Below are 72089 nucleotides of genomic sequence, written 5' to 3'. Positions count from 1 at the left end.
GACAATGGCTATTTTTACATTTCTGCAGTGTTTGTGTTTAGCTGTAATTTTCCTCTTACTCATTTACTGTACCCACACATATTATATACTGTTTTTCTCGCCATTAAATGGACTTTCTAAAGGTACCATTATTTTCATTATATCTTATAATTTACTATAAAAAAATATAAAATATGAGGAAAAAATTGAAAAAAACACACTTTTTCTAACTTTTACCCCCAAAATCTGTTACACATCTACAACCACCAAAATACACCCATTCTAAATAGTTTCTAAATTTTGTCCTGAGTTTAGAAATACCCAATGTTTACATGTTCTTTGCTTTTTTTGCAAGTTATAGGGCAATAAATACAAGTAGCACTTTGCTATTTCCAAACCACTTTTTTTCAAAATTAGCGCTAGTTACATTGGAACACTGATATCTTTCAGGAATCCCTGAATATCCCTTGACATGTATATATTTATATTTAGAAGACATCCCAAAGCATTGATCTAGACCCATTTTGGTATATTTCATGCCACCATTTCACCGCCAAATGCGATCAAATAAAAAAAATTGTTGACTTTTTCACAATTTTTTTCACTAACATTAGGTTTCTCGCTGAATTTATTTACAAACATCTTGTGCAATTATGGCATAAATGGTTGTAAATACTTCTCTGGGATCCCCTTTGTTCAGAATTAGCAGACCTATATGGATTTGGCGTTGCTTTTTGGTAATTAGAAGGCCGCTAAATGCCGCTGCACACCACACGTGTATTATGCCCAGCCGTGAAGGGGTTAATTAGGGAGCTTGTAGGGAGCTTTTAGGTTTAATTTTAGCTTTAGTGTAGTGTAGTAGACAACCCAAATTATTGATATAGGCCCATTTTGGTATATTTCATGCCACCATTTCACCGCCAAATACGATCAAATAAAAAAAAAAACTTAAATTTTTCACAATTTTAGGTTTCTCACTGAAATTATTTACAAACTTGTGCAATAATGGCACAAATGGTTGTAAATGCTTCTCTGGGATCCCCTTTGTTCAGAAATAGCAGACATATATGGCTTTGGTGTTGCTTTTTGGTAATAATAAGGCCGTTAAATACTGCTGCGCACCACACTTGTAATATGCCCAGCAGTTAAGGGGTTAATTAGGTAGCTTGTGGGGTTAATTTTTAGCTTTAGTGTAAAGATCAGCCTCCCACCTGACACATCCCACCCCCTGATCCCCCCCTGACCCCCCTCAAACAGCTCTCTTCCCTCCCCACCTCACAATTGTCACCGCCATCTTATGTACTGGCAGAAAGTCTGCCAGTACTGAAATAAAAATATTTTTTTTAATTTTTTTTATTTTTTGGCATAAAGTCTGCAGTGATAGATCCCCCCTTACCCCACAACCTCCCTGATCCCCCCCTTACATCTTTCTAACCCTCCCCCTCTGTCTATATGCCGCCATCTTGGGTACTGGCAGCTGTCTGCCAGTACCCAATTTGCCCCCCAAAATAGTTTTTTTTTTACTTTTTTAATAAAAAATATATGTTTTCTGTAGTGTAGCTGGCCCCCCTAAATAATATTCAACCCTCCCCCTCCCAGATCCCTTATTACAGAACAAAGATGCCACTGCATCTAGATCGATCTTTTTTTTTTTTTTTTTTTTTTTGTGGGCTGTTGTAAATTTTGCGTGCGCGCGTGCCCCCGCCCCCCCCCCGCCGCAACCGCCACACCGGGAACAAACAGGAAACATACAAGATCGGTTAGTATTGTAAAGTGTGATGGCATACAAGTTGAAAACAGCACCGACTAAGGCAGTAATTGTAAAACATACAGAGCCGATGCAGATGGGGCCACAGAGTGGCCCTTTCTGCATCGGTATGTAAAATGGGGGATTGTAGTGATGCCTCAATATTGAGGCATCACTACAATACCTTGTAAGCAGCTGGAAGCGATCTAGATCGCTTCCAGCACTACAAACAACAGAGGACGTACCAGGTACGTCAGCTGTCATTAAGGGAAGTTTTTTCTATGACGTACCTGGCACGTCCTCTGTCATTAAGGGGTTAATTGTAGGTAATTGTAGGTATTTTATTTAATTAATTTATTGATAGTGTAATGTTAGGTTTAATTGTAACTTAGGTTAGGATTTATTTTACAGGTAATTTTGTAATTATTTTAACTAGGTAACTATTAAATAGTTATTAACTATTTAATAGCTATTGTACCTGGTTAAAATAATTACAAAGTTGCCTGTAAAATAAATATAATCCTAAAATAGCTACAATATAATTATAATTTATATTGTAGCTATATTAGGATTTATTTTACAGGTAAGTATTTAGCTTTAAATAGGAATAATTTATTTAATAATAGTTAATTTATTTCGTTAGATTTAAATTATATTTAAGTTAGGGTGGTGTTAGTGTTAGGGTTAGACCTAGCTTTAGGGGTTAATACATTTATTATAGTAGCGGTGAGTTCCGGTCGGCAGATTAGGGGTTAATAAGTGAAGTTAGGTGTCGGCGATGTTAGGGAGGACAGATTAGGGGTTAATAATATTTCTTATAGGGTTATTGAGGCGGGAGTGAGGCGGATTAGGGGTTAATAACTTTATTATAGTAGCGGTGAGATTCGGTCGGCAGATTAGGGGTTAATTATTGTAGGTAGGTGGAGGCGACGTTGGGGGCGGCAGATTAGGGGTTAATAAGTGTAAGGTTAGGGGTGTTTAGACTCTGGGTTCATGTTAGGGTGTTAGGTGCAGACTTAGAAAGTGCTTCCCCATAGGAAACAATGGGGCCGCGTTAGGCGCTGTACTGCTGAACTGCTTTTTTTGCAGGTGTTAGGTTTTTCTTCAGCTCAAATGGCCCCATTGTTTCCTATGGGGAATCGTGCACGAGCACGTTTTTGAAGCTGGCCACGTCCGTAAGCACCGCTGGTATCGAGAGTTGCAGTTGCGGTAAATATGCTATACGCTCCTTTTTTGGAGCCTAACGCAGCCCTTCTGTGAACTCTAAATACCAGCGGTATTTAAAAGGTGCGGCCAGAAAAAAGCACGCGTAGCTAACGCACCCCTTTGGCCACAAAACTCCAAATCTAGGCCAAAGACTTTTATATGCTTCAAGGTGCTGCCTCTTTGTGGACTTGTTAACTTCAATTTATGGTACTGGTATTAGTAGAGCCAGTTTAAATTATTTTCCAAGACAGTTAGCCGTAGGCGCCACCTCTTACTCCTCCTTCTTTTCTAGTTCAGTTTGGTTGCAAATTTGTGAGATTTTTGCAACTTTAGAGGTCGGCCAATCTGTCATTTAAACAGTTTGATACACACACTCCTGTTGTTGTCTTTACAACAGTATTGTACACCCTATATTATCAGTTATAGTCTATATCGTGAGCATGAGATCATTTGTGTAACCTATTATTAGATATGGAAGATTATATTTACTGCAAGGCCATATTGATTATCTGTCCATAGCTCTTTTAGACATTATTACGTTGCTAATGTCCTATAATTTTAAATTGTGTGTGACCCTACTTTTATTATTGTATTTCAATAAAAGTTATGTTTTAACCCTCACTGGTAACTCCTGCTGACTAGTCTGGGCAGAGAGTGCTATACATGCATCCTTTTTTGTGGAATATCTTCTCTTTTTTCCACTTTTCTTTCAAGATGTGTTCATCTAACTGCCAGTAGGGCAATGCTGTTCCTTAAAGGGACACTGAACCCAATTTTTTTCTTTCGTGATTCCAATAGAGCATAACATTTTAAACAACTTTCTAATTTACTCCTATTATCAATTTTTCTTCATTCTCATGGTATCTTTTTTTGAAATGCAAGAATCTAAGTTTAGATGCCAGACCATTTTTGGTGAACAACCTGGGTTGTTCTTGCTGTTTGGTGGATAAATTCATCCACCAATAAAAAAGTGCTATCCAGAGTTCTGAACCAAAATAAAAAGCTTAGATGCCTTCTTTTTCAAATAAAGATAGCAAGAGAACAAAGAAAAATTGATAATAGGAGAAAATTAGAAAGTTGCATAAAATTGCATGCTCTATCTGAATCACGAAAGAAAAAAATTGCATTCAGTGTCCCTTTAAGCAAAGGATAACAAGAGAATGAAGCAAATTTGATAATATAAGTAAATTGGAAAGTTATTTAAAATAGTATGTTCTATCCAAATCACGAAAGAAACATTTGATGTTCCCTGTCCCTTTAAGGAGACTCCTAACCAACATACTTTAAAAATAATTTGAGCAATCATGCAACAGGGAGGGAAAGAGCCTTCTATTGGCCAATGTCAAAGAAAGTCAACCAAAGCTGGAGCATGCAGATTTGGAAGCCACATGAAATACCTAGTTAATTGGTCATTTCTTTTGATGTAAAAAGATTTAACGAAAAGGGCCCCCATAAATCTTGCAAATGGGAACCACAGAGATGATTGTGTTGAAGCAAAACTAGTAAACATTTCTGGAAAGAAAATATTAAAATGCAAATGTGCCTGCAATAAGTTTTAAATAAGTGATATTCAGTGGGGCCTTGTGAAAAGCCCAAATATATAATATGGAAATGCCTAGGTGATGAAGCAGTCATGTTGACTTGCCGAAGAAGAAAATATGATATTTGAGAGAATGGTCATCTATACAAAATACAATATATAATTAGTTACCAGATGTAGTCACACAAGCTGCCCAAAGCATCTCCTAATCTGATCCTAAAAATAGAAGGTTAAATTGGTGTCAGCTTGTCTGAGCCTTCAGTCTCTCTCTTTTCCCTCTGTTTGCGTTTCCCTTTGTATGGAAGTTCTGGGTCTTATGATTACAGCTTCGGATTAAATTCTGTTTGCTCAATTTCACATGAGACCCATTAAGCTTTGTATGCTTCATTAGTGGTGCAGGGATCATACTCAGCTGTCAATAGGGATTTACTGATTTAAAATCAGCCAATTGGAATTAAGTGATACCCATATATATTGGGGTTCTGTGCTTACAGAGTTTCAGTGTGCCGCGGTAACCGCCTGAAGATGAGGGTTGGAAGAAGAGAGCTGAAGAAAAGAAAATGCAGATCGGATGCGGCGGAAAAGGCCAACAAGTCTGCCTCCGCCGCTGTGAAGATAAGCCCCCGGCACCAGGAGCTAGGTTGAAGAGGGCCCGATGGATTAAAATTGCGGAGTGAAGGTGGAAGAAGAGGCCACCAAAATCCCCCACCATGAAGTTGGGCCCCGGCACCAGGAGCCTCGATGAAGAGGCCCCAACATTGTATCAAGAGGACCCGGATTTCCCAAACGTGAATACCACCTTTGGGGTTAGTTAGGGCTTTTTTGGGGTGTTTTTTTTTTAAGAATATACTTTTTCATTTTAACTCTTCTTTTCTAAGATAGTTTTTTTTTTAGTTAGATTTTGTTACTTTGGGGTGGGGGTTACTTGTATTGTAGATCGGGGTTTCTTAATTGATTTTTAAATTTAAAAGAGCTGATCACTTTAGGCTAATGCCCTACAAAATGCCTTTTTAAGGGCTATTGTAATTTATTTTAGTGTTAGGGTTTAGTTTTTTTTTTTTTTTTTGGATGGGTATTTTATTTTACTGGGATTGTAGTTTAGTGTTAGGTATAATGGTGTTTTTTTATTTTGGATACTGTAGTTTATTATTTTTTTGTAACTTAGGGGGTTTAGTTTAGAGGGGGGTTTAGTTTAGAGGGGGATCAGTTTAGAGAGGAGGTTAGGTGTTATTGAAGTTCTGGGTTGCGTTGAGAGATAACGGTTTAGGCCTTAATCTCCTAACCATCCCCCATACCTGTATAGAGGTTCATTAGGTGATTAGTGTTAGTTATTATTTATTAGGCCTTAATCTCTTATCCACTCACCATACCTGTATGGGGATTGATTAGGTGATAATTGATGGTTACTATTTATTAGGCCTAAGCACTCCTCATATTTGATAGCTGGCGAGACTACATCACCTGAGCTAGTTAGTGTAGCTGTAGTAAAACTTAGGTCCCTACTGCAATATTTGAAGTGTGTATACATGGAAACTATTATTAGTTTCAGTGAGCGCAGTGTCAGCTGCGTGTAGGCCCACTTCAAATACAACCCTGGCGCAACAAAATGCCAATGAGCAGTGATTGGTCGGGCATGCCACTTTTCTTAGAATTTCTCATCAGACTGCGAGGCTGACCAGGCCAGTGAAGCAATTTCCTGATGGTCTGACGATGCTTTGAATTTTGGGGCTCATAGAAAAATTGCTAATCTTCCTGATATTCATGGCTTTGTTCAGGCCTTGGTACGTATTAAGCCTGTGATCAAGACAATTTCTTCTCCATGGAATCTTAACTTGGTGTTAAGGGTTTTGCAGTCTCCCCCTTTTGAACCTGCATAAGGTGGATATTAAATTGATTTCTTTGAAGGTTTAATTCCTTTTGGTTATCTCTTATTTTAGAAGAGTTTCAGAGTTATCTGCTTTTTCTTGCGATCCTCCTTATCTTATTTTTCTTCAGGATAAGGCAGTTTTACAGACTACTTTTGACTTTTGCCTAAAGTTGTTTCTTCAGATAAATTAGCAGAGACATTGTTTTCTATTCTTTATGTCTTCCCAAGAATGCTTCCAAGTATTCTTTACATATTTTGGATGTTGTTAGAACATTGAAATATTATATCAATGCATGGGCAGACTGACAAGTCGGGTGAATCGGCCCTTGTCCTAGGGCCTGGCATCTTAGGGGGCCTCATGCATCATGCTGCAGCAACATTTTTTTAATTTTTATTTTAAACTAAAATGTATTAATATAATATGTTTAAGTATTATAGTTAGCTAACAAAGCTAATTCATAAATATTTTGCTTTGCAAGGGTTGCATTTTATAAAACAAAATAACTGTTTGTTGGTTTGTATCTAAACATTTTTTTTTTTTTTTTTTTTTCTTGTTTCCTGTGTGGGTAATTAGGGGTGGGATTTTTTTCAGCTGTTTGGGCCTAGCTAGATTATAAATTTTGCACATTTACTCTGGGAGCTTGCTCTTTCAGGCTTGCTGTATAGATTCTCTGTTAAAGTATTATAGTTAGCTAACCAAGGTAGTTAGGCAAACAAGGTTTTGGGGTAACCAAGGGGAAATATATTTATTTTATACTTTTAAGTTAAACCTTTTATTAAGAATGTGTGAGAATCTCATTCAGTGTACAGCTTGCCACATGTTTGCATCACTGGAGCAGCCACTTCTGGAATTATATGTTTGTGGCAAGTGTGAGCATATTGTCTCTTTAGAAACTCGTATTGGGGATCTGGAGGAACGAATTGCAACACTACATGAAATTCAGACACTTGAAAGGGAAATGGATAGGACTGAGCTGGTTGTTAATGGTTCCAGCAGTGGGAATGGGGAGGATTCAGATGAGGAGACTCCAGGATGTAGCTGGGTCACAGTCAGAGGGCGAAGTAAAGGTAAGCGGAAGAGACAGGCCAGTTCTGAGCTGGTACACCCCAATAGATTTGCAAGATTAAGTGAAGATGTTGGGGATATCAGTTCAGGGGTGGCAGTGTCAGAGAGGGCTGTGTTGCCTAGTATAGTGAACAGTCCTTTAGCTGTGGAAGAGGAGCATACTATGGTGGGCAGTCCTTCAGTCATGGAAGAGGGGCATACAAGTCAGGGCCAGAGGCAGATGTTGGTGGTAGGAGACTCTATTATAAGGAAGGTTGCTAGGGTAATTTGTCATCCAGACCCTTTACATAGAACAGTTTGCTGTCTTCCAGGGGCTCGTGTTAGGCATATTGGGGAGCGTATTGATAGATTGTTAGAGGGATGTGGGTCTGATCCTGCAGTCATGGTGCATATTGGTACTAATGAAGGAATCGGTGGGAGATGGAGAGTCCTAAAAAATGACTTCAGGGAGTTAGGTAGCAAGCTTAAAGCAAGGACCTCCAAAGTAATATTTTCTGAGATATTACCAGTGCTGTGTTAACTCAGTAAGGCAGAAGGAGTTAAGGTCTGTTAATTCATGGCTAAAAACATGGTGTAAAAATGAGGGGTTTGACTTTTTAGAACACTGGGCTGATTTTTCACTAGGGTACAATTTGTACAGTAAGGATGGATTGCACCTGAATGACATGGGTGCAGGTGTGTTGGGGGAAAGGATGGTAGCACGTTTAGAGAACCTTTTAAACTAGGCAAAGGGGGGGGGGAGGGTCCGTTAGAACAAAATAGAACAGAGAGATCAGTATGGGAATATGACAATCCCTTAATATCTCAAGGAAGTGATGACTTAAGAAATGTCACATTAGAAAATATAGAGGAAAGCACATCAAGTAGCAGCAGAAAGCACATGAAAATTAAATGTATGACAACAAATGCAAGAAGCATGACAGGTAAAATGGGGGAGCTGACGCTCTTAGTTGCAGAAGAGGACTATGATGTTATCAGTATTACTGAAACTTGGTGGGATGATTCACATGACTGGGCAGTTAACTTAGAGGGGTATACATTATTTAGGAGGGACAGGAATAATAAAAGGGGTAGAGGAATCTGCATGTATATTAAACCTAACCTTAAACCTACAATAAGGGAAGATATTTATGATACAAGTGACAATGTAGAGACCCTGTGGGTTGAAATAAAGAGTGGGGGGAAAAATCCTAAAAAAATATTACTAGGAACATGCTACAAGCCTCCCAACATTAGTGACCCGGAGGAAACTCAACTAGTTATCCAAATAAGACACAAGAAAAGAGTTGCACACTAATAAGTTAATTCACTAGAGAACAGGTGCTTCCTAGAAAAATACATATGAAACAACATAGAAGGAAGTGGGGATTTCACAATAAGAAATTCCCAAAAGTTTAGGTAAATCCAGCACAACTGTAAAATTGAATAAATACACAACAAAAGCCTGTATGTCAAAAACGATATAAATATTTATTAACTAAATGCACAATACACACATTCACATTCATACAGTGGATCCCACACAAAACAGTGTTATAAAGTACTGGCCAAAAAGTTGTTATCTGGTGCACCAGGGGAAATAGACCAAAAACAGTCCGTTTAAGACTTGCAGATATTTGTAATCCAACAGGTGCAGCGTTAATGCAAAAAATGGATGCAGTTATACAGTCCCCGGTGTATAGAGACCAGTTACTTCAGACTTGAACCCCCATTGTTACTGAGTCAAATAGTGCTTTAAAGGCATAGCATAGGAGGAGCAATAGAAACACGCGTCTTTATTCACAGGTGCTGTTTTCTTTTAAAACAGTAGTATTCAGTGTACAGATGCGTATAACATATTCTACCTGTATTTGTCGCCCCTCCTAGCTGCCTCGTTCTTAGAGCGTCCAAACATCAGGGGTAAGTCAGGATGAGCAGGGGATCTGCTGTAAGGGCTGCCAAGCACAACGAGTCCAAACGCTCGTTTCGCTCCTTCAGTCAGTGCAGCATGGAGCTTCTTCCAGGTGCTAACGACACCTTGATTACCAGCCTTTTTATTGGATGCCGGTTTCCAGAATCTTTTTCATTTGATGACATTCATGTCAATCACAATTAGCCACTGCGTCGCTGTTACAATGTCTTTGCAATTGTTACTTTTAAATACAGCTATATGCAGGGCTTCTCAAGTAACCAAGGTGAAGTATTCCATAGCAGAAATTGATTGGATACACTTCAATGTTTCAGATACTCACTCACACACACATCCGCAACAGTTCATATATACAAAATATACTAAAAAACAATTTTATTTTTAATACACCATTGTGCAATATTTAAAAAGACAATACTTGATATATAATGTTATGTGTGTCAAATTACTCTAACAGCAAATATGTGCAATTTAGCTCATCATAATAGTATGTGTTTACAATTTTGATTTATTTTGATCTTATTACTTTTGAGATCCCATATTCTATACATATATAGAAATAAATGGAGATGTGCAGACAAAGTAAGGTATAAGGAATTAGCCTAAAAAGGAAGCAAATTCCAATTTTTCATTTAAGCCATTGGGAGATAGAGTGTTCAGTTTGTACATCCATCTTGTTTCTTTTTGGAAAAGAATTCTATCAATGTCCCCCCCACGCATACTCAGTTTAACTGATTCTATTCCAATAAAAGTTCATCAATTTTTGATTTGTGAAATTGAGCAAAATGTCTCGCCACTGGGCTATCAATATTGAAGTCCTTTATATCGTCTCTATGTTCTGTAATGCGGGAGCGTAATTCTCTAAAAGTTTTACCCACATAAAAACATTTACATGAGCAATAGAGAAGATATATGACTCCTTTTGTGGAACAATTAATGAATGAATTGATGTTATATGTGACTCCTGTATTTGTGCTAAAGGTCTTAGTTTTTTGCATGAATTGACAGCAGACACAGTGATTACAGGGGGAACTACCGACTATCTTTTGGGCATTACGTTCTAACCAGTTACATGTAGGCACTTTGTTAAATTCGCTCTTGACAAGGAGATCTTTCAAATTGTTAGGTCTCCTTGCTGTCATTAGGGGATAATCCCCCACATGTTGGTGTAATGTAGAATCATTAGTCAGCAAATGCCAGTTGTTGTTTAAAATATTTTTAACTTTACTCCAATGGGCATTATATTTAGTAATAAATCTGATTTTAGTGTCTTCCACATTTTCACTTTTGGTTTTCTTTTGATACAGCAGGTCTTTTCTTTGATGCTGAGATGCTCTATAGAGTGCTCTTTTTACGCATCTTTTTGAATAGCCTCTCTCCAAAAAGCGAGTCGCCATATCTTTTGCCTGTTGTTTAAAAGTTTGGTCTCTAGAGCAAATTCTGCGTAACCGCAGAAATTGCCCATAGGGGATACCCCTCTTAAGATTTTCAGGATGGTGACTCATTCCCAAGAGAAGGCTATTAGTTGCAGTCGGCTTTCGGAACACTTCTGTTTCGATTTTACCTTCGTTCTTACTAATTTTTAAGTCCAAAAAATTAATAGTACTAGAATCATAACTACACGTTAAGAGGATATTTAGATTATTCTTATTCAGGAGGGAAACAAATTTAAGTAGATCCTCCTCACTGCCGTCCCATAGCAGGAGGATATCATCCACATATCTGATCCAGAGGGCTACATGCGCCTCAACTATGTCAGAATGCTCACCAAAAACAATTTGATCTTCCCATCCACCAAGATGTAAACAAGCATAAGTTGGGGCGCATGTAGCCCCCATTGCTGTCCCTTGTTTCTGTTTATAATATTTGCCATCAAATATGAAAATATTATTTTCCAGAACAAATTTCAAAAGTTCACTTACAAATTTAGAATGTTTACTATAACCCACTCCTCTTGTGTTGAGAAATTTTTCACAAGTTGCAATTCCAATAGAGTGGGGAATTGAAGAATATAAGGATTCAACATCCAACGAGACCAAGATGGTCTTGTCAGTGACATTGATCCCATCGAGTTTTTTAATCACATCTGTTGAATCTTGGACAAAGTACGCACCTTTGTCCAAGATTCAACAGATGTGATTAAAAAACTACAAATTACAAATGGCTGCAAAAACCTATCAATATAGTTACTTATTCCTTCAGTGGGGCCCCCCATCCCAGAAATGATGGGGCGTCCTGGTGGATTTTTAATGGATTTATGTAACTTTGGTATCCAGTAGAAGACTGGTGTTTTTGGTTTATGATTATATAAAAACCAAACTCTTGGCTTGTAATCAAATTATTTCTATGTGCTTCATTTAATAGAAAAAGAAGTTCATTGTGAGATCTATGAAATTCCTCAAAAGAAGATTTGGCATATTGAGTTTCATCAAGTAATTGCCGCATTGCTTCTTTAATGTAGTATTCTTGAGTAAGAATGACAACATTACCCCCCTTTTCGGCCGGTTTTATGACCAATTCCTGATGATTAATCAGTTCTTTAAGGGCTCTTCGTTCAGATTTAGTAAGATTATCATTGACAATCTTTGTAGTTTGGACTTGTGTCAGCTTTTGAGAGACATTTTGAACAAAAACCGAAATATTTGTAATGGAGGAAAAAGAGGGCATGTAAGTGGATTTTTTCTTTAAATCTGTTTTTGGAAGGATATCTGTAATTTCATTACTCTGTTCATAGAGAAGAGTCTCTAGACAATCCAAAGTATCCCTCTCTTTTCTACAGGCCAGATCTACTTGTATTTTTGGCGTCATTATCTTTTTTAAAGCGAGTTTTCGCGCAAAAAGATGTAAATCCTTGGTGACTTCGAATAAATCTAGACTGTTAGAAGGGCAAAAACTGAGTCCCTTTTCCAGTATTTTTATATGTTCGCAATTTAGGGGGAATGAGGAAAGGTTGACAATACCCATTTTATGAGAGGGGGGCTGAGGGCCCAAAAGTGAATCACTTTCCACTTCTAGTTGTATCTCATGCGATTTCTGGTCATCATATATTGACCCTGATGTCGTCTGTTCCCCCTCCCTCTTCCTTCTCTCCTCTCTTGGGATTGCCCTCCCGTGCCTCCTCCTCCCACCTCGTCTAGTCCTACCCCTAAAGGGTGCATACGTTGGTTATTTGAGTCACTGTTTTTATTTTCACCATCAGAATCCATATCAGAATTATCTGTACCCGAATCATAATAATTTCTTGTATTGATTCTATTCCTATATATATAGATTTTATTTCTCCTGTAGTCTTCTTGATCCCTTATTAATTTCCTCCTCTTGCGTGTTTTTAGTTCCCCTTGCAATTTTTCTATAAGTTTTTGTGTCTCTTTATTTAATTTCTCAAATGATGTGTCATTTTCAAATTTGTGCAAACATTCGTACACATCATCCACATCTTTTTTACATTTTTCCAATTTTTTGCCATCCTCCTCTATTATTAATGCAATCAGATCAAGTGAGCATTTTGTTAATATTTCATTCCATTTAGCTATAAATTCATTATCCGCATCTACACCTCGCAAATTAATGCCAGGGTCTAGGCGGATTCTCAGACCTCTAGGAATTATCTCCATCTTTAAATAGTTAGTAAGACTTTGATGTTCCCATTTAATTTTTATTTGTTTTGTCAATTTTTTCTTATACAGTTTGAATGCAGAAACAACATCATGTATGGCCTCATCTTCCCCCTCTATCTGCACATCTCCAGTCATTGTAAAGGCTTCATTAATATCAGTAGACCAACGTTCATCCGATAATTTAAATGCCATATCAAGAGAAATATATATATATATATATAGGGTCTCAAAATTTCGATTTGGCAACAGAGCTTTTAATCATTAGGATAATTTTAATAAAATTGAAAAAATGTTTTGTAATTAATATTTTAATATTTTTAGAAGGTGCAAACTCAGAAACTCCAAGGTAGAAATTACTCTTATTCGGAGCTAAAAAAATTAGTAGACAAAGAAGACACAAGAAAAGAGTTGCACACTAATAAGTTAATTCACTAGAGAACAGGTGCTTCCTAGAAAAATACATATGAAACAACATAGAAAAGGAAGTGGGGATTTCACAATAAGAAATTCCCAAAAGTCTAGGTAAATCCAGCACAACTGTAAAATTGAATAAATACACAACAAAAGCCTGTATGTCAAAAACGATATAAATATTTATTAACTAAATGCACAATACACACATTCACATTCATACAGTGGATCCCACACAAAACAGTGTTATAAAGTACTGGCCAAAAAGTTGTTATCTGGTGCTCCATGCTGCACTGACTGAAGGAGCGAAACGAGCGTTTGGACTCGTCGTGCTTGGCAGCCCTTACAGCAGATCCCCTGCTCATCCTGACTTACCCCTGATGTTTGGACGCTCTAAGAACGAGGCAGCTAGGAGGGGCGACCGCATGAACAAATACAGGTAGAATATGTTATACGCATCTGTACACTGAATACTACTGTCTTAAAAGAAAACAGCACCTTTGAATAAAGACGCGTGTTTCTATTGCTCCTCCTATGCTATGCCTTTAAAGCACTATTTGACTCAGTAACAATTGGGGTTCAAGTCTGAAGTAACTGGTCTCTATACACCGGGGACTGTATAACTGCATCCATTTTTTGCATTAACCCTGCACATGTTGGATTACAAATATCTGAAAGTCTTAAACGGACTGTTTTTGGTCTATTTCCCCTGGTGCACCAGATAACAACTTTTTGGCCAGTACTTTATAACACTGTTTTGTGTGGGATCCACTGTATGAATGTGAATGTGTGTATTGTGCATTTAGTTAATAAATATTTATATCGTTTTTGACATACAGGCTTTTGTTGTGTATTTATTCAATTTTACAGTTGTGCTGGATTTACCTAGACTTTTGGGAATTTCTTATTGTGAAATCCCCACTTCCTTTTCTATGTTGTTTCATATGTATTTTTCTAGGAAGCACCTGTTCTCTAGTGAATTAACTTATTAGTGTGCAACTCTTTTCTTGTGTCTTCTTTGTCTACTAATTTTTTTAGCTCCAAATAAGAGTAATTTCTACCTTGGAGTTTCTGAGTTTGCACCTTCTAAAAATATTAAAATATTAATTACAAAACATTTTTTCAATTTTATTAAAATTATCCTAATGATTAAAAGCTCTGTTGCCAAATCGAAATTTTGAGACCCTATATATATATATATTTCTCTTGATATGGCATTTAAATTATCGGATGAACGTTGGTCTACTGATATTAATGAAGCCTTTACAATGACTGGAGATGTGCAGATAGAGGGGGAAGATGAGGCCATACATGATGTTGTTTCTGCATTCAAACTGTATAAGAAAAAATTGACAAAACAAATAAAAATTAAATGGGAACATCAAAGTCTTACTAACTATTTAAAGATGGAGATAATTCCTAGAGGTCTGAGAATCCGCCTAGACCCTGGCATTAATTTGCGAGGTGTAGATGCGGATAATGAATTTATAGCTAAATGGAATGAAATATTAACAAAATGCTCACTTGATCTGATTGCATTAATAATAGAGGAGGATGGCAAAAAATTGGAAAAATGTAAAAAAGATGTGGATGATGTGTACGAATGTTTGCACAAATTTGAAAATGACACATCATTTGAGAAATTAAATAAAGAGACACAAAAACTTATAGAAAAATTGCAAGGGGAACTAAAAACATGCAAGAGGAGGAAATTAATAAGGGATCAAGAAGACTACAGGAGAAATAAAATCTATATATATAGGAATAGAATCAATACAAGAAATTATTATGATTCGGGTACAGATAATTCTGATATGGATTCTGATGGTGAAAATAAAAACAGTGACTCAAATAACCAACGTATGCACCCTTTAGGGGTAGGACTAGACGAGGTGGGAGGAGGAGGCACGGGAGGGCAATCCCAAGAGAGGAGAGAAGGAAGAGGGAGGGGGAACAGACGACATCATGGTCAATATATGATGACCAGAAATCGCATGAGATACAACTAGAAGAGGAAAGTGATTCACTTTTGGGCCCTCAGCCCCCCTCTCATAAAATGGGTATTGTCAACCTTTCCTCATTCCCCCTAAATTGCGAACATATAAAAGTACTGGAAAAGGGACTCAGTTTTTGCCCTTCTAACAGTCTAGATTTATTCGAAGTCACCAAGGATTTACATCTTTTTGCGCGAAAACTCGCTTTAAAAAAGATAATGACGCCAAAAATACAAGTAGATCTGGCCTGTAGAAAAGAGAGGGATACTTTGGATTGTCTAGAGACTCTTCTCTATGAACAGAGTAATGAAATTACAGATATCCTTCCAAAAACAGATTTAAAGAAAAAATCCACTTACATGCCCTCTTTTTCCTCCATTACAAATATTTCGGTTTTTGTTCAAAATGTCTCTCAAAAGCTGACACAAGTCCAAACTACAAAGATTGTCAATGATAATCTTACTAAATCTGAACGAAGAGCCCTTAAAGAACTGATTAATCATCAGGAATTGGTCATAAAACCGGCCGACAAGGGGGGTAATGTTGTCATTCTTACTCAAGAATACTACATTAAAGAAGCAATGCGGCAATTACTTGATGAAACTCAATATGCCAAATCTTCTTTTGAGGAATTTCATAGATCTCACAATGAACTTCTTTTTCTATTAAATGAAGCACATAGAAATAATTTGATTACAAGCCAAGAGTTTGGTTTTTATATAATCATAAACCAAAAACACCAGTCTTCTACTGGATACCAAAGTTACATAAATCCATTAAAAATCCACCAGGACGCCCCATCATTTCTGGGATGGGGGGCCCCACTGAAGGAATAAGTAACTATATTGATAGGTTTTTGCAGCCATTTGTAAATGACTTACGCACCTTTGTCCAAGATTCAACAGATGTGATTAAAAAACTTGATGGGATCAATGTCACTGACAAGACCATCTTGGTCTCGTTGGATGTTGAATCCATATATTCTTCAATTCCCCACTCTATTGGAATTGCAACTTGTGAAAAATTTCTCAACACAAGAGGAGTGGGTTATAGTAAACATTCTAAATTTGTAAGTGAACTTTTGAAATTTGTTCTGGAAAATAATATTTTCATATTTGATGGCAAATATTATAAACAGAAACAAGGGACAGCAATGGGGGCTACATGCGCCCCAACTTATGCTTGTTTACATCTTGGTGGATGGGAAGATCAAATTGTTTTTGGTGAGCATTCTGACATAGTTGAGGCGCATGTAGCCCTCTGGATCAGATATGTGGATGATATCCTCCTGCTATGGGACGGCAGTGAGGAGGATCTACTTAAATTTGTTTCCCTCCTGAATAAGAATAATCTAAATATCCTCTTAACGTGTAGTTATGATTCTAGTACTATTAATTGTTTGGACTTAAAAATTAGTAAGAACGAAGGTAAAATTAAAACAGAAGTGTTCCGAAAGCCGACTGCAACTAATAGCCTTCTCTTGGGAACGAGTCACCATCCTGAAAATCTTAAGAGGGGTATCCCCTATGGGCAATTTCTGCGGTTACGCAGAATTTGCTCTAGAGACCAAACTTTTAAACAACAGGCAAAAGATATGGCGACTCGCTTTTTGGAGAGAGGCTATTCAAAAAGATGCGTAAAAAGAGCACTCTATAGAGCATCTCAGCATCAAAGAAAAGACCTGCTGTATCAAAAGAAAACCAAAAGTGAAAATGTGGAAGACACTAAAATCAGATTTATTACTAAATATAATGCCCATTGGAGTAAAGTTAAAAATATTTTAAACAACAACTGGCATTTGCTGACTAATGATTCTACATTACACCAACATGTGGGGGATTATCCCCTAATGACAGCAAGGAGACCTAACAATTTGAAAGATCTCCTTGTCAAGAGCGAATTTAACAAAGTGCCTACATGTAACTGGTTAGAACGTAATGCCCAAAAGATAGTCGGTAGTTCCCCCTGTAATCACTGTGTCTGCTGTCAATTCATGCAAAAAACTAAAACCTTTAGCACAAATACAGGAGTCACATATAAAATCAATTAATTAATTAATTGTTCCACAAAAGGAGTCATATATCTTCTCTATTGCTCGTGTAAATGTTTTTATGTGGGTAAAACTTTTAGAGAATTACGCTCCCGCATTACAGAACATAGAGACGATATAAAGGACTTCAATATTGATAGCCCAGTGGCGAGACATTTTGCTCAATTTCACAAATCAAAAATTGATGAACTTCGTTTTATTGGAATAGAATCAGTTAAACTGAGTATGCGTGGGGGGGACATTGATAGAATTCTTTTACAAAAAGAAACAAGATGGATGTACAAACTGAACACTCTGGGGGGTAGTTATCAAGCCGTCTACTTTTCTGGCTTCGCCGGCCCAATACGCCCGCCTAAGCTCGCCTACCTTCGCTGCCGCGGACCTGAAAAAATACGCCTAAGTTATCAAATAAAGCTGTCAAAAAGCCGCGGGGCGATGAGCAGCGGACTGTGACAGTTATCACTCATCCGATCTCGCTGCCCTTCGGCTTTTTCCCAGCTTTATTGCTAGCCTGTCACTAAGCACTCACACTAAACTGCACTGTTCTACCCCCTATACCGGCGCCCCCGGAGCCCCCCGCAACTAAATAAAGTTACTAACCCCTAAACCGCCGCTCCTAGACCCCGCCGCAACTCTTATAAATGTATTAACCCCTAAACCGCCGCTCCTAGACCCTGCCGCAAGTCTTATAAATGTATTAACCCCTAAACCGCCGCTCCCGGACACCGCTGCCACCTACAGTATACCTAGTAACCCCTATCCTGCCCCCCCTACACTGTTGCCCTCTATTATAAAATTATTAACCCCTATCCTGCTGATCCCGCACCTCTCCGCAACTAAATAAATAGTTTAACCCCTAAACCGCCGCTCCATGAACCCGCCGCAACCTATATTAAACCTATTAACCCCTATCCTGCCCCCCCTACACCGTCGCCACCTATAATAAATTTATTAACCCCTATCCTGCCCCCCACTACGCCGCTGCCACTGTAATAAAATTATTAACCCCTAAACCTAAGTCTAACCCTAACCCTAACGCCCCCCTAACTTAAATATTAATTAAATAAATCTAAATAAATTAACTCTTATTAACTAAATGAATCCTATTTAAAACTAAATACTTACCTATAAAATAAACCCTAATATAGCTACAATATAAATAATAATTATATTCTAGCTATCTTAGGATTTATTTTTATTTTACAGGTACCTTTCAATTTATTTTAACTAGGTACAATAGCTATTAAATAGTTATTAACTATTTAATAGCTTACCTAGCTAAAATAAACTGAAATTTACCCCTAAAATAAATCCTAACCTAAGTTACAATTACACCTAACACTACACTATACTTTAATAAATTATTCCTATTTAAAAATAAATACTTACCTGTAAAATAAACCCTAAGATAGCTACAATGTAATTAATATTTATATTATAGCTATCTTAGGATTTATATTTATTTTACAGGTAACTTTGTATTTATTTTAGCTAGTTAGAATAGTTATTAAATAGTTATTAACTATTTAATAACTACCTAGCTAAAAGAAATACAAAATTACCTGTAAAATAAATCCTAACTTAAGTTACAATTAAACCTAATACTACACTATCATTAAATTAACTAAATAAACTACCTACAAATAACTACAATTAAATAAAATTACATAAACTAACTAAAGTACAAAAAATAAAAAAAGCTAAGTTACAAAAAATAAAAAAATAAGTTACAAACATGTTAAAAATATTACAACAATTTTAAGCTACTTACACCTAATCTAAGCCCCCTAATAAAGTAATAAACCCCCCCCAAAATAAAAAAATGCCCTACCCTATTCTAAATTAAATAAATTTCAAAGCTCTTTTACCTTACCAGCCCTTAAAAGGGCCATTTGTGGGGGCATCCCCAAAAAGTTCAGCTCTTTTGCCTGTAAAAGAAAAATACAACCCCCCCCAACATTAAAACCCACCACCCACATACCCCTAATCTAACCCAAACCCCCCATACAAAAACCTAACACTAATCCCCTGAAGATCATCCTACCTTGAGTCGTCTTCACTCAGCCGAGCCACCGATGGAACTGAAGAGGACATCCGGAGCGGAAGAAGTTAATCCTCCAAGCGGCGCTGAAGAAATCTTCCATCCGATGAAGTCATCATCCAGGCGGCGCTGAAGAAGTCTTCGATCCGGCCGATGTCATCTTCAAAGAGGCGCTGAAGAGGTCTTCTATCCGGGCGAAGTCATCTTCCAAGCCGGGTCTTGAATCTTCCTTCCGCCGACGCGGAACCACCTTCTTCACCGACGGACTACGACGAATGACGGCTCCTTTAAGGGACGTCATCCAAGATGGCGTCCCCTCAATTCCGATTGGCTGATAGTATTCTATCAGCCAATCGGAATTAAGGTAGGAAAATCTGATTGGCTGATGGAATCAGCCAATCAGATTCAAGTTCAATCCGATTGGCTGATCCAATCAGCCAATCAGATTGAGCTCGCATTCTATTGGCTGATCAGAACAGCCAATAGAATGCAAGCTCAATCTGATTGGCTGATTCCATCAGCCAATCAGATTTTTCCTACCTTAATTCCGATTGGCTGATAGAATCCTATCAGCCAATCGGAATTGAGGGGACGCCATCTTGGATGACGTCCCTTAAAGGAGCCGTCATTCGTCGTAGTCCGTCGGTAAAGAAGGTGGTTCCGCGTCGGCGGAAGGAAGATTCAAGACCCGGCTTGGAAGATGACTTCGCCCGGATAGAAGACCTCTTCAGCGCCTCTTTGAAGATGACATCGGCCGGATCGAAGACTTCTTCAGCGCCGCCTGGATGATGACTTCATCGGATGGAAGATTTCTTCAGCGCCGCTTGGAGGATTAACTTCTTCCGCTCCGGATGTCCTCTTCAGTTCCATCGGTGGCTCGGCTGAGTGAAGACGACTCAAGGTAGGATGATCTTCAGGGGATTAGTGTTAGGTTTTTGTAAGGGGGGTTTGAGTTAGATTAGGGGTATGTGGGTGGTGGGTTTTAATGTTGGGGGGGGGTTGTATTTTTCTTTTACAGGCAAAAGAGCTGAACTTTTTGGGGCATGCCCCCACAAATGGCCCTTTTAAGGGCTGGTAAGGTAAAAGAGCTTTGAAATTTATTTATTTTAGAATAGGGTAGGGATTTTTTTTATTTTGGGGGGGTTTGTTATTTTATTAGGGGGCTTAGATTAGGTGTAAGTAGCTTAAAATTGTTGTAATATTTTTAACATGTTTGTAACTTATTTTTTTATTTTTTGTAACTTAGCTTTTTTTATTTTTTGTACTTTAGTTAGTTTATTTAATTTTATTTAATTGTAGTTATTTGTAGGTAGTTTATTTAATTAATTTAATGATAGTGTAGTATTAGGTTTAATTGTAACTTAGGTTAGGATTTATTTTACAGGAAATTTTGTATTTCTTTTAGCTAGGTAGTTATTAAATAGTTAATAACTATTTAATAACTATTCTAACTAGCTAAAATAAATACAAAGTTACCTGTAAAATAAATATAAATCCTAAGATAGCTATAATATAATTATTAATTATATTGTAGCTATCTTAGGGTTTATTTTACAGGTAAGTATTTATTTTTAAATAGGAATAATTTATTAAAGTATAGTGTAGTGTTAGGTGTAATTGTAACTTAGGTTAGGATTTATTTCACAGGTACATTTCTCTTTATTTTAGCTAGGTAAGCTATTAAATAGTTAATAACTATTTAATAGTTATTGTACATGGTTAAAATAAATTGAAAGTTACCTGTAAAATAAATATAAATCCTAAGATAGCTAGAATATAATTATTATTTATATTGTAGCTATATTAGGGTTTATTTTAAAGGTAAGTATTTAGTTTTAAATAGGATTCATTTAGTTAATAAGAGTTAATTTATTTAGATTTATTTAATTAATATTTAAGTTAGGGGGCGTTAGGGTTAGACTTAGGTTTAGGGGTTAATAATTTTATTACAGTGGCGGCGGCGTAGTGGGGGGCAGGATAGGGGTTAATACATTTATTATAGGTGGCGACGGTGTAGGGGGGGCAGATTAGGGGTTAATAAATTTATTATAGGTGGCGACGGTGTAGGGGGGGCAGGATAGGGGTTAATACATTTAATATAGGTTGCGGCAGGTTCAGGCAGCGGCGGTTTAGGGGTTAATACATTCATTATAGTTGCGGTGGGCTCCGGGAGCAGCGGTTTAGGGGTTAATATGTATAGAGTAGCTTGCGGTGGGCTCCGGGAGCGGCGGTTTAGGGGGTAATAACTTTATTTAGTTGCAGCGGTGTAGGGGGGGACAGATTAGTGGTGTTTAGACTCGGGGTACATGTTAGGGTGTTAGGTGTAGACAGCTCCCATAGAAATCAATGGGATGTCTGTCAGCAGCGAACTTGTACTTTCGCTATGGTCAGACTCCCATTGATTCCTATGGGATCCGCCGCCTCCAGGGGTGGCGGATTGAAAACCAGGTACGCTGGGCCGTAAAAGTGCCGAGCGTACCTGCTAGTTTTTTGATAACTAGCAAAAGTAGTGAGAATGTGCCGCACTTGTGTGCGGAACATCTGGAGTGACGTAAGAATCGATCTGTGTCGGACGGAGTCCGGCGGATCGATGCTTACGTCACAAAATTCTACTTTTGCCGGTCTCGAGCCTTTGATAACTAAGGCGTATCAGCCTCGCCACAAATACGCTGCGGAATTCCAGCGTATTTGAGGTTGACGGCTTGATAACTAGGCCCCTCTATCTCCCAATGGCTTAAATGAAAAATTGGAATTTGCTTCCTTTTTAGGCTAATTCCTTATACCTTACTTTGTCTGCACATCTCCATTTATTTCTATATATGTATAGAATATGGGATCTCAAAAGTAATAAGATCAAAATAAATCAAAATTGTAAACACATACTATTATGATGAGCTAAATTGCACATATTTGCTGTTAGAGTAATTTGACACACATAACATTATATATATCAAGTATTGTCTTTTTAAATATTGCACAATGGTGTATTAAAAATAAAATTGTTTTTTAGTATATTTTGTATATATGAACTGTTGCGGATGTGTGTGTGAGTGAGTATCTGAAACATTGAAGTGTATCCAATCAATTTCTGCTATGGAATACTTCACCTTGGTTACTTGAGAAGCCCTGCATATAGCTGTATTTAAAAGTAACAATTGCAAAGACATTGTAACAGCGACGCAGTGGCTAATTGTGATTGACATGAATGTCATCAAATGAAAAAGATTCTGGAAACCGGCATCTAATAAAAAGGCTGGTAATCAAGGTGTCGTTAGCACCTGGAAGAAGCTCCATGCTGCACTGACTGAAGGAGCGAAACGAGCGTTTGGACTCGTCGTGCTTGGCAGCCCTTACAGCAGATCCCCTGCTCATCCTGACTTACCCCTGATGTTTGGACGCTCTAAGAACGAGGCAGCTAGGAGGGGCGACCGCGTGAACAAATACAGGTAGAATATGTTATACGCATCTGTACACTGAATACTACTGTCTTAAAAGAAAACAGCACCTGTGAATAAAGACGCGTGTTTCTATTGCTCCTCCTATGCTATGCCTTTAAAGCACTATTTGACTCAGTAACAATTGGGGTTCAAGTCTGAAGTAACTGGTCTCTATACACCGGGGACTGTATAACTGCATCCATTTTTTGCATTAACGCTGCACCTGTTGGATTACAAATATCTGCAAGTCTTAAACGGACTGTTTTTGGTCTATTTCCCCTGGTGCACCAGATAACAACTTTTTGGCCAGTACTTTATAACACTGTTTTGTGTGGGATCCACTGTATGAATGTGAATGTGTGTATTGTGCATTTAGTTAATAAATATTTATATCGTTTTTGACATACAGGCTTTTGTTGTGTATTTATTCAATTTTACAGTTGTGCTGGATTTACCTAGACTTTTGGGAATTTCTTATTGTGAAATCCCCACTTCCTTTTCTATGTTGTTTCATACTTATCCAAATAGGTAAGGCTGCTAATAACAGTGCTGTAATTATGGGAGATTGTAACTACCCTGATATAAACTGGGCCAATGAAACTAGTAATTCAGCTAAGGGGGATAGATTTTTAAATGTTCTCAGGGATAACTTCTTGTCACAATTAATAGAGGAGCCAACTAGGAGTAAAGCTATATTGGATTTAGTGCTATCAAACAATACAGATATAATATCAAACATAGAAGTTAAAGAACATTTGGGTAACAGTGATCATAACATGGTCACATTTGAAATCTATTTTCAAATGCAGTGTTTTAAAGGCTTAACTAAGACTTTTAATTTCAAGAAAGCAAAATTCAACGATTTAAGGAAATCATTAAATAATATAAATTGGGACAATGTATTTTCTAATAAAAATACAGAGAATAAATGGATAATATTTAAAAATGTGTTAAATAAATATACATGTCAACACATACCATATGGTTATAAAAATAAAAATAAAAAAACAAAACCGTTATGGCTAAATAAAAATGTGTTAAGAGAAATTAGGAAAAAACGTAGGGCATTTAAATTATTAAAAGAAAATAGTACAGACTCAGCATACAATATTTATAAGGAATGTAACAAAGCATGCAAAAAAGCAATCAAATTAGCCAAAATTGAAAATGAAAAATTAATTGCCAAGGATTCTAAGTCTAACCCTAAAAGGTTCTTTAAGTACATAAATAGCAAAAAATCTAAGAAGGATAATATAGGTACATTAAAATGCGTGGAGGGTAGCATGATAAATAATGACAGGGAGAAGGCTGAGGTACTAAACCAATTTTTTTCTTCAGTATACACAAGAGGAACCATTGAATGATACTTTGGAACAGAATAGAACATGCCAGTCCATACCACTAACTGGGTTTTGTTTAGAGGATATCAGGAAAAAACTGGAAAATATTAAGGTAAATAAAACTCCAGGCCCAGATGGAATACACCCAAGGGTTTTAAGGGAACTTAGCACTGTTATAGAGAAACCTTTACTCTTAATTTTTACAGACTCATTATCCTTAGGCATGGTACCCCAGGATTGGCGTAAAGCTGATGTGGTGCCACTCTTCAAAAAGGGAAGCAGGGATTGGACTCAGATTGGACAAAGGTAATCAGTGGCGTCCCCCAGGGATCAGTACTGGGCCCTGTTCTTTTTAATATTTTTATAAATGACTTGGAGCAAGGATTAAATAGCGACATCTCTATTTTTGCAGATGATACTAAGTTAAGTAAGGTCATAAGGTCAGAGCAGGACGAACTCTCTTTACAAAGGGATTTGCTAAAATTAGAACTATGGGCAAGTGAATGGAAAATGAGATTTAATACGGAAAAATGCAAGGTTCGACATTTTGGAAGTAAAAATAAGCAGGCTACGTATTTTTTAAATGGGACAAGACTTAGCCAAACACAGGAGGAAAGGGATTTGGGAGTAGTAATAGATAACAAGCTAAAGATGGGTGCACAATGCAGGGCAGCGGCTTCAAAGGCTAATAAGATACTAGCATGTATTAAAAGAGGCATTGATTCAAGGGAGGAAAGCATAATTCTGTCATTATATAAAGCCCTGGTAAGACCTCATCTTGAGTTTGGAGTGCAGTTCTGGGGACCAATTGCTAAAAAAGATATTGCAGAACTAGAAAAAGTTCAGAGAAGGGCCACAAAGCTAATAAGGGGATTGGAGAAATTAACCTATGAGGAGAGGCTAGCCAAACTGGGTCTGTTTTCTTTAGAAAAAAGGCGCTTGAGAGGTGACATGATTACTTTATATAAATATATTCAAGGCCCATATACAGAGATGGCAGAAGCTCTGTTTATTCCAAGAAAATTGTTTCTGACAAGGGGTCATAATTTAAGGTTGGAGGAAAGGAGATTTAATCTCCTGCAATGGAAAACATTTTTTCACTGTAAGAGCAATAAAATTGTGGAACTCATTACCAAAGGAGGTAGTGAATGACAATACCATAGATACATTTAAAAATAGTCTGGATACATTTCTGTATATAAACAAAATTCATGGATATGATTGCTAGTATTAAATGGGTCACATTTTAATGGGGTTATTTAAGCTTAACTGGAGCTTTTTGTAAGTATTTTAGATTTGTATAGGTTGAACTCGATGGACTTCAGTCTTTTTTCAACCTTATCTACTATGTTACTATGTTACTATGTTTATTTGGGCTTTGGATTCTGGACTGGAAGTGGTGTTGGGGGGGGCACTCTCAATGGGTCATCAACTAATAACCATTGCGGAAGTGTGGAAGGAAGGAGCGCTCATCCGGAAAGTGACAGCTAAAGTCCTGGCCTGGCATATAGACAGATGGGAGCCCCTGTGCCTGAAATATGTGGGCCGGGTGCGGATGAGTCCGGTCCACATATTAATGATCACCCTGTGTCACAAGACAGTTTAGGCTTCTGCTCCACCCACCCCCATGCCAGTGTTAATTTTGACAGCAAATTTCAAGTCTTTTGACTAAAATGTAAATTTCGTTTTAGTCGTATTTTAGTCATCTGAATTGTTTTAGTTTTAGTCTAGTTTTAGTCGATTGAATCTTCAGTAGATTTTAGTCTACTAAATCCCAAGTACATTTTAGTCAACTAAAATCTAAGGGGTTTAGTTAAAGTGTAATGCATTATTTAAGCATTTCTGTATCATTTGCAAACTGATTACATACTCCAGGAGTAAACATAACACCTGTTAATATTTATGGTATTAAGGTTTAAACATGCAATACAGACACAGATTTAGCCGTTGTGATAGATAACATCTTTATTAAACTTAAAATTAAATAAAACCAAGTTTCATAAACAAACAGAAGTGCAACTTTAAAATATAAAAAAAAAAAAAAACCTGTAAACTGTATTGGCTGTATTGAACATATTACCCAATATAAAATCTTTAACAGTTCTCTGTTAATAATTAAAACAAGTATCAAGTAACTCAACACAACAAAAAGTTTCTGCTGCTAGCACAGGCACAGCATAATTTAAACCTATACTCGTGGGTTATGCTTATTTCAATAGGAGGAATCAATTGATTGTTCACAGATTCGAAAAAAGTTTTGACAACAATATTAGCACTGCTCTAGAACTTCCAAACTAATTATATACTCCTGGAGTAAAGGTTTATTAACCTGTTTTTATTTATGGTATTAAGGTTTGAACATGCAATACAGATTAACAGATTGAACTGTTGTGGTATATAACACGTCTTTATTTATCTTAAAATTTAATAAAATTAAGTTTTGTAAATTTTACAAAAGAGCAGTAATTGGATATGGATTGATTATAACACCTTGCATAAAATGTTTTTGTCAGCAAATTTTGATTTAGTTTTAGTCATTGTCTTTTGACTAAAATGTAATTTTGATTTAGTTTTAGTCATAGTCTTTTGACTAAAATGCCATTTTAGTTTTAGTCGTATTTTAGTCATCAGAATTTCTTTAGTTTTATAGTCATTTTAGTCTAGTTTTAGTCGAGGAAATTAACACTGCCCCATGCACACAATTTTGACTGCGAGTGCGCAGTTAGAAGTGGCACTGCAGCAGCATAGCTGCGTGGGCACGTGTGGTAGAGCCGTGGAGGTTGCGACTCACACAGGCGAGGCGGGTCTGCATCCCCAAATTAGTTATAGTTAGTGCCGGTAAGTAAAGTACTGCTGCTAGTGCTTTCTTGATTCAGATTGCTTCACTTCCAACTTAAAACGTCCATAGTGGCTGGCTGGTTAATATCGATCTGATCTCACAAATTTAAACAAGGCTGAAGTTGGCTTCTTATTCAGCCAGATTCTTATTGGGCAACTGATTTCAACCAGTTAAAAAAGCTGTATAAACAAAATATTTACAATTATTTTAATTTTAAATAAAATAATAGACTTTCCCAAAACCTAAACAGACTTACATTTTATACAAATACATGTTATATTGCAATAAACAGATAGTAAACATGGTGCAATGTTGGTTATGTTTTAATTAAGTAACTTGTATAGTGAAAGGGTTAAAATCCTTTGGGCCACTGATTTATGTAAGGCTATATACAGGGTGTGAGTCCCTTCACAGAATCCATATGTTTTCAGACTGGTCCAATGGTTTCTATGACAAACAAACGGGTGCCAACCTTGCCACTTCAAATATTTTACCTTTTCTGAATAAGTAACTGGATTTTAAAAAGGTTAAAATCTTTTGGGCCACTCATTTCTGTGTGGATATATACAGGGCATGGGCCCCTTCATGCAATCCACATGTTTTCAGACTGGCCAAATGACTTTTTATGGCAAATAAACTGGTGCCAACCTTGGAGTCCCTTCATATCATAGACATGTTCTTAGCCTGGCCCAACAGTTTCTATGGCAAACAAACTGGTGCCAACCTTTCCACTTCATTTATTTTTCCTTTTCTGAATAAGTAGTATTTTAAAAAGGTTAAAATCCTTTGGGCCACTCATTTCTGTGTGGATATATACAGGGCATGGGTCCCTTCATACACCACATTTTTTCAGACAGGCCCAACTGTTTCTATAACAAACAAACTGGTGCCAACCTTGCCACTTCATAAATTTTAAATATTCTGAATAAGTAACTGGTATTTTTAAAGGGTTAAAATCCTTTGGGCCACTCATTTTGTTTGGATATATAAAGGGTATTAACCTCTTCATACAATCCACATGTTTTCAGACTGGCCCAATACTTTTTTATGGCAATCGGGTGCCAACCCTGGCACTTCATATATTTTACCTTTTCTGAATAAGTAACTGGAATTTTAAAAGGGTTAAAATCCTTAGGGCCACTCATTTCTGTGTGAATATATACAGGGCCTGAGCCCCTTCATACAATCCACATGTTTTCAGACTTGCCAAAGGTTTATATTACAAACAAACTGGTGCCAACCCTGCCACTTCATATATTTTACCTTTTCTGAATTCTAAATAGGTGTTTTAAAAGGGTTAAAATCCTTTGGCCCACTTATTTCTGTGTGGATATATACAGGACGTGAGCCCTTTTATACAATCCATTTGTATCAGACCAGCTCAATGGGTTTTATGACAAACTGGTGTCAACCTTGCCACTGCATATATTTTGCCTTTTATGAATAAGCCCCTTTATACAATCCACGTTTGCAAACTGGCCCAACAGTTTCTATGGCAAAGAAATCCTTTAAAAATACCAGTTACTTTTTGGCACAAGTTTGTCAAAAAAAGCATTGGGTCAGTCTGAGAACATGTCTATCCTATGAAGTGGCTTATGCCCTGTGCATGTCCATATAGAAATAGGTGTCACTAAGGACTTTAATCCTTTTAAAATAATAGTTACTTTTTATAAAAAGTTAAAATAAATGAGGTGGCAAAGTTTGTACAAGTTAGTTTGCCAAAGAAATTTTTGGGCGAGTTGTGAAAAAAAGAGTGGATTGTATGAAGTGGCTTACACCCTGTATATTTCACTATAGAAATCAGTGGCCCAAAAAGATTAACCCTTTCAAAATACAAGTCACTTATTTAGAGAAGTTAAAATATATGCAGTGGCGAGGTTTGCACCAGTTTGTTTAACATAAAAAGCATTGGGCCAGTCTGAAAACATGTTTTTTGTATGTTCATGCCCAGTATATATCCACACAAAAATGAGAGGTCCAAATGGTTTTAACCCTTTTTAAATACCAGTTACGCACAAAAAAGAAGGTAAAATATATGAAATGGCAAGCTTGGCACCAGTTGGTTTACCATAAAAAGCGTTGGGCCATGCTGAGAACATGTCTATCCTATTAAAGGGTTCAGGCCCTTTATATAGCTACACAAAAATGAGTGGCCCAAAAGATTTTAACCCTTTCAAATACCAGTTACTTTTTCAAAAAAGGTAAATACATATGAAGTGTCAAGGATGGCACCAGTTGTTTGCTATAGAAACTATTGGGCCAGTCTGAAAACATGTGGATTATATAAAGGGGCACACGCCCTGTATAGATCCATAAAGAAACGAGTGGCCCAAATGCTTTTAACCCTTTCAAAATACCAGTTAATTACTCAGAAAAGGTAAAATGTATGAATGCCAAGTTTGGCACCAATTTGTTTGCCATAAAGAGGCATTGGGCCAGTCTGAAAACATGTAGATTGTATGAACGGGTTCACGCCCTGTATATATCCACACAAAAATGAGTGGCACAAATGATTTTAACCCTTTCAAAATACCAGATACTTATTAAGAAACGTTACAATATATGAAGTGGCAAGGTTGGAACCAGTGTGTTTGGCATTGAAACCATTGGGCCAGTCTAGAAACATGTTGATTGTATGAAGGGGTTCATGCCCTGTATATATCCACATATAAATGAGTGGCCCAAAGGATTTTAACCCTTTCAAAATGCCAGTTACTTTTTCAGAAAAGGTAAACTATAGGAAGTGGCAAGGTTGGCATCAATTTGTTTGCCCTAGAAATCATTGGGCCAGTCTTAAAATATGTTGATTGTATGAAGGGGCTCATGCCCTGTATATATCCACACAGAAATTAGTAGCCCAAAGGATTTTAACCCTTTCAAAATACCAGTTACTTATTCAGAAAAGGTAAAACATATGAAGTGGCAAGTTTGGCACCAGTTTATTTGCCGTAAAAAGGAATTGGGCCTGTTTGAAAACATGTGGATTGTATGAAGAGGTTCAGGACCTGTATATATCCACACATAAATGAGTGGCACAAAGGATTTTAACCCTTTCAAAATACCGGTTACCTATTCAGAAAAGTATATGAAGTGGCAAGGTTGGCACCAGTTTATTTGCCATAAATAGCGTTGGGGCAGGCTGACATGTCTATCCTATGAAGGGGCTCAGGACCTGTATATATCCACACAGAAATAAGTGGCACAAGTTATTTTAACTTTTTCAAAATACCAGTTACTTATTCAGAAAAGGTAAAATATATGAAGTGGCATGGTTGGCACCATTTTGTTTGTCATAGAAACCGTTAGGCCAGTCTAAAAACATGTGGATTGTATAAAGGGACTCATTCCCTGTATAAATCCACACAGAAATGAGTGGCCAATTTGATTTTAACCCTTTCAAAATACCATTTACTATTTTTTCCGAAAATGTAAAATATGTGAAGTGGCAAGGTTGGCACCAGTTTATTTGCCTTAAATAGCATTGTGCTAGACTGTCAACATGTCTATCCTATGGGGGAGTTCATTACCTATATATATTCACACAGAAATTACTGGCCAAAATGATTTTAACCCTGTCAAAAAAACAGTTACTTATTCAGAAAAGGTAAAATATATGAAATGGCAAAGTTGGCACCCGTTTGTTTTCTATAAAAACCATTATGCCAGTCTAAAAACATGTGGATTGTATGGAGGGGCTCATTCCCTGTATATAGCAACACATAAATGAGTGGCCTAAAGGATTTTATTCCTTTTAAAATACTACTTATTCAGAAAAGGTAAAATATATGAAGTGGCAAGGTTAGTACCCGTTTGTTTGCTATAGAAACCGTTTGGCCAGTTTTAAAACATGTGGATTGTAGGAAGAGGTTAAAGCCCTGTATATATCTACACAGAAATTAGTGGCCCAAAGGATTTTAACCCTTTCAAAATACCAGTTACTTATTCAGAAATTGTAAAATATATGAAGTGGCAAGACTGGCACCAGTTTAATTACCATAAATAGTGTTGGGCCAGGCTAAGAACATGTCTATTCAATGAAGGGACTCAGGGCCTGTATATATCCACATTGAAATGAGTGGCCCAAATGATATTAACCCTTTCAAAATACCAGATACTTATTAAGAAAAGGTAAAATATATGAAGTGGCAAGGTTGGCACCAGTTTGTTTACTATAGAAACCGATTGGCCAGTCTGAAAACATGTGGATTGTATAAAGGGGCTCACGCCCTGTATATAGCAACACAGAAATTAGCGGCCCAATGGATTTTAACCTTTTTAAAATACTACTTATTCAGAAAAAAAGGTAAATATATACAGGGAGTGCAGAATTATTAGGCAAATGAGTATTTTGACCACATCATCCTCTTTATGCATGTTGTCTTACTCCAAGCTGTATAGGCTCGAAAGCCTACTACCAATTAAGCATATTAGGTGATGTGCATCTCTGTAATGAGAAGGGGTGTGGTCTAATGACATCAACACCCTATATCAGGTGTGCATAATTATTAGGCAACTTCCTTTCCTTTGGCAAAATGGGTCAAAAGAAGGACTTGACAGGCTCAGAAAAGTCAAAAATAGTGAGATATCTTGCAGAGGGATGCAGCACTCTTAAAATTGCAAAGCTTCTGAAGCGTGATCATCGAACAATCAAGCGTTTCATTCAAAATAGTCAACAGGGTCGCAAGAAGCATGTGGAAAAACCAAGGCGCAAAATAACTGCCCATGAACTGAGAAAAGTCAAGCGTGCAGCTGCCAAGATGCCACTTGCCACCAGTTTGGCCATATTTCAGAGCTGCAACATCACTGGAGTGCCCAAAAGCACAAGGTGTGCAATACTCAGAGACATGGCCAAGGTAAGAAAGACTGAAAGACGACCACCACTGAACAAGACACACAAGCTGAAACATCAAGACTGGGCCAAAAAATATCTCAAGACTGATTTTTCTAAGGTTTTATGGACTGATGAAATGAGAGTGAGTCTTGATGGGCCAGATGGATGGGCCGTGGCTGGATTGGTAAAGGGCAGAGAGCTCCAGTCCGACTCAGATGCCAGCAAGGTGGAGGTGGAGTACTGGTTTGGGCTGGTATCATTAAAGATGAGCTTGTGGGGCCTTTTCGGGTTAAGGATGGAGTCAAGCTCAACTCCCAGTCCTACTGCCAGTTTCTGGAAGACATCTTCTTCAAGCAGTGGTACAGGAAGAAGTCTGCATCCTTCAAGAAAAACATGATTTTCATGCAGGACAATGCTCCATCACACGCGTCCAAGTACTCCACAGCGTGGCTGGCAAGAAAGGGTATAAAAGAAGAAAATCTAATGACATGGCCTCCTTGTTCACCTGATCTGAACCCCATTGAGAACCTCTGGTCCATCATCAAATGTGAGATTTACAAGGAGGGAAAACAGTACACCTCTCTGAACAGTGTCTGGGAGGCTGTGGTTGCTGCTGCACGCAATGTTGATGGTGAACAGATCAAAACACTGACAGAATCCATGGATGGCAGGCTTTTGAGTGTCCTTGCAAAGAAAGGTGGCTATATTGGTCACTGATTTGTTTTTGTTTTGTTTTTGAATGTCAGAAATGTATATTTGTGAATGTTGAGATGTTATATTGGTTTCACTGGTAAAAATAAATAATTGAAATGGGTATATATTTGTTTTTTGTTAAGTTGCCTAATAATTATGCACAGTAATAGTCACCTGCACACACAGATATCCCCCTAAAATAGCTATAACTAAAAACAAACTAAAAACTACTTCCAAAACTATTCAGCTTTGATATTAATGAGTTTTTTGGGTTCATTGAGAACATGGTTGTTGTTCAATAATAAAATTAATCCTCAAAAATACAACTTGCCTAATAATTCTGCACTCCCTGTAGAAATCACACCGGTAACCAGTTAAAATGGTTAAAAATTGACTCAACCTTTCTGTTGTGTGTCTCTGTTTGCCACACTGGGCATGTTGAAGAGAAAGAGCAGCAAAGAATTGTCTGAGGATTTGAGAAAAAAAATTGTGGAAAAGCATGGACAATCTCAAGGTTACAAGTCCATCTCCAGAAATCTTAATGTTTCTGTGTCCACTGTGCGCAACATTGTCAAGATGTTTGAAGCCCATGGCACTGTAGCTAATCTCCCTGCATGTGGACGAAAGAGAAAAATTAATCAAAGATTGCAACAAAGGATTGTTTGAATGTTGGATAAAGATCCTCGATCAACTTCCAGACAAATTCAAGATGACCTTCAAGCACAGGGTACAGATGTGTCAGCTTGCACTATATGTCGCCATCTGAATGAAAAGGGACGCTATGGTAGATGATCCAGGAGGACCCCACTACTGACACAGAAAAATAAAAAAGCCAGAATGAAGTTTGCCAAAAATTACCTGAGGAAGCCAAAATCCTTTTGGGAGAATGTTCTGTGGACAGACGAAACAACATTACAGTTTTTTGGTAAAGCCCATCATTCTACTGTTTTCAGAAAAATAAATGAGGCTTTTAAAGAAAAAAATACAGTCCCTACAGTCAAACATGGTGGAGGTTCAGTGATGTTTTGGGGTAACTTTGCTTTGCCTGTTGCTATTGCACACAAAGTTGAATCCCACACGTTAGGTATGCTCCCCATATTCTATTTTTTTAAATCAGGCCAAGCATCCTCTGTGTGAGAGTATCCTATGTCAGGATATCACTAGTTGAGAATGGCATTTCTAAACTTCCCAATTAAGACAATGAAAGTGCCTTTAGTCATCCTTTATAAACTAATAATGTGCTGTGTATTTATGCTGTAGATGTCATAAACCTCTGCAATAGGGAGTGTAAACAACCTGCACATGTGGGCAAGATGGCTTGCACGTATGATTGTGTTGAGACATAATTGTCCATGAGCAGGTGAACAAGCAAACTCGGGGTCCTTGTGTGCATAGCCAAATAGAAAAGCCAATTAGTCAATCAAAAGAGCACTGCTACACAATGGTGATAAAAAGGGCAAGAATGGCCTGATAGGACAAGTTGGTTAATGGGACAAATTAGCTGTAATGTTTGTTTAAAGGGATACTGAACCCAAACATTTTCTTCCATTATTCAGAAACATTTTCTTCCATTATTCAGATAGAGCATGCAATTTTAAGCAACTTTCTAATTTACTTCTATTATCAATTTTTCTTCGTTCTCTTGATATCTTTATTTGAAAAATAAGGCATTTAAGCTAAGGAGCCAGCACATTTTTTGGTTTAGTACCATGGACAGCACTTGTTTATTGGTGCTGTCCAATCAGCAAGGACAACCACGGTTGTTCACCAAAAATGGGCCGGCATCTAAGCTTACATTCTTGCTTTTCAAATAAACATACCAAGAGAATGAAGAAAATTTGATAATAGGAGTAAATTAGAAAGTTGCTTAAAATTGCATGCTCTACCTGAATCACGAAAGAAAAAAATTGGGTTCAGTGTCCCTTTAACTTTTAGTACACTAGACCTATGTAAGCACCTTAGTAATGATTCTTGACCATATGCAGCTAAAACATATTGAAAACATAGAAGCCAAATGAGTTAACCAGAGGCGGGAGCTGTGGTTTAAAAATATTGGCATTTTCTAGATAGCGTAGGCCGCGTGCATATTACCTAGCAACTTCTAATATGAGTGCAGAATAGTGTTTTTCGTGGCTCATTGAAATGATAGAACGTGTAATATTTCACAAGCTATCGTAGCTAAGTTTGCAAAAATCTAACCGCCAATGAACTCTACACTAATATGGGTGGGTGCCAAAACCACGACTGCGAGTGTGTGAACACTTGGGTAAGCCTCGTGCAGTTGATAGTGTGACACTTGTAATCTAGCCCTTAATTGTAAATGATTGATGAATTAAAAATTTGAAAAATAAGTAATGAAATTATTGTGAAAAAAATATTATGGGAAATAATGTGTCCTTGATAATTAATGTGAATGGGACATGATACAAATGTGACCAAGGTCCTGTTTACCATAAAAAAAGACTCCAAAATCTAAAAAAACTAAAAGAACCTCTCTTGTGAAAAAAATTAAGCTTATGTGATTTTATTGGTTTAGTGATTAATTTAGTTTCCTAAAATGATAATATTTTTCTTTTAATAGTAATATGTACTGATTATGATTGTGTATAAAATACAAGGTCTAATTTAAAGAAAGTCAAAATAATTGTTATTCTCATTGGTACCAAAGGATTGCATGGCATTGAGTAAATAAACCCACTTGCTTTGAGCAAAGCATCCTCCAGATCTCCTCCTCGGATGCCCAAAGTCACCTGTTCTATTCCACAACATTGAAGTTTAAGTGTAGCTTGATGTTGCCCATGACTTAAGATAGCTTATAAGGGTTCTTATTAATAAAATTATCATAGTTTTGTTGTCTAGTGGAGACTCTTTTCTTCCTATTCTATCACCTAGGAGAGGGGCAGAAGTCTCTTTGGATTTTTTAAGAAGCAGGAGTCTACACGCTAATATTTGCGCATTTTTTTTGCATAATGTAATTCTAAAGCAATATAGACATCTCAGTTCAAATCATATTATGGTTGCATTTTTTTAACATATTGGGCCCCATGTACTAAAAGGCGAGTGGACAAGCTTCTCAACTAGAAAAGTTTTCCGCTGCCCTATGTATCATTACAAATTCAAGTGAGTGTGAAAAGCTCGCCCTTCTCTCACGTGACCAATCACGTGAGAGAAGGGTCTGTCAATCACCAGGAGCTCAGTGATTTCTCCTCGCCACCTCAGAGGTGGCGTACAGTTACATTGCGGGAAGCAGGCTCGCATATGTGAGCCTGCTCTTGCGGCTTAGTACATGGACTCCATTAACATTTATAATTTTCAAATAATTGGCTTAAATTCATAGGTGTTTTCGTAGTTGCCAAGAGACCTCTTTGTAAAGACTAGATCATGTTTAAAATTCATAGAGCATCGAGTCACTTCACAATTCAAGCACTTTGTTAGTAGGCGCTCCTGCTGTTAACATCTATAGCTGTGTGAAGTGCCCAATAGATCTCATATATCAAATGCAAACCCCTAGCAACAGTGGCATTTCCAGGGCTTACTGATGGGGGCACACTTGCCTGAGGCCCACCTGTGTTTTGTGGGTGGGACAGCAATGGGGGCAAGGTTGAGTGGTGTTTGAGTTCAGTAGTCCATAAACACGGTTGGGCATGCCAGGGATGGGTTGGAGTGTTAATTTGATGTTGGGCAGAGCTCTGGAGAACTGGTCTCATCGTATGTTTCTTTTATTTCTCTTAGTTTTCCTTTTTTGTGCATTTTAGAGTGGACTGTTTTATAGAGGGATTTTTCCTTTCACTTTGTTCTGTAACCTTTTGAAGGAATTTCAGTAATGCTGCCCTCCTCCACATTGGTACTTATTCTAAGCACTGGGGCGTGAACAGTTCTGAAATAGATGAGGCGTCATTTATTTTTTTGGCTTAATTCACAAAGTGCAGTTGTTGCAAAGAGTAGGAACAAATCTTTTTTGAGTGCTATGTTACAGCAACTTTTTTACCCATTAGGGCAGATTTATCAAGCTCTGTACGGAGCTTAATGCCTCTGTTTCCGCGCGAGCCTTCAGGCTCGCCGGAAACAGAAGTTATGAAGCAGCGGTCTAAAGACCGCTGCTCCATAACTTGTCCGCCTGCTCTGAAGACGCAGACAGAAATCAACCCGATCGAATACGATCGGGTTAATTGACACCCCCTGATTGGCCGCAAATCTGCAGGGTGCGGCATTGCACCAGCAGTTCACAAGAACTGCTGGTGCAATGATAAATGCTGACAGCGTATGCTGTCGTCATTTATTGATGTGCAGCTAACTGATATGCTACATCATATTATGTCCGCTCGCACTATGATAATTCTACCCCATTGTATTTAATCTAGGTCAATAAATGTGGATACTAAAATAACTGAGCATGTGGAAGTTTTGTTATGTTCACATAAGTAATAAAGCTCAAAATAATTACTTAAATATCCACAAAGGACATTTTAAAGCATATCTGTTTTTCCAATCTCTGAGTATTGTGGATTATTAGACACAAGGGAATTTAACACATTTACATATATATTCCAAGGATATGTAAGCCTTACAGAACACAACATTTTTTTCTGCTATTGTACAAACATATTATTTCTTCTTTATCATAGTATGGATATTATTTTAAAGGTAAGTGTAATAATATTTCTCTTTCTGACTATAAAAATGGGCTGTACTGTAAAAATATTTTTTTTTTTTTTTTTTTAAAAAAGGAACTGAATAACAGCAATTTGTCTGTTTTAAAATGATTAATGTGTACACACTTATCAATCAAATCTATTCAAAATCAGTTATATATAATACTAATTAAACTTTCTTTAATAGTACTACACGTTGTATGATTCACTACTTTAATATATTTTATGTTTAATCCTCATAAAACATTAAGCAGGCTCCAATAATATAATTGTATTCAGCCAACTACTATGGAATTTGAAGAAAATCAGACAATAATCGCTGAGTTTTGGCTCCAAGGTTTCCAATGTGGCTCTCATTACAAGATCTTCCTTTTCCTATTGTTCCTGATAACCTATGCTGCAACATTAGCTGGGAATGCTTTGATTATCACATTGGTAATTGTGAGTCCTGAGCTTTGGTCACCTATGTATTTCTTCCTTAGTCACCTCTCTGTAGATGAAATCTTGTTCACTACCAATATAACACCCAACATGCTAAACTCACTGCTGAGAGAAGATGGTTCTATTTCTATTGAGGGATGTTTTGTCCAGATATTTCTTTTTGGTTCTTTTACTGTGACAGAATGTTTCCTTCTAACAATAATGTCCTATGATCGTTACCTTGCAATCTGCGTCCCATTAAATTACCACTCTCTCATGAACCAGAAAACCTGCAATCAACTCTCCTCTGGAGCATGGATGGGAGGTCTTACTTTATCAGTAATTTCCGGCTTCTTTATTGATTTTTTGCAATTTTGTGGGTCAAATCTCATTGATCATTTCTTCTGTGATTTTACACTGGTTTTGCAAAAATCTTGCACTGATACTTACATGGTAGAAACAATAACTAAACTATTTTCTATATTTGTGACACTGCCAGCATTTTTATTTATCTGTTTCACTTATATCTATATTATATTCACAATTCTTAAAATCCCATCTACCACAGGGAAACAGAAAGCCTTTTCTACCTGCAGCTCACATTTAACTGTTGTATCCCTGTATTATGGGACCCTTATTGCTGTCTATGTAGCATCAGCAAAGGGACATCCATACAACCTCAATAAAATACTTTCATTGCTCTACACTGTAGCTACTCCTTTGCTCAACCCAGTTATATACAGTCTAAGGAATAAAACAATGAAAAATGCCTTTAACAATGCTATTTTAAAAAAATGGTGAAGAACATGAGTTACACATTTTGTTGAAAATTATTAGATATGATTTTTATAGGGGATCTATGGAGTTAATGTGTAGTAAAGATACAAGCAACAGTAATTAAATGTCCATGTCTGTCATTCACAGCTGTTTTCTCAACTCAAGTCCTTTAGTACCCCTAACATGCCAGATTTTCATGACATCTTAATGGAACATAAAATACTTTGAGATGGTAATATAAAATGATAAATAGTATATATAAAATAACTCTACAATAATATTTTGATAGTTATTTTGTCCCCTTTTCCTTTAATTCCATTCTGAAATGGTGAGCTTTTCAGTTCCTGTTAGAAATGGAATTGCAGAAACACTGTTATATTCCACACAGCCATTGGCTGCACACTCTAGTGACATATTTATAACTGTCCCTAATTGGCAACAGCAGTGAAAGTAAACTAAGTTATAACATGGCAGCTCCCATTGTTTTATAGGAACTAAAACTTTACACTTATTTTGTCAATATTTAAACAGCTAATAAAACTTTAAAAAATACATCTACATGTTGTAATCAAACTAATCTTTAAATGCTTCATTCGATCTAGCATTTATTTAGTGCTTAATGTCCCTTTAACTAGAGCATAGTTACTAGCGTGCTTTCGCCTATCAGCTGATTATTTCACCTGCACTCTAGTTAGGGTATCATGAAAATCTGTCCTCTTAGGACTGGAGTTAAAACACTGATTTACAGAACAAATCATGAGAATAAAGGGATATGATACTCAAAAAAATTATATAATCCTTTTGAAAGAGCAGCATTTAAACATGTTAAAATATTTTTTTGCATAAAAAAGCTTAAGTAAAGAAAGGGCAAGCTTGTATAAAACCGAGTCCTGGGACTTTACTGCTGATAGGGGCAACTTCCACAGAAATAGTTGGTCTTATTTAGCACAGGAACATCTATTTTTCCTAAAAAAAACAAATATATTTTAAAATATTCTGTTTTAGATGGTACAGAGAACATTTTTTGAGTATCAGAAAGGAAAGTCAGCTGCAGCAGAAGACACAGCCCTCATACATTCATTAAAGGGACATTAAATCCAAAATATTCCTTTCATTATTCAGCTAGAGAATACAATTTAAAAAAAGTTTCCAATTTACTTCTATTATCAACTTTGCTTAGTTCTCATGATATTCTTTGTTGAAGAGATACCTAGGTAGGTAGCATGCACGTGCCTGAAGCACTACAAGACAGGAAATAGTGCTGCCATCTAGTGCTCCTGATAATGTATAACATTGTTGCAAAACTGCTGCCATATAGTGCTGCAGACATGTGCACGCTTCTGAGCTTGCATCCTTGATTTTCAACAAAGGATAACAAGAAAACAAAAAAATGATAACAGAAGTAAATTGGAAAGATGTTATAAATTGTGTGCTCTATCTGAATCATGGAAGAAGAAAAAAATGTGTTTTATGCCCCTTTAATTTTCCTACCTTTAAAGGCAGAATAATACAACTCTTGCCAAAGTAAAAAAGTATATATATATTTCAGTCTGGTTTTCAGGTTGGAACTGTAACCAATTTAACAAGGTAGGTTTAAATGAGATGTACTTTAACTGATGTTACTGTGAATTAAAATGTTTAGTTTACCTTTTCACTGAAAGAACACTGTTATTCACTTTACAGCTCCGAATAATGTTTCTATTTCTAGGAATTTATGCTTTTAAAGAAACTCTGCATTAACCTTTGTATTGTTTGTAACAATAAAACTATAATTAGTCAACTTATTGAAGGCTATTGCAAGCATTGTTTACTCTTAAAGTGAAGGTCAATTTTCATGTGAAAGTGCCCGGTTTTTAAAAAATTTATTAAAAACAGGGGCACTGTCATTCATGAAAATTGACATTTCAGTCATTTTTTTTAAAATATACTTACCTTTTCTTCTTGAAGCCGCTCCAGTGCTTCACCAGCCCGTCGCAAGCCTCTTCATACGTCAGCAATGACGATTCCGGCATCCTCCAATCACGACTTCTCCCCGGGGGAATCATTGCCTGAGGCAACGCCATGATTGGAGAAAGCCGGTTTCATCATTGCTGGGTAAGTAAACCGGGAAGAAGCAGATGGGGCATTGTTTCAGAACGGCGATTCAGTGTTTCAGAAGAACAAGGTAAGTATTTTTAAAATACGGTGCTATGTCAATTTTCATGAATAAAAATGCTCCTGTTTTTAATAGTTTTTTTGAAAACCGGGCACTTTCACATGAAAATTGACCGTCACTTTAAGCATGTCAGAAGACTGGTAAAATAGGTTTTACTTACTGGTAAAATAGGTATCTCTACGTCACAATGAGAAGACATTGTGGGCCAGATTACATGTGGCATGCAACATTTTTTTTCCCTCTTGAGCACTAACTGCGCTCAAAGTAAAACATAAGCGCAGCCATATTAGCACATGCATTATACGTTGAAAGTAAAAAGGTAGCATATAAGCGAACAAATCAGGCGCACAAACATCTGGACTTCAGATACTGCAATCAAGCTAACTCCTTTTCTCCATAGACTTCTATGGGGTGCACTGAACAAATCCTTATTAGATATTGCTTGCATGCTAACCTGACACTGCACTAGATCAACTGCGCTAAAGCCGAAGGTGTGATAGAAATACTTGAAATTCCTATGTTCTTCACTAAGAAGAACATTTTATTTTTATTTTTAAACAGATATCTCTATATAAATCTGATATTTTTTTGTAAAATATATATCTATTCCTATATATCTATATGAAAATATACATATATACAGTGGGGCATATTTATCAAGCTCCGAATGGAGCTTGATGCCCCGTGTTTCTGGCGAGCCTGCAGGCTCGCCAGAAACAGCAGTTATGAAGCAGCGGTCACAAAGACCGCTGCTCCATAACCTGTCCGCCTGCTCTGAGCAGGCGGACAGACATCGCCGGAAATCAACCCGATCGAGTACGATCGGGTTGATTGACACCCCCTGCTGGCGGCCCATTGGCCGCAAATCTGCAGGGGGCGACGTTGCACCAGCAGCTCTTGTGAGCTGCTGGTGCAATGCTGAATACGGCGAGCGTATTGCTCGCCGTATTCAGCGAGGTCTGTCAGACCTGATCCGCACTGTCGGATCAGGTCCGACAGACCTTGATAAATAGGGGCCAGTATATATTTATATATTGTATATACAGATATAAATAGAAATATATTTTTAAAAAGAAAAAGAAAATTTACTTCTAACTGAAAAACATAGAAATCTAAATTATTTCTATTCAAAGCCCATTAAAACATGTTAAAAATTAATACAAATGATATTGCATTCTTTAAGGTATTTAAATGAGAAGGGCTCCAAAGTGGATATATATGTGTATCTATGTATGTATGTGTGTACAGATATATTTACACATATAAACAGATAAATGCACATGTATACACATATATAGACATGTATACATACACGCATTCACATATTTCGACATTTATATATATTGGAGCCATTTCCAGTCAAACTCATTGCCATATACATATCCATTTTCTACCCCTTTAAATCCTTTTTATAGGTATTAAAATAATATTATAAAAAGGAAGTGTGCATATGAGTGTAATAGTTTGTTTTAATATGTTTTGCACTTGTTTTGTGAAAAACAAATAACACTTACACTTTACTTCAGGTCTCAAGTCATGGTATATATTCTAGCACAGTTTTGGCTTACCCTTGAGCGTAACCTATAACTTTCTATTTGTAATATGAGCGCAATTTTGCACAGTCACAATAGCTTTTATAAGTGCAGGTTGTGCTAAGCCTTCTCTGGTAAATGTGATTTACCACGGAATTGTAATATCAAGTTGCGCCCTAATGTTAGCGCATTTCAGCGATATTGTATATCGTGTCCGCTCTATCACTAGCGTGCCACTTTTAACCTGGCCCTGTATTTCTCTTCTATTTCTTGTATACCATCACACTCTTTTTTAAATTTCTGAATTGGCAGAAAATAAAGGTTTTGATAAAAGAGCATATCAGTACGCTAAACAGATTACCACAAACAACTCATTAAGCTAAAGAAAGTTAAGAGGTTAAAAAAATTCATAAAATGAGAGTTCCACTATATGAAGGGAAACACACTCACCCAGTTTAATTTCATTTTTTTACTGGGAAAACACTTTCCCCCAATGTAGATACACACTTATCTCCCACTAAAATCAGGCACTCAGTGGGCGGAGACTTCTAGGCCATTGGGGTACAGACCAAAAAATGGGCTGCTGCATTGGCGGGTGGGCAGAATGTTATTTAGGACACTCTCAACACCCTCTTCATATCTTTCCCTACCCCAATTCCCTTTGAAAGTGTTACAAGAAAGTCGTGCAGAGGCCTTACTCACTTTCTAATTGACTTTTATACAGTCTAACAATAGCAGATTCTTGTTATCACTAACATGTGCATGGAATATTATATATTTTTTTTTTCTTTATTTTTTGTTGTGGTATTGTCCTATTCCTATGTTTTTGCTAACGAGAAGCCTGGGCAAAAGCACAATTTATGCAAGATGACTAAGTTCTGCATATGCTTCTTGAGTGGCTACCTTATTTATGGATGGCACACAAGATACTTATGCATATCATTGTACTTAACCCAGACAGGCAGTTATCATGGAATAACCTTCTAGATGGACTAGAGTCCCTGACGCATTAAGGGTGTTCACTTGAAGCAGTGCTGATCTCTATCTCTTACAATAGATGCTGTGAAATAATGGTGCAATAAATAAATGTCCTGTGCCAAGCAATGTTTGTACTTATTTCTTCATCACATAAATAAAGTTTAAAAAAATCATAACAAGTTTTAAAAAAAGTTTATGCAGTATAGGTGTATATTTGTAAAATATGCATGTATGCAGTGTTGTAAATCAGCTCTCATGAAGGTGATCTGCAAGACAGCTGGGTTTGTAGGCTTACATGCTAAGGGGGTTCAGGGGATGACAAAAGGAGCAGAGAAACTAAGGTAAGAAAATGTTAGTGTAGGGTGTATGTATCCCTGAACAGTAGAGTCTTTAATGAGCGCTTGAAACTTTGAAAAGTAGGGGGAAATCTTGTGAAGTAAAGCAGAGAGTTCCATAAGATTGGGGCCAATCTGGAGAAGGCTTGTAGATAGGAATGTGAAGAGGTAATAAGAGAGGAGGTGAGACGGAGGTCATGAGCAGAGTGAAGGGGACAGGGGGGAGAGTATCTGCATGGAGACTAGGCCTGAGATATAGAGGGGAGCAGTGTTATCAAGAGCCTTCAATGTCAGAGTCAGGACTTTGTGTTTTATTCTGGAGACTAGAGGAAGGCAGTGAAGGGAATGGTAAAGAGGTGCAGCAGATGAGGAGCAACGTCTAAGGAAGATTAGCCTGGTAGAGGCATTTATTATGGATTGTAAGGGAGATAGATGGCAGTTAGGAAGAACAGAGATGATTTAGTCACAAGAGTCAAGACAAGAGATAAGAGAGTGGATTAAAATCTTAGATTTGTCATGTGTGAGTTAGTGCCAAATGTTTGAGATGCTTTTATGGTGGAAACGATCAAAGACTGGATGTGGAGAGTGAAAATAGATCTGCAATACAAATAACTCCACCGAAAAGGTGTATGCCTAATGTAGTGTAATGTAGTGTAATACACTAGACCAGAAATGTTGATGTTAAATGTCTTTTACACAACATATATTTGTCAGGAGCAGGGAAATCAAGAGTCAGCTTTCTAGGCAATATTTATTTACTATTCTCAGAAGCAATTTAAAAAAAATCATAAAGCTAAACAATTAAACAATCATCAACGCATAGAGAAACTTCTCCCTCCAATGATCTTTAGTTTCAAAACAACAATCTATATTAGCAGAGGTAGAGTACAATAACATTGCTGTCCTGTAAAAGCTATACAAAGCTATACAAAAATAATTGACACTTAAATGCCTGGTATATTTAAAGTCCCCTAAGTGTCAGCTAAATGCAAAGGACATCCTATGCCTCTATACATTAAAAATATGGCCCAAAAACAGTTAACCTTTTGAACGTATCTATTATACGTGTAACAGGCGGCCACGGTGGTTTTAAATCATTGCTGTGTATATGTGCTTCTGGCAGTCAATAGATCAAATCATTGTGTGTTACTGACAACCAAGCAGATAAAATGATTGCTCAGTTATAAAAAAAATACATGGTTGGATCAAGGGTGCAGCCCCAGGTCTAACATTGAGCTTTTGGGGGGACATTGTGTGACCTACCGCATGTGTCCAGTCACCTATAAGTTGTTGAGTATTTTTTATAAAGCACACCTGGCAAACCTAGATGTATTGTATTCACATATGTTGGTGTCAATTTTAGTACTTTAGTAAATATATTTTGCTTTAGTGTAAAATGGTGCTTATTCCCTTCAAATAGCAAAATTTGGTAATATTTCACCAATTTGAAAACCTAGGTTACATGTTTGGCTTTTTGACATATCTAGGGACTATCTTAGATCATGCTAATTTCCAAAATCATAATAAGACAAATTAAAATAATAATCATAAAAGCATTGCAAAGTGTTGTACTTATGCACCTTTTGGCTTAGATTACAAGCGGAGCTCAATTGTTATAGCAAGTAGCACAAGAATGATTTTGAGGTCATAATATAAGAGTGCCGGTGATGTCACCACAAAAGTGTGTGGCGACATCACATAAGAGGTGGGGCCACAATATGACAGGCAGGTAAGGGAGCTGGATGGGGGGGGCTGCTGTTCAAATCCCTTGATCTCATTTCCCTTATTAGCCACAAACTTCCAAGAGTAAGTGCATTCAGGCATTTCACAAATTATGTTGTGAACATATGGGGTCTCTGTCCGCCGATACAGGTCACCACAGCTAACCGATAGTTCTGACAAGGGATGTTCTCCTTGTCAGAACTATCGAGAACATCCCTTGTCAGAACTATCGGTTAGATGTGGTGACCTGTATCGGCGGACAGAGACCCCATATGTTCACAACATAATTTGTGAAATGCCTGAATGCACTTACTTTTTGTAAGTAGAACTTGTATTGAACTGCTACATTTGTTAATAAAACTGCCTTGAATCGTGTCCCTTTGCGCTGTTCTCTTTCACACAGATTGATTGGCTATTTTTGTACTTCCGGTGTGGGGAGAAACACACAGGGACAGAGAACGGCGGCAGCTGGACTGTTCGGGAGCTAAAGAAGCAGCACTTGAAATTTATTCAATGTGCCCACCGTTTTTTTGCCTCTTCCTCCAGATAATCGGGAGGCAACAGAGCAGTAAGACTGTTTTGTTTATATTAATATAGCGCTGCTCACACATTCTGTTTATACCATTCTGTTTATACAAATCTCCAAGACCCCTTATTTGAAAGACAAACCAGATCTTTTATAAAATAAAAAGTAAAAAAACAATACATGGAGGCCTATTTATCATATGTTTGTCGGACCTGACATCGCTGAATGCGGAGAACAATACGCTCTCCGTATTCAGCATTGGCCGCCAGCCGGGGGTGTCAATCAACCCGATCGTACTCGATCGAGTTGAATTCCGGCGATTCCTGTCCGCCTCATCAGAGCTGGCGGACAGGGTTATGGAGCAGCGGCCTTTAGACCGCTGCTTCATAACTGGTGTTTCTGGCGAGCCAGGCCCTCAAGCTCCGTACGGAGCTTGATAGATAGGCCTCATGGGTTTTTTTTAGGCTTCAAAAAAATGTTATGTCTAGAGACCTATAGTAAAGTTTATTTTATAGTAGAAAAGTCTCTCTCTTAACATAATTTATGGATTTTTTTCTGTATAGCCAGTTGATCCCTATGGTAAAGTGCTTTTATTTCTGTACTGCACAAAGGAATTTTAATCTATATCATAACCCTGAAAAGCCCATATGGGCCCCTATTTCACATGTGGCTACCTTTAATGACAATTTAGTAAGGTGATCACAGAAACACAACAGTGGTCACTTGGCTGTTTTCAGTATTATTTACTAAAATCTTAACAAAAGTATACTTTTTGTCACATACCATGACATATTAATATAATAACGGTAGATTCTGAATCTGCTAGGCCTGCTGAAAAAGCAATATATATATAATTTGTGTGGGTCACTGACTGAAATGTTTAATTGTAAATAGCATAAATGTTTAAAATTGGTTTAGCACTAGGATGTGAAAAAAGCTTAGCAGCATAAGGGTTACAGTCACAAAGGCATGAGACTCAGGTGCTTGGTCTAATGTCCATTATGGGCATATAACCGACAGAAACTGCAAGCAGTGGGATCTAATGGGGGCATATGGCTGATATGAACTGCATATAATTCTTCTTTTTAATATCTCCTTAATGACCAGCAACGTTAAGCCCTTAAGCCCCAGTTCTGTAACATGCACAACGGCCATGTGCTGGCCTGTTAGCACTCCTCTGTTGCTCCTGATGGCACACCCATGATATTTCTGCATACCTCAGGAGTGAGAAATGGAGGACACCCCAATCGCTAGTGATCCCAAGACTGTCAGTGGGCTGCCTCCATTCATGAGATACACACTACAGTCAGTTTATATCTCATGTTGCTGCTGTAAAATGACAGTTACTGTATATACAATCACTGTGAAAGCCAGTCACAGTGACTGTATACTTTAAACGGAGCCTAGATACTAGCATGCTGCAAAGCATGCTGGTATCAGGCTCAATGGCTAATCACTGGATACCTTCAGAGTGAGGCAGTTCAGTGATGCACAAAAAAAGTGGCCTGTTGTCATGTTAATAGCTGTCACAGTGATCACATGTCAAAATGACAAGCTATTATTTAACAATGGCTTGTCTGAGCCCCTGAAAATGTGTTTTAATAAAGTGTTTTTAAGTTTTAAAGTGATGGTAATGCATATTGATGTAATTATTTATGTCAGAAACACAATAAAGTATATATTTTGTAAGACCCCCTTTCGTTGGCTTCAAGTTACCAGCACGGGAGCGTGCTGGCAGTATCTTACATAGGGCGTAGGGTGCAGCTCCTATTGGCTGCAGCAGCTGTCTGTCAAACGGAAGAATAAGAAATTCTGAGACAGAGGCAGCATTGAAACAAGTAACAGAGCCTCATAAAAAGGGGGTCTTACAAAAGATATATTGTGTTTCTGACATAAATAATCACATTAATATGCTCAAAATTAAAAGTACTTTCAAACTATGCAAACTTACTTTGGTGAATTTACCCACCGCAAGTATCTAACTATTAACCTAATACCGCTACATACCCCAAAGGCAAACAAATCCTTCTAAACTAAACCTCCTAAGTTAAAATAAAAATCGAAGTTACAAAACAATTAAACCTAAACCGCCACAACCCAAAACACAATCTAAACCTACTCTACCTAACACCCCCCTCTAAACTAATCCCCCCTCTAAACTAACCCCCTAAGCTACAATAAAAAAATCTAAGTTACAAAAAATAATAAACTTATAAAATAAATAAATAAATTACAATAGCCCTTAAAAGAGCATTTTGTAGGTCATTGCCCTAAAGTGATCAGCTCTTTTGCAAAACAAAATCAATTACAAACCGCCCCCCTGTACAATACAAGTAATCCCCCACCTCACAAAATAACTAAATCTACCTTAAAAAACCCTATTCTTAAAAATATTTTTATAAAAGTTCTGCCGCATCCCCTCCGCAATCTTCTTCAACGTCGGGGCCCTCTTCATCCTGGCTTCAGGATTTAAATCAACCAATAGCAACAACGTTTTTACATTTAAATTCTAATTATCATTTTCTATTTGATGATTAGAATTTAAATTTAAAAACGTTCTTGCTATTGTTAGATTTAAACCAGCCAATAGGGTTTGACTGATTTAATATCAGCCAATCGGAATTAAGTGGTACACCTATATAGGGCTAGATTACAAGTGAAGCGCTAATTTATCACGGTAGCAATTAGCGCTCATAAAATTAACCAGAGATCAGATCTCTGGTTAATTTTCTAAAAAGTGCCCCAAATGCCCTCAAAATAGAGGGTTTTATATTTTTTATTTACATAAAAGTAGCATATTTTTAAATAAAAACAACAACTGAACTAGGCAGTTTTAAGGGGTTAAAAATGGCGCGTGTGGGGTGTTAGAAAAGTGCCTTTACATTGCGTTCTATGGGAACTGTGTGTTCCCTGTAAATATATATATGGATTTGAATATATACATATATACTTATGTGTTAATATGTGTATATTAACATATTAACACATTAATATATAAATATATATATATATATATATATGTATATACAATATCTCACAAAAGTGAGTATACCCCTCACATTTTTGTAAATATTTCATTATATTTTTTCATGTGACAACACTGAAGAAATGACACTTTGCTACAATGTAAAGTAGTGAGTGTACAGACAGTATAACAGTGTAAATTTGCTGTCCCCTCAAATTAACTCAACACACAGCCATTAATGTCTAAACCGTTGGCCGGAATGTAGAGGGCCCCGATGTTGAGGAAGATTGCGGCAAAGATTGGCCTACATCACCAGGAACCGGAACGAAGAGGGCCCAACATTTGATCAAAAGGAGCCTGATTTCCCAACAGTGAGTACAACTTTTGAGGTTAGTTAGGGCTTTTTTTGGTGTGGGTTTTTTAATTTTTATTAGGACTTTTTTTGGTGTGAGTTTTTTAATTTTTATTAGGACTTTTTATTTTTACTTTTCTTTTCTAGGCTAGATTTTCTAATGTAGTTTTTGCTATTTTGGGGGTGTGGGTTACTTGTATTGTAGAGGGGCAGATTTGTAATTTATTTTTTTGCAAAAAAGCTCATCACTTTAGGACAATGCCCTATAATAGGCTCTTTAAGGGCTATTGTAATTTATTTTAGTGTTAGGGTTTTTTATTTTGGGTGTTGTTTTTTATTTTATGGGGCATGTAGATTAGTGTTAGGTATAATTCTGGAATTTTTATTTTGGAACCTGTAGTTTATTTTTTTTGTAATTAGGTGATTATTGATGGTTACATTTATTAGGCCTTAATCCCCCTAACCACCCCTCATACCTGTATGGGGGTTGATTAGGTGATGATTGATGGTTACCATTTATAAGGCCTTAATTCCCTAAACACCCCTCATACCTGTATGGGGGTTGATTTTGTGATTATTGATGGTTATTATTTATTCTAGATAGCTATTTTTTGACAGTAGGCAGCATGTGGACATTAGCTGAGGCGTTCCAGAGGAGTTTAGTTTAGACATTACTTCAGTGTATGCGGTTTTAGGGACTTAGTTGGCCATTCCGGTGGTGTGTAGGTTAGGTGTGACGTAGGTGTAGGCAGGGGAGTTAGCTGGACGGTGCAGGAGGAGTGTAGGTTAGCTGTGGCATAGGTGTAGGCGGTCAGTGGGAGGTAGCGAGGTAGAGCAGGGGGAATGTAGGTTAGGCGTGATGTAGTTATAGGCATTTAAGGGGAGTTATCAGGGCGTGGTGGTGGGAGTTCAAATCAGCGAAGTACAGGTCACGAGGAGGGTTAGTGTAGGTGTAGTAAAACCACGGCAATATTTGAAGTGTTCCTTCACAGTTTCAGTGAGCACACTGCCTGCGCCGTGTAGGCACACATTAATCTGACATTGTAGAACTGAGGGGCCCTGCTACAAAAAAACTTGAAAAGAAACAAAGTTGTCTCTTTGAAAGAAAAATAAGTTTTCCTTTTTCCAAAGTTACATAAAAATAATTATTTATTAATATGGATTTTTGTTTGTTTTTTTTTAAAGCTAAAATTTAGCCATATATATTCTTCTCAACAAAAATGTGTTAGTTTTTTTTATATTATACAGCGGTTGTGAATCCCTTTCAAATATCTTTTTTTCCCCTATTTAATTATAGGAAAAATCTATAAACGAGAAAACAGGGCGTATCACAGAGTAAGGTAAGTGTAGGTGAGACTATTTTAAAGGTCCTATTCACATTTGAAGAACACCTAAAAAAGGTGATCAATAGCAGTCTAGATCCTCAGAACTATCCAGCAAGCTCACTCCCAGCAACCGGACTGCACGGGAACCCCGGCAAGTCAGCACTCCAGCGTCACTGGGCAAATGCCCCCTATGCCATTCAACCACATCTTTAACCGGCAGCTCCCTGACAGGTTCAGCTGTGACTGTAGCTGTAATTTTAACAGGTAGACGCACGTCACGGTGTGGGTATAGGAATCCTAAAACAAGGTGGTCTGAACACCTCAGAAGAAACATTAAAAAGGATAGTCTTGTGCATAGTGTTTCTAGACATGTAAGGATACAACATGGTTGCAAATCCAATACATTTACAATAACTCCTATAGAAATGGTAGAAGGATATACATTTATTTCTCCAAATTGAGAGAAAGGGAATATTTTTGAATATGTAAGATGCACACTCTATATCCTGATAGCCCATCAGGATATAGAGTGTGCATCTTACATATTCAAAAATATTAGAACCTCTAACCACCGGCCACAATGAAAATATAGATCTAGCTGTGCTTTAATGTATAAATTATAATCTTGTCTATGAAAATCCGTTTGTGTTTCACTAGTTTAAACAAGATATTTATATTTTAATCAGTGTTCTTTTATCTCTTTTCCTTTTAATTTTAATAATTAAATCTCATATTAGATAGCCATATTAGAATAAGTACATTACTGGCTATATTTTTAAGGTAGAAAGTAAGGCCTAGATTTGGAGTTTGGCGGTAGCCGTGAAAACCAGCGTTAGAGGCTCCTAACGCTGGTTTTAGGCTAACTCCGGTATTTGGAGTCACTCAAAAAAGGGTCTAACGCTCACTTTTCAGCCGCGACTTTTCCATACCGCAGATCCCCTTACGTAAATTGCGTATCCTATCTTTTCAATGGGATTTTTCTAACTCCGGTATTTAGAGTCGTGGCTGAAGTGAGCGTTAGAAATCTAACGACAAAACTCCAGCCGCAGAAAAAAGTCAGTAGTTAAGAGCTTTCTGGGCTAACGCCGGTTCATAAAGCTCTTAACTACTGTAGTCTAAAGTACACTAACACCCATAAACTACCTATGTACCCCTAAACCGAGGTCCCCCCACATCGCCGCCACTCGATTAATTTTTTTTAACCCCTAATCTGCCGACCGCCACCTACATTATACTTATGTACCCCTAATCTGCTGCCCCTAACACCGCCGACCCCTGTATTATATTTATTAACCCCTAATCTGCCCCCCACAACGTCGCCGCCAGCTACCTACAATAATTAACCCCTAATCTGCCGACCGCAAAGCGCCGCCACCTACATTATCCCTATGTACCCCCAATCTGCTGCCCCTAACACCGCCGACCCCTATATTATATTTATTAACCCCTAATCTGCCCCCCTCAATGTCGCCTCCACCTGCCTACACTTATTAACCCCTAATCTGCCGACCGGACCTGAGCGCTACTATAATAAAGTTATTAACCCCTAATCCGCCTCACTAACCCTATAATAAATAGTATTAACCCCTAATCTGCCCTCCCTAACATCGCTGACACCTAACTTCAATTATTAACCCCTAATCTGCTGACCGGAGCTCACCGCTATTCTAATAAATGTATTAACCCCTAAAGCTAAGTCTAACCCTAACACTAACACCCCCCTAAATTAAATATAATTTTAATCTAACGAAATTAATTAACTCTTATTAAATAAATTATTCCTATTTAAAGATAAATACTTACCTGTAAAATAAATCCTAATATAGCTACAATATAAATTATAATTACATTGTAGCTATTTTAGGATTAATATTTATTTTACAGGCAACTTTGTAATTATTTTAACCATGTACAATAGCTATTAAATAGTTAAGAACTATTTAATAGTTACCTAGTTAAAATAATTACAAAATTACCTGTAAAATAAATCCTAACCTAAGTTACAATTAAACCTAACACTATTACAACTGGGAACCGGAAGGGGAGGAGCTAGCAGCATGCTGAACGCTAGCACCAGGCTTTAATCTGAAGGGCAAGTTTGATACATCTCCCGTCTGCGTCTATCCTTGGCCAGTGAGGTGTACCCTGACCTGGATGCTTTTCTAGCAGAGACCGGTATCCCTCCTGCAGATTGACTCTGGAGCTGAGTCGCTACGCTAAGGCGTTCTGAAACGGATTTACTCTATCCTGAAAAACAGACAAATCCTACCCAACAACGGTCTGAAGTGGAGCTGAGACAGGGCTGCGGTAGCTCAGGGTGGCGATCACGGAGGTGTCCGGGATTGGCGCTCATCCAACTTACCGCGGCTGGTGAAGTCCCCGCTCAGAAGAGCCACAGTCTGTCCCCATAGTATTGCGACACAGGAAGTGTGCACTCCGGATCTGGAACCGCTAGGCAAAGACGGATCTGCTTGCTGGAGCGAGCGAAACTCGGAGCCGTGCCGGACTTGGGGGTATGAGATACGCTGTTTCTGGCTGGTAAGATCGTCTATTCTTTTACAAATGGGATTGACTGTTGTTACCTCACCACACTAATGACTTTTTGATAATTCTGGTCTAACAGTTGGTGGCACCTAAGGAAAGGGTAAGGTGCGAAGTCTACTCTGGACTTTTACATTACAAGAGGTTCGATATTGCCCTTATTAAAATATAACTCTAACACCCTATTAAAGAATTTGGGCAGTAGTTAAGAGACATCTTTATTTTGAAGAACTGGAGAGACATTACGGGCAATCCTGGACTTTTTGAATGAACGATACTTAACTAACTACCTAAAAGTCTGACTATAACTTCAACAAACATACGGAAGTAGTCTATGTCTTTTAGCCCTTACTATGTTATTGTAATATAATTTTGGGTAAAAAGGGCTATAGAATTTAAAAACTGTTCGCTTGGAGTCCCAACTCATTTAAACCATACGAGGGAAATCTAACTTAAATTTAGCCCCTAGAGGGGTTATTAAAGCTTATTTGGTACATATACAGGGCCGAGAAAATCCCTCTTTTACCTGAATGTGTTGGGGCCCCCTCTTTTCTGCTTATTCTGGTTAGACATACTATTTTTAAGATAATAAATTTAAAGCAGAAGTAGAAGGGGGAAGATTGAAGAAGGGTTAAGACCATAGAAGGTTAAAGTAAGAGGCCTTAGTTTAAAACTCTAACTCTATATCCCAGGTGAAAGCTGATAAAGCTATCTGTATTTAGCGGGGTTCTTTTTTTTTTCAAAAGATAACAACCTGAGATCACTGCATCAACGTTTAGGTGGCGTGCTTATGTATTTTTTCTGTTTGGTTTTTTTTTGGTTTTTTTTTTTTTTTTGCGTGTGTTTCAATGTGAATCTAGGCTGAACAGATTACATACAGTGTTTTGGTTTTCACTATATATTTTGTCCTAGTCCTATGTGGACTATTTGTTACACTCAAATTTAGCTACACTTATTAAGTTCCAATCCAGCAGTATAGAAGGCTGGTCTTCTCACTTCATGTTTTTTGCCGTGTGTAACTACACAATTATATTTAGAGGTTTTATTTATGGCCACGTATTATTCACTGTAGATCTGGCTGATTTAAGCACAGAATAGCAGCAGACAGACACTCTTTTTTTTGGTTTATTCCTCCTCTTCTTTATAATATTCACCAAGGGGTCTGCATTTTTCACGTTCTCACTCTTTCACTAACTACATGGAAAGATATATCTCACATTCTAGACTTTCATCCCCTAGCATGCCACCTAAAACAAAAGATAAAAAGCTCAAACCTAATGAGAACAGCCCAGAATTACAGATTCAGAATGAATCTGGTGCGAGCATTTCAGATAACACTATTTTAATACAACAGATCTCAGAGCTTGTTATGCCACAATTTGACGCTCTAAAACAAGAAATGGTATCAGTTACCAATGAAATAAAACAATTCTCGTCGCGGATAATGTAAGTAGCGGTGGTTTACGGAGTGGCAGATTAGGGGTTAAAAAAATATGCAGGGGTCAGCGATAGCGGGGGCGGCAGAATAGGGGTTAATAAGTGTAAGGTTAGGGGTGTTTAGACTCGGGGTACATGTAAGGGTGTTAGGTGCAGACGTAGGAAGTGTTTACGCATAGCAAACAATAGGGCTGCGTTAAGAGCTGAACGCGGCTTTTTTGCAGGTGTTAGGTTTTTTTTCAGCTCAAACAGCCCCATTGTTTCCTATGGGGGAATCGTGCACAAGCACGTTTTTGAGGCTGACTGCATCCGTAAGCAACTCTGGTATCGAGAGTTGAAGTTGCGTTAAAAATGCTCTACGCTCCTTTTTTGGAGCCTAACGCAGCCTTTATGTGGACTCTCAATACCAGAGTTATTTTTATGGTGCGGCCAGAAAAAAGCCGGCGTTAGCTATGCGGGTCCTTACCGACAAAACTCCAAATCTAGCCGTAAGTGACCAGTAGGTTAACAGAGGTGATTGCTTGATTTGAATATCAAATAACATACATCACTATGACCTAGATTACAGGTTTTGCGGTATGGTACGGTACGGCTATACCACTGAAAAATTGGCCATTGCACGTGGAACGGCAAGTGTTTTAGCCTGTAACACAACTCCACATTTCGCATTTAAAAAATGACTTTTGAGTGCAGGATTATCATAGCGCCTGTATTACAGGTTGTGCATTACGGTTAAAATGCTTGCGTTATGGTCTATACCGCCGCGATCTGAGACCAGTAGTTATGGATTTTGCTAAACAAAAATGTTTCACAAAACTCATAACTAAAATGTTACAAAGTACACTAACACCCATAAACTACATATTAACCCCTAAACCACCACCCCATGCATTGAAAATACTATATTAAACTTATTAACCCCTAATCCGCTGCCCACCCACATCGCCAACACTAAATAAATCTATTAACCCCTAAACTGCCGGGCCCCCACATCGTTACTACTATAATAAACCTTTTAACCTCTAAACCGCCGACCATAACATCACTAATACTAAACTAAACCTATTAACCCCTAAACCGGCGGCCCTCCACATTGCAAATCACTAAATAACCTATTAACCCCTAAACCTAACACCCCCTAACTTTAATCTATCTTAAAATAAATAAAAACTTACGTGTGAAATAAATAAAAAAAATATATTAAACTGGTGGTTGACTTTGTACTTTTTTTTTTAGGTAAAAGAGCTGTTTAACTTAGGGCAATGCCCTACAAAAGGACCTTTTAAGGGCTATTGGTAGTTTATTGTTAGGTTAGGGGGTGTTTTTATCATGGGGGGGCTTTTTTGTTTTTTTATAGGGCTATTAGATTAGGTGTAATTTTTATAATTTTGGATAATTTCATTTATTATTTTTTGTAATTGTAGTGTTTTTTTTATTTTTCGTAATTTAAGTTTTTTGTTTTTTTTTGGGTAATGTTAGATTTTTTTTATTTTTTTGTAGTGTTCGTTTTTTTTAAATTTGTAAAAAAAAAAATCGTACTTATTTTAATCTTGTCATTTTTTATTTTTTTTATTTGTAGTTTATTTTATTAAAATAGTTATGTTAGGTTTATTTATAGTTTAATCTTATTTTTTTTTTAGTTCACAGGTAAGTTTTCATTTATTTTCAGATAGTTATATTGTAAATTTAATTTAAAGTTAGGGGGTGTTAGGTTTAGGGGTTATTAGTTTAATTTAGTGATTTAAATATGGGGGGCCGGCGGTTTAGGGGTTAATAGGTTTAGTTTAGTATTAGCGATGTGGTGGGCCAGTGGTTTAGGGGTTAATAGGTTTAGTTTAGTATTAGCGATGTGGGGGTTTATTTAATGGCAAATAGCCCCATTTAGAAAGACAGAAATAGACCTTCCTCTTCCACTGGTTCGAAAATCATATCAAGTTAATGCACAGATTTTCTTTATTGTATTTTGTATTTAGTAATTTCTCTAATTTAATATGGTGGTTGGTGTATTTCATTTACGAGAAATTGAATTAGTAGAATGTGCACATATTTGTTACGTGTATTTGTTTTGTGTTTTTTCTGTTCTTTGAATATTATAAGTATTATGGCTTTTAGCTATGCCTTAGCCACTACGGTAATTCTTCCAATGAAGCAGTGGTTAGGCATTTGAATTGAGAGCTATGGTTTTACTTGTGGCCACCGGTCCGAAACCAATATAATGCTTTTATAAAAATGTTTACATAAACATATTATTTTTTAATATATTTATAAGAAAATAATTAATGTGTAGAAATCATGTCTATTTGTTTGTTCGGCCAATAATGGTTTATTAATTTAAAATCTTGCTTTTAGAACCTAATAGTAATATTAGTACCTGTTTTATTTGACAATATGTATCGATGTGAGCTGTCAAAGATGTTTGTAATTAATCACTTATGCATAGTGATGTCGTGAATAGTTCACCGGCAAATAGTTTGCGGTGAACATAGCTTGTTCGCCGCGGCGGGCGAACATATGCGATGTTCGATCCGCCCCCTATTCGTCATCATTGAGTAAACTTTGACCCTGTATCTCACAGTCTGCAGACACATTTCAGCCAATCAGCAGCAGACACTCCCTCCCAGACCCTCCCAGCTCCTGGACAGCAGCCATTTTAGATTCATTCTGATCCTGCATTCTTAGTGAGAGGAGGGATAGTGTAGCTGCTGCTGATTTTATAGGGAAATTGATAGCTAGGCTAGTGTATTCAGTGTCCACTACAGTCCTGAAGGACTCATCTGATCTCTGCTGTAAGGACAGCACCCCAAAAAAGCCCTTTTTTTTGCCTGTGTAATTTTGACTGTGAAACATCAGTCTGCTATTGTAATCTAATTGCCGTTGCCTGCCTGTAGTGCCACCACTCATATCTGTTGTAACAGTAGTGTAAATTTTGTAAAAAAAAACTTTTTTGACTGTGAAACATCAGTCTGCTAGTGTAATCTATAAGCAGTTGCCTGCCTGCCTGCCAGCGTGTGTGCCAGGCCCACTTGCCAACTAGTGCCACCACTCATATCTGTTGTAACAGTAGTGTAATTTTTTTTTAAAAAAACTTTTTTGACTGTGAAACATCAGTCTGCCAGTGTAATCTAATTGCAGTTGCCAGCGTGTGTGCCAGGCCCACTTGCTAAATGTCACCACTCATATCTGTTGTAACAGTAGTGTAAATTTTGTAAAAAAAAACTTTTTTGACTGTGAAACATCAGTCTGCTAGTGCAATCTAATTGCAGTTGCCTGACTGCCAGCGTGTGTGCCAGGCCCACTTGCCAACTAGTGCCACCACTCATATCTGTTGTAACAGTAGTGTAAATTTAAAAAAAAAAACTTTTTTGACTGTAAAACATCAGTCTGCTAGTGTAATCTAATTGCAGTTGCCTGCCTGCCAGCGTGTGTGCCAGGCCCACTTGCCAACTAGTGCCACCACTCATATCTGTTGTAACATTAGTGTAAATTTTTTTTAAAAAAACTTTTTTGACTGTGAAACATCAGTCTGCTAGTGTAATCTAATTGCAGTTGCCTGCCTGCCTGCCAGCGTGTGTGCCAGGCCCACTTGCCAACTAGTGCCACCACTCATATCTGTTGTACCAGTAGTGTAAATTTAAAAAAAAAAAACTTTTTTGACTGTGAAACATCAGTCTGCTAGTGTAATCTAATTGCAATTGCCTGCCTGCCAGCGTGTGCCAGGGCCACTTGCCAGCTAGTGCCACCACTCATATCTGTTGTAACAGTAGTGTAAATTTAAAAAAAAAAACACATTTTTGACTGTGAAACATCAGTCTGCTAGTGTAATCTAATAGCAGTTGCCTGCCTGCCAGCGTGTGTGCCAGGCCCACTTGCCAACTAGTGCCACCACTCATATCTGTTGTAACAGTAGTGTAAATTTTTTTTTAAAAAAATTTTTTGACTGTGAAACATCAGTCTGCTAGTGTAATCTAATTGCAGTTGCCTGCCTGCCAGCGTGTGTGCCAGGCCCACTTGCTTAGTGCCACCACTCATATCTGTTGTAACAGTAGTGTAAATTTTTTAAAAAAAACTTTTTTGACTGTGAAACATCAGTCTGCTAGTGTAATCTAATAGCAGTTGCCTACCTGCCAGCATGTGTGCCAGGCCCACTTGCCAACTAGTGACTGTTTGCGGTTGCTTGCGGTGCGTTAAACGGGGAGTTTGGTCTGTCACTGTGAAGCGGGTGTAACCCTTACACTACCTGAACGATACAACATCATACCTGATGTTTTAAAGCACGTTATTCCAAACAATTTAGGAATTTTAGGTGATTTATGCCCTTTTTGGATTAAAAACAGACTCTGCATCAACTATGTAATTTTCCATGGGAGTTTTGCCATGGATCCCCTTCCGGCATGCCACAGTCCAGGTGTTAGTCCCCTTGAAACAACTTTTACATCACTTTTGTGGCCAGAAAGAGTCCCTGTGGGTTTTAAAATTTGCCTGCCTATTGAAGTCAATGGAGGTTCGCCCGGTTCGCCCGTTCGCAAACTTATGCAGAAGTTCGTGTTCGCTGTTCGCGAACGCAAAATTTTAGGTTTGCGACATCACTACTTATGCATTGTCTTTATAAGATTCAGCCTAAGTTAAAAAATGATTGCCTGATGAAATGGTCATATTGGGACTGAGAAACGCGTTGCAGCAATTGTTTTATGTAGGTCGTTTTTATTAAAGTTATACTTATTTTATGAACTCAAGTGGAAGCAGTTCACTGAACTAGTTTGGACACTAAGATCGCTTTAGGATTCATATACCCACACTGCAACGTGCATCTACCTGTTAAAATTACAGCTACAGTCAGTGAACCTGTCAGGAAGCTGCTGGCTAAAGACGTGGTTGAATGGCGGAGGAGTTGTTTGCTCCTGTGACACTGGAGTGCTGACTTGCCGGGGTTCAAGTGCAGTCCAGTTGATGGAAGTGAGCTTGCTGGATAGATCTGAGGATCCAGTCTTATATTGACCACCTTTTTAAGGTGTTCTTCAAATGTGAGTAAGCCCTTGTCTCACATACACTTACCTGTCTCTGTGATACGCTATGTGGCGCCCTTGGTCTCTGTTTTCTCTTTTAAAAAAAAAAGTCTTACATTTTTATATCGGCAGACTGTCCGCCAGTACTCAAGATGGGGGTGACCAGTGGGGTTGTATAGACAATGTATAAAAGTGAATAGACAATAGATCAATATTTCAATAAGAGCAATCTCCATAAATACTGTAAATGTTAATACCGAGAGAGTGAACCAGATACTAATATAAAATCAGGTGGATCTCTCAAAGTGATTTTTAAAAACAATGAGAGAAACTGTGACAGTGTTTAAACAGTTACTAGTCTCCAGAGTTTGTCATAGAAGGAATACAATCCAGCCAGTGTGGGCTAATCAGCAATTCACATTGGGCAAGATTACAAGTCGCGCAGCAAATCTGTTGCAAAAACACTGCGCACGTTATGGCTTTTTCGCATTTGGGGTTGCACAACTATTACAAGTTTCAAAATGACTTATTTTGTGCATGCGTTAAGCCGCGTAATGCAAACAGCCAAATTGCATGCGAGTTCACGTATTCCCCATAGAAGTCAATGGAGAAGACATGTAGAACACAAAAACCCTAATATGTTGCGCAAAGCCCATGACATATTCTTCTTGAAAAGTGTATAAGAAAATGTGAATATTTCATTTTGAGAAAATGTATTCGTAATGGAATATGTTCTATTTGTTTCTAAATAAATAATTCTCTATATTCTCTATATTTTTGGATTGATATATCTATGTATAATGATATATATATATATATATATATATATATATATATATATATATATATATACAGTATATATATATATATATATATATGTCTAGATATCTCAAGATCTATATGCGAATATCTCTTTCAAAATATTGATATTGCTTTAAGGGGCAGTAAACCTACAAAATAATGTTATATAATTTTGCACATAGTGCAGAATTATATAACATTAGCTTAGCGCCAACTTTATACAACAAAGTATTGCAGAGATATTTTATTAAGAAGTTTAATTTTGCAGAACATCGCTCCTGGCTCTACTGAGTGGGTCTGTTTTTTCCTAAGCGCATCGTGGGCACACTGTGTAGTCGCAGCGCGCCCGAATAGGGCGCGCACAATTGCGATTTTTCAAGACTTGTAATACCTGCGCAATGGAAATTGATTCAGAAAAGACCACATCTTGCCCATTGTGTAGGACAGCTGCTTCTCACCATCAAGTATCCGTGACTTGTAGCAACTGAGAAATAAAACAAAGAGAGCAGCACACCTCCAACTCACATTAAAAGAATAACATTTCTTACACGATGCCCCTATATATGATGGACACTCACGGTCTATCCAGTAGATTGACCAAGGTGGAAGCAAGAATGGCATACGAAAGTTCTCTGGTGGGGAGCGAAGCACTTTCCAGGTGGTCTTTGCGATACTAGGCACCCAATCTACCTCTAAGCCTCTAAGTATACTCAAGAACTAAATACTCAAGAACTTCTCAAGATCTTATTAATAAGTATGCATAAATGAATTGCCAATAGTTGATTAGATCAAACTCAGAATTTAGTCCATCCGGCACACAAGTTCGTAGTTTAAAGATCCAGAGCATCTCTTTTTTTTTACCTAAGATCTTATTACTATCCCTTCCTCAACTGGATACTAAAACTTTATCAATTGTTTGCCATCAAAAAGTGTCAATGCTCTTATTCTGTTTTTAACAAAGTTTTGGACTATAAATGTAGTAAATGTATCTACATTGATTGTTGAAACCTTTTCGCTAATACAGGACCATACATCTTGTGCAGTAAGTCCAACATATTGCAAATTACACCAAATGCAGGTAACCAAGTAGATAACATGGGACAATGTACAGTTTAAATAAACTGTCCCATAGCCACTGCATAATGTCAAACAATATATACACAGTATTAACCCATGCAGAACTACAGACTAACTGACTATTCTAGAAGACTGAGCTCTAACAGAGGTCATATGGCCTTGTATATTCTAAACGTGCCATGGAACAATATTCTTTTTCATTTTCAACCTGTCTCGGACACTACCACAGACAGCTACTTACACATCTCTTTCCCCCCCTCACTCCTCTTCCTTAAAAGTGATCTGAATGTGTGTGAAAAAATGATGAGACATTTTCTGTGGTAATATGTTGTTTGAATTTAAGCAGTTACAGCAGGTTCATCATGCCTCAGTTTAAGTTTATAATAAATTCAGTTAATAATTCAAATAGCCTTACCTTAAAGGGACAGTCTAGTCAAAACTAAATTTTCATGATTCAGATAGTGCATGCAATTTTAAACAACTTTCCAATTTACTTTTATCATCAAATTTGCTTTGTTCCCTTGGTGGTATTTTTGAAAAGCTAAACCTAGCTAGGCTCAAACTGATTTCTAAACAGTTGAAAACCGCCTCCTAGCTCAGAGCATTTTGAAAGTTTTTCACAGTTAGACTGTGCTAGTTCACATGTGTCATATAGATAACATTGTGCTCACTCCCGTGAAGTTATTTAGGAGTCTTCACTGATTGACTACACTGCATGTCTGTCAAAGGCACTTAGATAAGGAGGCTGTCTGCAAAGGCTTAGATACATGGTAATCACAGAGGTAAAAAGTATATTAATATAATAGTGTTGGTTATGCAAAAACGGGGAATGGGTAATAAAGGGATTATCTATCTTTTTAAATAAGAAAAATTTTGGTGTAGACTGTCCCTTTAAAGGGATATGAAACCAAAAATGTTTTTTTCGTGATTCAGATAGAGCATGCGATTTTAAACAACTTTATAATTTACTTCTTTTATAAAATTTTCTTCATTCTCTTTGTATCTTTTGTTGAAAAGCAGGAATGTAAGCTCATTTGCTAGAGCACTAGATGGCAGCACTATTCCCTGCATTGCTGACCATATTGGCGATGTATAGTAAACGATCCCTGGAATATTACTGCCGTCTGCCTAATCGCTAATCCTAATACCGCTAAACTGAAGTACCCCATGATCGCATACTAACACTAAACTAATAAAGATATAAACCGACACATATCCACCGCAAGTCGCTAACTATTAACCTCTACACCTGTACATGAACCCCAAACACAAACTAACCTAACACCTACCCTCCCTCTAAACTAAACCCTATAAGTTAAAATAATTTAAAAAAAAAAACTTACAAAATTAAAAACCCTAAACTGAAAAAAAAACAAATGAAATCTAACACTTAAACCCCCTCTAAACTAAAGCCCCTAAGTTAATTTTTTTTTAAAATCTAATTTAAAAAAATTACATACAAAAAACCCTAAAGAAACTAACTCTACACTACCTACCCCCCCCCCTCTAAACTAACCCCCTCTAAAATAACTCCACTAAGAAACACAAATAAAAAAACTAAGTTAAACAAAATAAAAGTAATCCTAAACCCTAACTCTAAAATAAATTACAATAGCACTTAAAATGGCCTTTTGGAGGGAATTGCCCTCAGCTCTATTGCAGAAAAAAATAAGTAACCCCCCCATAACAAAATCTAACTTTAAAAACCTAGGCTACTAAATAGAATTAATTAATTAACAAAGCCTATTCTAAAAAAAGAAAAAAAAAAACACCCTAAAAAAAAACCTAAGTGTTGCACACATCTGATGGGGACCATCTTCATCAATGGCTCTAGGCGCTGGGAGCCCATCTTCACAGAGGTGTACTTTGGCAGCCTTTTCCACCACTTCCGCTCAGCAATCTTCATCACCGGCAGGGCCCATCTTCATCCAGGCTACAGGGGCCCATCTTCGCGTAGGCAGACTTCGGTGGCATCTACCGCCACTTCCACTACGCATCTTCTTTTTTTTGGCTTTCTTCAGGGAGCCCTCCTCTTCATACGATCTCCGCTGCACACTGAAAACCGGGAAGCCCGGAACTCCAATATATAGGGTACCATTTACTTCTGCAGCCAATACCAAAAATTAGATGAAGATTGCGGAGCGAAGGCAGCAGAAAAAGGCTACCCAAGTCTAACTCCGCAAAGATGGGTCCCGGGCGCCTGAAGCTTGGATGAAGATGGGACAGATCAAGAGGAGCCAAAGTCCCCATCAACTGTGAGTAACACTTATGGGGTCAGTTAGGTTTTTTTGAGGTGGGTTTTTTATTTTTTAGAATAGGCTTTGTTATTTTTAATTTAATTTCGTAGAATAGGTTTTTAAAGTTAGATTTGTTTTATTTTGGGGGTTACTTTAATGTAGGTGAGGGGTTGTGTAACTTTTTATTTTTTTCTGCAAAAGAGCTGAGGACAATGCCCTCAAAAAGGCCCTTTTAAGGGCTATTGTAATTTATTTTAGAGTTAGGGTTTATGGGGGGTATTTTTTTTTTCTGTAACTTTGATTTTTTTTATTTTTTGTAACTTATTAGGGTTAGTTTAGAGGGGGGTTTAGTTTAAAAGGATGGTTAGTTTAGAGGGGGTTTTAGTTATTAGTGTAGTTCTAGTTTGGAGTTGGCGATTTAGGCTTTAATCTCCTAACCACCCCCCATACCTGTATGGGGGTTGATTGGGTGGTTATTTTTAGTTAGAATTTTGTAGGCTTTAATTAACTAACCACTCCCCATACCTCTATGGGAATTGATTAAGTGATTATTGATAGTTACCATTTATTAGGTCTCAATCAACTAACTACTCCCTATGCCTGTATGAGAGTTGATTAGGTGATTATTGATGGTTACAATTTATTAGGCCTTAATCAGCTAACCACCAATAATACCTGTTTGAGGGTTGATTAGATGATTAGGTTAGGGCAGCTTAGTGGTTAATAGTGCATTTATCTACAATTTTTGAAATATTATGCATTCTTATGTATTATGCTATATACAGTACATATACATGTATATACATGAATATGTTTTTATTTTTCTTGTGTTTTTTATTTTAAATATAAATATATATTTTAAAATGTATATTCATGTTACAAAAGGCATAGTTGTTACAATTGTTTTATTGCATAACAGGCATGCAGTTATGTTATACTATTGTAATGAGCTGCTGTTTTTCTGATTCACTACTACTGTTTAACCAACTTCCTCTTTTCACCATGTTGTCTTGTACACTACAGCTGTCTCTTATTCCTTATCCCACATCCTGTTATGTATCTGTCTGTATTTCTCCAGCAAGACACTTCTTACCGAATAAGTTACACAAACATATATTTTGTTTTGTCTTTGCTTTGCAATATTGGTTAAACATCTGAAACTCAAGGCCTTTCTGTCCAGTATAAGCTTATCAACCCAAAAAGCATCTGGCAAGACCCCAAGAGCATGTCTTCCTCATTTTAGCATAAAGCACCTGTTTTTGTTAGCAACCACAATAACCACACAAGACTTATTAGCCAATTAGCTCTCTGCTTTGTAAGGAACTATAGGGGTATAAAAAATAAATGTTTATGGAATGTGATAGCCCAACTTTGCTGATATTTGCTAAGTGACACTATTGCAATTGTGTAATAAAGATCGCCTGATGTTTGCCTTTTTTTGCTGAATTCCTGGTCTGGTCCTCTGATTTATCCACCTGAGACGAACACACTCACAACACTATAATTATATAATAAATGCATCAAGTAAGAATATCTACATTTTAATTTATATATCCAATACTTAAACTAATATGAATTATATATGATCATGCAATTTATTTCAAAGATTGTAGATATAGAAGCCTATTTATCAAGCCATCAACCGCAAATATGCTGGAATTCCACAGCGTAATTGTGGCGAGCCTGATTCGCCTCATTTATCAAAGCCTACAGACCGGCAAAAGTTAAAATCTGTGACGTAACATACGATCCGCCGGTCTCAGTTCGACACAGATAGATGCTTATGTCATTACAGATGTCCCGAATACAAATTCGGCACTATCTGACTACTTTTGCTAGCTATCAAACTCCTAACAGGTATGCACACCACTATTCTGGCCCAGCGTACCTGGTTTTCAATCCGCCGCCCTGGAGGCCGCAGATGCCATAGGAATCAATGGGAGTCTGAAAGCAGCAAAAGCTTATGTTCGCTGCTGCCCGATATCCCATTGATTCCTATGGGAGAATAAGTTATGTTCACACCTAACACCCTAACATATACCCAGAGTCTAAACACCCCTAATCTGCAACCCCCAACATTGCCGCCACCTACATAATGTTATTAACCCCTATTCCGCTGCTCCCAGACCCTGCCGCCACCTAAATAAATATATTAACCCCTATCCCGCCGCTCCCGGAGCCCACTGCAACTAAATAAATGTATTAACCCCTAAACCCCTGGCCTCCCACATCACTACCACTTACTAAACCTATTAACCCCTAAACCGCCAGCCCCCCACATCGTCATAAACTAAATTAACTTATTAACCCCTAAACCAACAACCCGCTAACTGTACATTAAAATTACATCATCACTATGTTATAATAAATTTAAACTTACCTTTTAGAAATTAAACTATATTAAACTATTAATTAATCTTCCCTAACTGTTATACTAAAATTACATTAAACTACAAATTAAATTAAATGTGTTATATATCTAAAAACCTAACCCTACTCAAGTTATTTAAATCTACTATTAAAAATTACAAAGTTACAAAAAACTAACAACTAAGTTACACAAAAGCCCATAGAATGCGAACTCAATCCTATTGGCTGATTGGATCAGCCAATAGGATGAAAGCTCAATCCTATTGGCTGATTGCAACAGCCAATAGGATTTTTTCAACCTTAATTCCAATTGGCTGATAGAAATCTATCAGCCAATTGGAATCTAAGGGACGCCATCTTGGATGACGTCATTTAAAGGGAAACTTCATTCGGAAGAAGGCGTCGATTGAAGAGGATGTTCCACGCTGGATGTCTTGAAGATGGAGCCGCTCTGTGCCGAATGGATGAAGATAGAAGACGCCGTCTGGATAAAGACTTCTATCGGCTTGGATAAAGACTTCGGCCTGCTTGGATGAAGACTTCTGCCGGCTTCGATGAGGACTTCTGCCGCTTTGTTGAGGGTGGATGCCAGGTCTTCAAAACTGTAAGTGGATCTTCGGGGGTTAGTGTTAGTTTTTTTTAAGGGTTTATTTGGTGGGTTTTAATTTTAGATTAGGTGTTTGGCCTGAAAAAGAACTAAATGCCCTTTAAAGGGCAATTCCCATCCAAATGCCCTTTTCAGGGCAATGGGGAGCTTAGGTTTTTTAGATTACGATTTTCTTTGGGGGGTTGATTGTGTGGGTGGTGGGTTTTACTGTTGGGGGGTATTTGTATTTTTTTTTTACAGGTAAAAGAGCTTATTTCTTTGGGGCAATGCCCAGCAAAAGGCCATTTTAAGGGCCATTGGTAGTTTATTGTAGGCTAGGGTTTTTTTATTTTGGGGGGGCTTTTTTATTTTCATAGGGCTCTTAGATTAGGTTAATTAGTTTAAATATTTGATAATTTATTTTTTATTTTGTGTAACAGTGTTTATTTCTTTTTGTAACATAGTGTTTGTTATTTTGTGTAACTTAGTTGTTAGTTTTTTGTAACTTTATAATTTTTAATAGTAGATTTAAATAATTTGAGTAGGGTTAGGTTTTTAACTATATAATATATTTAATTTGTAGTTTAATGTAATTTTAGTATAATAGGGTAGATTAATTTATAGTTTAATTTAGTTTAATTTAAATCTAAAGGTAAGTTTAAATTTATTATTAGATGGGATGAAGTAATTTTAATGTACAGTTAGCGGGTTGTTAGGTTTAGGGGTTAATAGGTTAATTTAGTTTATGGTGATGTGGAGAGCTGGCTGTTTAGGGGTTAATAGGTTTTGTAATGGTAGTAATGTAGGAGGCCAGGGGTTTAGGGGTTAATAAATTTATTTAGTTGCGGTGGGCTCCGGGAGCGGAGGGATAGGGGTTAATACCTTTATTAGAGTTGTGGTGGGCTCCAGGAGCGGAGGGATAGGGGTTAATACCTTTATTAGAGTTGTGGTGGGCTCCAGGAGCAGAGGGATAGGGGTTAATACCTTTATTAGGGTTGCAGTGGGGTCCGGGAGTGGAGGGATAGGGGTTAATACCTTTATTAGAGTTGCAGTTGGCTCCAGGAGCAGAAGGAGAGGGGTTAATACATTTAGCTAGTTGAGGCAGTGTCGGGGAGTGGCGGAATAGGGTTTAATAAGTTTATTAGAGTTGCGGTGGGCTCCAAGAGCAGCGGGATAGGGGTTAATAACTTTATTTAGTTGTGGCAGGGTCCAGGAGCAGGGGGATATGGGTTAAACATTTTAGTATAGTGGCAGTGTTTAGTGACAGGATATAAATAAAGCTGGTAAAAAGCCGAATAGCAGCAAGATCGATGACTGTTAGTTAACAACAGTCCGCTGCTCATCGCCCCGTACTTGGTGCGTGGCTTTTTGACAGCTTTTTTAATAAATATGGAGAGCGAATTCAGATCAGCGGCCATGATGTTAGGCGATGTCAGGCGAGCGTATTGGTGCCGTTGAATGCAAGAAAGTTGACGGCTTGATAAGTAGGCCTATAATGTAGACAGTCAGTGTATACTGCATAATGGTTGCATGTACATTAAAATGTGCTAATGTAAGTTTGTTGTGTTTATTAGGGGTATCATAGATATATATGTTAATATATATTTATGTTATAGTAGTCAGTATCATTAAATTATATATTTACATAACAGGCATGCAGTTATGTAGATCTATAATATTAATTATACTGTATTAAATTTGAAATAATAAAACACAACAAGCAACATTAATCACATTTTAATTTATATGCAAATATTTAAACATTATGCATTATAAATAACAATGCAAAATTAAAATTTTGAATATTTATGTGTTGGGCCTTAGCTTATAGAGTTAGTTTTATGTTATGGCAGATTAAGGGTCAATGTTTAAATATTATGCATAATCATACACAATGCATATTGTTTAAATTATTGTAGATATCTTTAAAAGGATTTAAAGTTTGATTAATATTATTTTAAAAATAAGCATATATTTTCAAATATATATTAACTAGTCCCAAAGCCTGTTCACACGGGCCATTTTTTTGCAGTACAGTGGTCCCACCCCTTGCTCTCTCTCTCCCCCTCTCTTTTGTGCTCTCTCCCCCTCTCTTTTGTGCTCTCTCCCCCTCTCTTTTGCGCTCTCTCTCGCTCCACCTCTCTTTTGCTCTCTCTCTCCCCCCTCACTTTTGCTCTCTCTCCCCCTCTCTTTTGTGCTCTTTCCCCCTCTCTTTTGCACTCTCTCCCCCTCTCTTTTGCACTCTCTCTTGTTCCACCTCTCTTTTTCTCTCTCTCTCCCCCTCTCTTTTGCTCCCTCTCTCCCCCTCTCTTTTTCTTTCTCTCCCACCTCTCTTTTGCTCTTTCTCCCCCTCTCTTTTGCTCTCTCTCTCCCCCTCTCTTTTATGCTCTATCTCCCCTCTCTCTTTTGCATTCTCTCTCTCTTTTGTGCTCTCTCTCTCCCCCCTCTTTTGCGTGCTCTCTCTCCCCCTCTCCTTTGCGCTCTCTCTCTTCCCCTCTCTTTTGCTCTCTCTCTATCCCCCTCTCTTTTGTGCTCTCTCTCTCCCCCCTCTCTTTTGTGCGCTCTCTCTCCCCCTCTATTTTGCTCTCTCTCCCCCCTCTATTTTGTGCTCTCTCTCCCCCCCTCTCTTTTGCGCTCTCTCTCTCCCCCCTCTCTTTTGCTCTGTCTCTCTCCCCTTTTTTTGCTCTCTCTCTCCATCCCTCTCTTTTGCTCTCTCTCTCCCCCTCTCTTTTGCTCTCTCTATCTCTCTCCCCTCTCTCCCCCTCTCTTTTGCTCTGTCTCTCTCCCCTTTCTTTTGCTCTCTCTCTCCATCCCTCTCTTTTGCTCTCTCTCCCCCCTCTCTATTGCTCTCTCTCCCCCCTCTCTTTTGCTCTCTCTCCCCCCTCTCTCCCCCTTCTCTTCTTTGGCTCTCTCTCCCCCCTCTCTTTTGCTCTCTCTCTTCCCCTCTATTTTGCTCTCTCTCTTTCCCCCTCTTATTTTCTCTCTCCCCCTCTCTTTTGCTCTCTCTCTCCCCCCTCTCTTTTTCTCTCTCTTCCCTCTATTTTGCTCTTTCCCCTCTCTTTTGCTCTTTCCCCTCTATTTTGCTCTCTCTCCCCCTCTCTTCTGCTCTTTCCCCTCTCTTCTGCTCTTCCCCCTCTCTTTAGCTCTTTCCTATCTCTTTTTGTCAGTGACCCTCTCTTTCTATTTCTCTTCTCTCTCTCGCCGACCACACCCGACCACGACCCCACCACGCCCGACCACGGCCCCAACCATGCCCGGTCACGCCCGACCATGCCCACGTTCACGCCGGCCACGTCCACGCTCCCGCCCGGCCATGCCCACTTTCGCCCCACCGCCACAAACAGCATGTCAGATAAGGCCAGGTGTGTTTGTCCTTGTGCTGTCTCTACTGCGCATGACAGCTTCGGACAAACACACTTGGCCTTTTATATAATAGGATGTTGGAAATAATAGCAAGCAAGCATTAAATCCCTATTAAGATATCTCCAATACTCTGGTCCAGCACTGAGTTTACAGTTTCTTAATAGAAATCTCTACTGCCCTTTTTTATGTAGTACCTAACTAACGGCTAGATCACGAGTCTTGCGTTAGCCTTAAAAAGCAGCGTTGAGAGGTCCCAACGCTGCTTTTTAACGCCCGCTGGTATTATGAGTCCTACAGGTACAGGTGTACTGCTCACTTTTCTTCCGTAACTCGAGGCTATCGCAAATCCCCTTACGTCAATTGCGTATCCTATCTTTTTAATGTGATTTGCCTAACGCTGGTATTACGAGTCTTCGAAGAAGTGAGCGGTACACCCTCTCCTGTCAAGACTCCTACCGCATTTGAAAGTCAGTAGTTAAGATTTTTATGGGCTAACGCCGGAACATAAAGCTCTTAACTAAAGTGCTAAAAAGTACACTAACACCCATAAACTACCTATTAACCCCTTAACCGAGGCCCTCCCACATCCCAAACACTAAACTACATTTTTTTAACCCCTAATCTGCTGACCGGACATCGCCGCCACCTACATTATACCTATGAACCCCTAATCTGCTACCCCCAACGTCGCCGCCACCTACCTACAATTATTAACCGCTAATCTGCCGACCGGACATCGCCGCCACTTTAATAAATGTATTAACCCCTAAACCGCCGCAGCCAATAGGATTGAGCTCGCATTCTATTGGCTGTTTATAATCAGCCAATAGAATGCGAGGTCAATCCTATTGGCTGATTGGATCAGCCAATCGGATTGAACTTCAATCCGATTGGCTAATTACATCAGCCAATAGGATTTTTCCTACCTTAATTCCGATTGGCTCATAGGATTCTATCAGCCAATTGGAACTCAAGGGACGCCATCTTGGATGATGTCATTTAAAGGAACCTTCATTCTTCGTTAGGACTTAGTTTGAAGAGAATGCTCCGCGTCGGCTAGATTGAAGATGGACCCGCTCCACTCCGGAAGGATGAAGATAGAAGATGCCCCCTGGATGAAGAGTTCTGCCGGTCTGGATGTCCTCTTCTGCCCAGATCGGATGAAGACTTCTGCCCCTCTGGAGGTCCACTTGTGCCCGGCTGGGTGAAGACGGCTCAAGGTAGGCTGATCTTCAAGGGGGTAGTGTTAGGTTTTTTTAAGGGGGGGTTGGGTGGGTTTTAGAGTAGGGTTGGGTGTGTGGTGGGTTTTAATGTTGGGGGGTATTGCATTTTTTTTTTACAGGTGAAAGAGCTGATTACTTTGGGGCAATGCCCCGCAAAAGGCCCTTTTAAGGGCTATTTGTAATTTATTATAGGGTAGGGAATTTTATTATTTTGGGGGGCTTTTTTATTTTATTAGGGGGATTAGATTAGGTGTAGTTAGTTTAAAATTCTTGTAATTCTTTTTTTATTTTCTGTAATTTAGTGGGTATTTTTTTTCATAATTTAGTTTACTTAATTTAATTGTAATTAATTGTAGGTAGTTTAGATAGTGTAGTGTTAGGTGTAATTGTAACTTAGGTTAGGATTTATTTTACAGGTAATTGTGTACTTATTTTAGCTAGGTAGTTATTAAATAGTTAATAACTATTTAATAACTATTCTACCTAGTTAAAACAAATACAAAGTTGCCTGTAAAATAAATATAAACCCTAAGCTAGCTACAATGTAACTATTAGTTATATTGTAGCTAGCTTAGGGTTTATTTTATAGGTAAGTGTTTTAGTTTTAAATAGGATTAATTTATTTAATTATGTTAAATTTATTTTGTTTAATTTAAATTATATTTAAGTTAGGGGGGGTTAGATTTAGGGTTAGACTTAGGTTTAATGGTTAATAAATTTAATATAGTTGCGGCGACGTGGGGGGGGCAGATTAGGGGTTAATAACTATAATATAGGTGTTGGCGATGTTGGGGTCAGCAGATTAGGGGTTCATAGGTATAATGTAGGTGGCGGCGGTGTCCGTAGCGGCAGATTAGGGGTTCATAATATAAAGCAGGTGTCGGCGATGTCAGGACGGCAGATTAGGGGTTAATAAGTGTAAGATTAGGGGTGTTTAGACTCGGGGTTCATGTTAGGGTGTTAGGTGCAGACGTAAATTTTCTTTCCCCATAGGAAACAATGGGGCTGCGTTAGGAGCTGAACGCTGCTTTTTTGCAGGTGTTAGGTTTTTTTTCAGCCAGCTCAGCCCCATTGTTTCCTATGGGGAAATCGTGCACAAGCACGTTTTGCCAGCTTACTGCTGACTTAAGCAGCGCTGGTATTGA

This window comes from Bombina bombina, chromosome 2 (genome assembly GCF_027579735.1).
Source record: "Bombina bombina isolate aBomBom1 chromosome 2, aBomBom1.pri, whole genome shotgun sequence".
In the NCBI taxonomy this organism is placed as follows: domain Eukaryota; kingdom Metazoa; phylum Chordata; class Amphibia; order Anura; family Bombinatoridae; genus Bombina; species Bombina bombina.
Note: the sequence above shows the minus strand (reverse complement) of the source record.